At 44.3% G+C, this 71335-nt stretch overlaps 2 protein-coding genes across 4 annotated transcripts in view; one reads left to right on the forward strand and one right to left on the reverse strand.

Annotated features, from left to right (window-relative positions):
* The first annotated feature begins 9642 nt into the window (after positions 1–9642).
* On the forward strand, positions 9643–60651 carry cep162 (centrosomal protein 162). Of its 3 annotated transcripts, none has more exons than XM_085472835.1 (28): positions 9643–9746; positions 11805–11895; positions 12334–12451; positions 15325–15447; positions 15928–16105; positions 18347–18426; positions 18500–18570; positions 18957–18987; positions 31589–31795; positions 32189–32270; positions 34514–34763; positions 34839–35055; positions 35268–35416; positions 37589–37723; positions 37828–37959; positions 40192–40304; positions 40671–40770; positions 40860–40986; positions 42523–42686; positions 50349–50450; positions 50530–50763; positions 53399–53596; positions 53779–54046; positions 54570–54702; positions 55213–55354; positions 55426–55524; positions 55712–55846; positions 56333–60651. In XM_085472835.1, the coding sequence occupies exons 2-28, from the start codon at positions 11836–11838 to the stop codon at positions 56531–56533; spliced, it is 3849 nt and encodes a 1282-aa protein (XP_085328961.1). In that variant the 5' UTR covers positions 9643–9746; positions 11805–11835; the 3' UTR covers positions 56534–60651. The 3 variants fall into 3 exon arrangements, with proteins under 3 accessions (XP_085328961.1, XP_085328963.1, XP_085328962.1); XM_085472837.1 differs by having other exon boundaries at positions 31589–31786; XM_085472836.1 differs by lacking the exon at positions 9643–9746 and adding an exon at positions 9761–9911.
* Positions 60652–62471: 1820 nt separating this feature from the next.
* Positions 62472–71335, reverse strand: part of cyb5r4 (cytochrome b5 reductase 4) — a 14632-nt gene continuing 5768 nt past the window's right edge. The window contains exons 4-15 of the mRNA XM_085472839.1: positions 70788–70872; positions 70390–70471; positions 70248–70305; positions 69972–70065; positions 68450–68482; positions 68237–68359; positions 67965–68105; positions 66810–66956; positions 66420–66570; positions 63625–63711; positions 63101–63262; positions 62472–62640 (exon numbers count right to left, since the gene is read on the reverse strand). Of these exons, the coding sequence (XP_085328965.1) occupies positions 62586–62640; positions 63101–63262; positions 63625–63711; positions 66420–66570; positions 66810–66956; positions 67965–68105; positions 68237–68359; positions 68450–68482; positions 69972–70065; positions 70248–70305; positions 70390–70471; positions 70788–70872 (1218 nt within the window). The 3' untranslated portion in view covers positions 62472–62585. The remainder of the gene's footprint in view (positions 62641–63100; positions 63263–63624; positions 63712–66419; positions 66571–66809; positions 66957–67964; positions 68106–68236; positions 68360–68449; positions 68483–69971; positions 70066–70247; positions 70306–70389; positions 70472–70787; positions 70873–71335) is intronic.

The raw sequence follows: 71335 nt of genomic DNA on the forward strand, positions 1-71335 counted from the left end.
ACATTAAAAGAATGTGACTCTACTTAGAGTAAAATTAACTCTACTTTTGCAAGAAGACTATTAACACTAAAACATTTAACACTTTTGAATTTGCTGTGTAAGATAGAACTTTATTAATCCCTCGGGTGGGTTCCTTTGGGAAATTCGGTTTCCAAATAGCACAGCACCGACAGAAGTTACAGAATGTGAGCAGAATACCATATCTACACATATATAAATACAGAGACATATATAAATAAAGAGTATACAAAAGGGATAAATAGGAATAAGAATACAAGGGAATTGCACATTTCAAGTATTGAAGTCTATTGCACCGTTGGTTATTAACAAAAAGTATTGCACAGTGAAAAGGCACTACAGCTTGCTTGTTCCCCCCTCCTTTGTCCTCCTGTCTCCCCTCCCTCCCCTCCAGAGAGGAGTTAAACAGTCTGATGGCATGTGGGACAAAGGAGTTTTTAAGTCTGTTAGTTCTTGTCTTGGGGAGAAGAAACCTGTCACTGAACAGACTCTTCTGGTTGTTTATGGCCGTGTGCAGAGGATGCCTGGCATTGTTCATAATGTCCATCAGTTTCTTTAATGTCCTTTTCTCTGCCACTGTCATCAGAGTGTCCAGCTTCATGCCGACCACAGAGCTAGCCTTCCTGATCAGTTTCTCCAGCCTGGATGAGTCCTTCTTTGCTGTGCTGCTCCCCCAGCACACCACAGCATAGAAAAGTACTCCAGCAACCACTGACTGCACAATAACTCACATCACTATATACACGGTCACACAGAGGGAGACAATGGGGGATAAAGACACGAAGGGAAATCCAGTAAATTAACCTGAACAACTTAGGACCCATAGAATAACAAATGAACGTAACATGACACAGGAACACAGGAAAACTAAGAACGTTGGGTCAAATGACCCAGGATCCTGACATATTGTGAGCTGTAGAAGGATGAGATGGACTGATGTTATCTGACACGACCTCCGTCTGCAGAAAATGTGCCGATGAACAATCACAGGCGCTTGTTTCCACACAGCAGTCTGGATTTATTTCAACTCACAGCTCCAACATTACAACCATTTTAAATTCAAACACTTTCATCAGCCTGAATATCAAACATCATCACTTACAAACTGAGTCACAGTCAGCTGACTGCTCCTGTAGATGGAGGACAAATGTTTATTACAGCTACAGCTGTGGAGGAGATGTGAACAGAAAATCATGAGGGTAAAGTTCAAACTGAGCCAACCAGCCCCGTCATGTTCCAACATGACTCTGCATGAGCAAAGAAAGTCCACAGAGAGTTTGGTCTGGAAGAACACCTTTATGATAAATTGGAGTGAATAATGTGAGCCAGGCCTCCTCATCCGATGTCAGTGTCTGACCTCACAATTGCGTCTGGAAGTGTGTTCAAATAAAATTCCCATAAACACTCCTAAATCTTGTGGAAGTCATTTCTAGAAGAGTTTAAGCTGTTACAGCTGCAGCAGTGGGAAGACATCAATTTTAATCCTTTGGATTAAGAATAGGATGTCAGTCAAGTTCATATGTATGTAAAGGCAGACAATCAAATACTTCCTGTAATATAGTGTGTCATAAATTTCTCAACCTTCTCAAAAATCAATCAAAAACAAATCTCCTCATACTCAAGCTAAAATGTTAAAATAGAAAAAAAAGATTAAAAAAAGATGTTTACAGCTTTACACACAAATGTTTGTCTCATTGACCTGTTTAAATATTAACAATGCTTAATAACTGATCCATGATCCATCCATCCATTCGCTTCTCAGGGTCGCGGGGGGCACTGGAGCCTATCCCAGCTGTCATAGGGCAAGAGGCGGGGTACACCCTGGACAGGTCGCCAGTCTGTCGCAGGGCCAACACACAGGGACAGACAACCATTCGCACTCACATTCACTCCTAGTGGCAATTTGGATTATCCAATTAACCTATCCCCACAAGCTGCATGTCTTTGGATGGTGGGAGGAAGCCGGAGTACCCGGAGAGAACCCACGCAAACACGGGGAGAACATGCAAACTCCACACAGAAAGACCCCGGCCTGATGGTGGAATTGAACTCAGGACCTTCTTGCTGTGCGGAAACAGTGCTAACCACCATGCCACCGTGCTGCTGATATATGATCCATTATTAGTTATTAACAACATCTCAGGAAAAAACGCTTCAGAATTATCTGTATTAAAAAGAATCTACCAGTGACAACAAACAAAATCCTGTAGTTGTTCTGACATCAGTATTAATGTTAATTATTTCAAATCTTTATAAGAAGGATTTGTGAACTACAGAAGTCGAATTTTACCCTGAGGAAACCTACCAATGACAGTCCCATGCATGTTAGCCTCTTTGTGAGTGTTTATGCATTATGTTGTCTGAGCATTGCTGACCAAAGTGACTGCTGGTGAAACCTGAGTGACGTACCAGTTTGAACTGGTCTGCTCCACTGTGGTTATTGTTCATGTGACACTTCCACCTACTGCTGGACCACAGTTTGTGCTGAAAGTTGCTTCAGAGAGAAGGAATAACAAAACAGAAGAAATAGTCTTTTTACCACAGGTCTGATGACCTGATATGTTTCCACTTTAGTTGATTCATGCATGCAACAATCACAGCTTTCAGCAGACTAACATGCGTCAACCAATCATTAATAGCTCCACGTTTAACAACACAGGAAGATAGAACCATGATGTGCTACTTCACATGTTTCGGTTTCAGAAGCCAGCAGAATGTGTATGTAATCAGTTATGTGAGAGCAGCTCTTTAAAAGGAAGCTTCCAACTGATTTTAAATAGAGGAAATCAGATGATAAATGTTGGTGTGAAAAAGGAACCATAGCAGAGATAATGCAAATGACCTCCTAATGCTTCTTTAGCTAGAGGCTCCTTTCAGAGCCACAAGGAGTCTGTTGTGGGTCAGTTGAATGTCGAGAATTCAATTCAATTCGATTCAAGTGCCCCCAGTCTATGTTCCTGTCTCATCCCTCTGTTGTTTTCACTTCTTCAATCCATCTGCTGTCACTCCACATCCAGCCAGTAGGTGTCCTCACACTCTCCTCCTGCTTTGAGTTACTCCCACAGTGCCCTCATCTGTTTTCCCTTCCCTGCTCGGCCATTAAAACTGCCATCTTGTTCTTGTTTCTTCTTGATGTTCAGCTCTTTGTTCTGCTTTCTGCCTGGAAGCTTCTTCATACTCAAAAATCTCAACAGTTCTTTGAAAACAAAGTAAAAAAGTGAATGTGAGTGAAATCAGTCCAAACTAACAGAGTGAAGAGCAGCAGATGAAGCATCAAAGTCACAAAAAGTAAGGAAAGAAGGAACAAAAGTGCCATCTGTGTCCTTTCAAACAAACAAGCATCAGTGTCCAGGACTAAAACATGAATCCACTGAGGAACTAAGCGTTCCACTATCCGCTCCAAATACACTTACTCCAAACAGGCTATCTTTTATATCTGGCGATCGTGGCTCAAGAGTTGGCAGTTTGCCTTGTAATTGGAAGGTTGCCGGTTCGAGCCCCGGCTTGGACAATCTCGGTCGTTGTGTCCTTGGGCAAGACACTTCACCCGTTGCCTACTGGTGGTGGTCAGAGGGCCCGGTAGCGCCAGTGTCCAGCAGCCTCGCCTCTGTCAGTGCGCCCCAGGGTGGCTGTGGCTACAATGTAGCTTGCCAACACCTGTGTGTGGATGTGTAAAGCGTCCACTTTTATATTTTGTGTGATGGCATTATAATTTAAGTTATAAATTTCTGTCAAATCCTTTGGTATAATGACTCCAAGATATGTCAGTTTGTTAGTATTCCATTTGAAATCATACATTTTACGTATGTTTTCTTTTGGTACATAGTTGTAAGTTAGAGTTTGGTTTTTGTGTATATTTAATTTGTAACCCAAGAATTGGCTAAACGGTTCAAGGCGCATCATCAGTTTGGGAAGACTAGAGTCCGGATTTGACAAGGTCAAAAGTATGTCATCTGCGTATAAGCATATTTTATACTCCACTCCTTTAACCTGAATGCCTTCGATTTTCTGGTCTTCTCTAATACATTGAGCCAGGGGCTCTATAAAAAATGCTAACAAGGTAGGGCTTAGGGGGCACCCCTGACGACATCCTCTCTCCAGTATAATAGTCCTGGACAGATTTCCATTCATTTTAATCCGCGCAGTTGGACAACTGTATAGCGATTTCAAACAGCCTATGATCTGCTCTTTGAAGCCAAACTGTTTTAGATAAAGAAATTCCCATTGCACCACATCAAAGGTTTTCTCTGCATCCAAACTCAAAGCAACTGATATAAATTGATTTTGACTCATAATATTTATTAGGTATAATGCTCTTCTTGTCCTGTATTTGTCTATATTTTATGAAACCCGTTTGGTCGTGGTCGATCAAGTCGGGACTAATATTTTTCCGTCTTCTTGCAATGATTGAAGTAAATATTCTGTAATCTATATTTAAGACTGAGATAGGTCTATATGAGGTGCACTCTGATCTGTCCTTTCCCTCCTTTGGAATCACAGATAGGATAGCTTGTTTACAGGATACTGGAGTCTCTCCTCCCTTCAAGATATAATTAAAACATTTTAACAGCACTGGTGACAAAAGGTCCCTATACCACTTAAACCATTCTGCAGGGAATCCATCTGCTCCTGGCACTTTGTCTTCAGCCTAGATATAGCTTTATCAAGTTCTGCGTTAGTAACCTCTTGCGTTAGTATTTTGTTTTGTTCTTCTCCTATGGAAGGCAAATCTAGAGACTCCAGAAATCCTTTCACTAGTGATGAATCCATTATTTGGGGTTGAGTGTAAAGCTCTTTGTAATGTGATGCAAAAGATTCTTCTATATCTTCGGGTTTGTGGGAATAGGTCTTAGTGGATTTTTAATTTTTGTAACTGTTCTATAAGCAAAGAGCTTACCTCTTTTAACCCTAACCCTATTAACATTAAGTGTTACTAAACTGTACTCTTAAAATGACATGTCTTGTATAAGTCAGAGCATTTACCTTGTAAGACCTGGGTGATAAAACAAAACAAAAACAAAACAAATAAACAACAACAAATAAACAAAAAACACCCACACACAACATAAATTTGATTTCAAAATTTGAAACTTTAACTAAAACAGAACAAATGAGAGAACTGTGGTTTCGACTAAAAAACAGAATTCCCCAAAAACCCTTTGGAGAGGAAAGCTGTCGTTTCACAAGCGGCCTCTCCTGTGTAAAGTGACGTCTCCTGAGGTTATGCATAAACAAAATACCACAAAGTAAGAAGTAATCAAACAATCAAACAGTGTTTTAATCTCTAAGTACTCTAAGGCAGACATTTAACTTTCAGTATATATTTAGGTGTAAAATGAAACCTAAACGTTTACACTAAATTGTATTGTGTACAGTGTAAGGCTGAAATGTCAATCCTTACCCAGGAAAAGTCAAATCGGTAGAGAAACTGAATTTCTCAACTATTCAGCTTAGAACATGATCAAACTGTGTCCCTTGGTTCATGTCGAAATGCCTAGAACATCATCTTCGCTCTCTCTTGATGTTCATCACGGTTCCGGCATCCCGCTGTCTCTGCTGTCTTCCAGGAAAGGTGCTTCAGCTTTTCCTGTGTTGCATCCATGGATTGGGCCTGTTCTCCCGCGGAGCTCAGAACCTTCCTTTTCTGATGGGGGCGTAAGCCTTTCTTTTCTGTTGAATTTCAGTGGGATAGTCCTGGTCAAAGTAGATTCTCACTCCGTTCAGAAAGACCTTTCTTTTTCCAAGCAGAGCAGAGCACCAGTTCTTTAATTCTGTACTTCAGAAAGTAAATCACTATTGACTGGGGGCTGGCATTCGGCGGTGGCTTCGGGCTGAGAGCTCTATGACATCTTTGCATTCCCAGCTCAGTATCACTTAGGGACAACTCCGATTTAATAAATGTTTCCAAGAACTCCCGTAGGTTGTTCCCTTCCGTGTGTTCTGGGATTCCATAAACACGAAGGTTGTTTCTTCGTGATCGGGCTTCCAGGTCTGTCAGTTTAGCTTGTATATTTTCTTGTGCTTGAATAGCTTGAAGCAGAACCTCGTTAGCTACGGTAGCCCACTCCTCCACCTCCGCCACCCTCCCTTCTGCCCCATCCACTCTACTTATTGTGTCCTTTATGTCTCTGACAATTTCGTTTAATATGTTATCAATATCTTTTCTAAAACACGTAAGTTCCGTGGAGAAGGCATCTTTGAAATTTTTCAGGTCTGTTTTCATGTCCAACCTGGTAGCTTTTAGCTCTTCGTGGATAGCACGGATGCTAGCTTGCAGGCCATCCATACCCTCGTCGCTGTCATCATCTGTGTCTTGCCTCTCTGTTTACGACCAGTTTTCCCCTCCATTAGTGTAAAATGCTGTCAGAGTAATAATTCGAGTAAATTTGGGGATTTTTGGTTAGTGAGTCTGGGAGCTCTCACCTTACACGTACCGGAAACCCCCTGGGTACACCCTTCTAAATGTATAATTGAGGTTTCCAGTTCAAAATAAACCACAATTTCAAAGACAAAAGTCCAAATGGCAACATTCATTTGACATTGCATAGACCTTGTTAGCTAGTTGCAACAAAACCTTAATTTGGAGGAACAGGTCCAACTTGCCCACACCAAATCCACTTCCTGTTTGTGGAGATGTCTGTAAAACTCCTCAAAGTAAAATGTCCAAAGGTCCAGGGGAATGTGTGTGTGTGTGTGTGTGTGTGTGTGTGTGTGTGTGTGTGTGTGTGTGTGTGTGTGTGTGTGCCGTGCAGCACAGGAACAAAATCAACTGGTCTGTCGGTGGGATTGGCTCGCCATCAATATCAGATCCATTCTAATGCATCGAAAAGAAACCCTGACCTGTCAACAACAGTGTCATAGGAAACACTGAGTTTCCAAATTATCACACTTCACACACTGTTAGCACATAAAAGTACTGTTTGTAACATTAACCATGTTTACAACTGAAAATAAAACTGTGAAATATGTAATAATCGTTGCATTGGTTTCAAGGGCTTCTTCAGTCTTTTCAGTAGTTAAAATATTTACAATTTCAATCACATTTTGAAGAAAACACAACTGTAGGGCATCGCCTCAAGTTTTGTTCAGCAAATAAAGATTTCCACAAAACATTGTAACCTATTTCTCCAGTAAACACTACAAACATTTTACTCACAGTGAACTCATAATAAGTGCAAATAAACAATGAACAGGTAAAATAGTTTGCTCACCGATCTCACAAGAGGACAGCGCAGGAGCGTGAGATGGCACCGTCTCTAAGCCCTGACATTCCACGACCAAACAATGCGGAGAGAACCAGAACTAGTTAGTTGTTTTGAACTTAACGCATCATTTTAGCAGTACACATGCATGAAAGCATTTTTAGCATAAGCAGCTAGTGTTAACTCTTCCTTCTATATTATTTTTGTACCTTTTTTCAGCGAATCTCTCCCTCTTTTTCCCTGCCAGTGTATTCAGAGCTAATGGGGCATAGCTTGTGCTCTCTCAGACGGAGATGGCAGGCGGAACAATGCATCATTTTGCAGATGCTCATCAGCTCTCCACCTCCACCATCTGCTGCAGCAGAAATGGTAATAATACTCTCATTATTCTCATATATTACAATCCATCCATCCATTCGTTTCCGCTTCTCCTTTTCAGGGTCGCGGGGGGCACTGGAGCCTATCCCAGCTGTCATAGGGCGAGAGGCAGGGTACACCCTGGACAGGTCGCCAGTCTGTCGCAGGGCCAACACACAGAGACAGACAACCATTCGCACTCTCACATTCACCCCTAGTGACAATTTGGATTATCCAATTAACCTATCCCCACAAGCTGCATGTCTTTGGACGGTGGGAGGAAGCCGGAGTACCCGGAGGGAACCCACGCAAACACGGGGAGAACATGCAAACTCCACACAGAAAGACCCCGGCCTGATGGTGGAATTGAACTCAGGACCTTCTTGCTGTGCGGCAACAGTGCTAACCACCGTGCCACCGTGCTGCCTGCTATATTACAACCATTATATTACAATGGTTCAGGTTTAATTTTCATTTCATATTATCTCCGCCTGTATATACCTATTGCTACAACCCTATTTGAAGCATTTGTTTGTAAGTTGTGTGTTAAACACTTTATCTGTTTTGTTGTATCTGTGAATATCTTTCCTGAACTTAACTCTTGACAACTATCAGTGAGTTGTTCTGGTAGCAGGTGATATTTTTCTTAAGAAATCCTCTCTCAAAAAGCCTTAAGGATGTCTAGTGATGTGGTGTAAAACACAACTATTTCCAGGAGTAGTTCTGGATAAATAACTTTATGAAACTCAAATGCAGTAGAATATAATAGAATAGCCCTTTATTGTCATTGCACATGTACAACAAAATCATGGGTGCTCCATGCCAACTGTGGAGGATTAAAAAAATATAAATAGTAAAGACATCAGGAATAAATAGCAAATGAACTGATATATATACAGTCAAGAGGAATATATACAAAACAAGAGAAAGGCACACAATGGAGAGTAAAGTGCTTGGAAGCAGTGCAAAAGGTCTGTGTATAGAGTTCGTATGTGAGAAAAGGGTTACGGGGTGCAAGGGGTTACCCTGGTTTTACTGAGGCTGGAGGATCTGGCAATGGCCTCCAGGTGAGGCAGAGGGCAGCCAGTGATTTTTTGCATTGTGTTGATTACCGTCTGCACAGGCTTCCTGTTTTCAGTAGTGGCCCCTGCGTACCAAACACCCAGGCAGGAGGAAAGCACGCTCATTTAATGCTTCCTCTGTTACTTTACAAGCTAAGCTATATGGTATGAGTGTATTGTGCTTACTGTGCACAAAATTATGGGTAATGTCTGTCAGATAAACTGGAATGATGGTCAGCAAAATGGAGCACCATGTATGCGTTCTTGTTCCAGCTAGTATCCCTGTCACACAGCTGGGGGAGTGTGTGCAAGGTTGTGTGGAACAGAGCCGGTGAGGCAGTTGTAAAGAGAGATTATATGGATCCAGAGACACTAGTTTTGGCCCACTGAGACTGCAGTTAAAAACTTCTCCTGAACTTGAAACCATACTTCCATTAAGATAGAAAAAGCTGCACGGTGAGGTTTGATCTCAAGTTCTAACTACAGGAAATGTTAGTAAATACATATGAAAAAAGTCTGAAGATAATAACTGTTTGTGTTGACTGTCAAATGTTTTTTGTTAGTGTAACATTTGTATAACACAAATATCACAGTAATCATATAGTGGTCAGTAAAATGTATTTAGAACTTGCAAATTGATAATGGATTCATCATCTCTTAAGTCATCACAAAGAAATTAGATACAAAATGTGAAAATGGACTCATCTTAGTGAAAAAAGTATTAGTAAAACAATGACACACTGACTGACTTTCAGCAAGCTTTCCAAACAGACATAAGCATGTTTCTCTGTGACAGCAGCTGCCAATCAAATGCCTCATCTTATAGAATCAGGTTATTAATCAAAATAAAACTAATAGAATAAATCAGCCAGACGAGAGTTACTACTAATGGCTGAGGTTAGCTTTATTGTTTTAGTATGACCAGTTTAACAGCCACCCTGCCGCCCGACACCAGGGGGCGATAGAGACGCTTTGCTTTCAGTTTTTGAAAGGTCGTGAATTTATTTCTGTAGTCGTTGGTCTGTGACGCATCGGGTCAGCCAATCGGGTTGCGTCAGGCAATTTAAGACAACAAACAGAGGAGACGTTTCAACAAGTGTTCAGCTGAGTAAGTCCATTGTGTTATGTGAGTTGTGCTGATACAGGAGCGACACAGCTAAGCTACTCAAGATGCAGCAGATGCAGTAGGGGAATAGCTCTTCTCTTTAGCCAGCTAGCGTTACAAGATAAACTGCGGCTGCAGTTGGCTTTAAGGCGCCCGAAAGTACCGGAAGTAAGTTAGTTCATTTTCAAAATAAAACCCAGTCACAAAGTATCAGAATCAGAATTTATTTATCCCCGAGGGGGCAACTAATAAACAACAAAGCAGCATAACGTTTAGATAAGGACAATAAGAACAGGCAATAAGAGTGAAGTATTAAACTCATTTGCTGAAACGATTCTTTACAAAACACTAACAAAAGTAGACATTATTAGGTATAATTAAGTTGAATGAGAATTACAGATTCGAAGATGCGTGAGAGTATTTTAGAATCTGTTGTCGAAAAACACTTGATGGTGCTCGTAGAAACCCAGGTTAAGATTACTTTATTTATACCCACAGGTAAATTTGCTTTACAGAAAAACCCCTTCACAAACACACATACCTAATGAAACCTGACAAAACACATATGTAGTAATTAAACAATATGAATCAGAGCCAAGTCAAATAAGTGTGAAAGCCGCAAATATTTGACTATTTGTGTTGTTAATAAGCGTAATGATGGTTTGACGTTATACTCGTGTTACAGTGAAGAAAAGATTGACCTGCTAGGCGAGTGAGTCTTTTCACTTTATATTTGGATCATTTTGAGCCTCACATCGAAAATGTTGTCAAAGTTAATATGAAAAATCTGTTTTATTTAATAAGGTAATCATAACTCAAGAAACTACTCAGTTCAGTCTTCATTAGCAGCATGGTTTGCTCAGTTGCCATGGCGATAATTCAGGTGTGAAATGGCCGTAAGAGATATCTCCATGACAACTGAGCAAACTCCATCTATGGTTGAAGACTTTGCTTTGTCATCATTAAGTGTTTTTGAGGACCTAGTAAAGATCCATTCACAGTCAAAGTGGGGACTCGGTTTCTCTCAAATGTGATGCAAAACACACCACAGTGTTTCACTCATTAAAGTAATGGTAGTTTGGGGTGTTTGGACAGAACATTATGTTTTCTAATCTGTTTTCTGCACGTAATATACCAACAGTACAGTGTGTCATATTTTCTAGTAGGTGTATTCCTTATCAGTCTCCACTATAGGCAACGCAGTAACTTTTCAAAGAAGAAAAAATCACCCTAAATAGTAACAGAAATGCTATTTTGTCTGAAAATTCTGGTTTAAAACCGTTTAGAAATAAATGTTGTCTCTATAAGAAACGACTTAGAATTTATACAACCAACTGAACGATGTTTCATTTCACTGCATTCTTCCAATCTTGATATTTCATGCAGTGAAACAGTGTCAAAGCAAGATGAGCCAGCAGAAATGATATTGCCTTTCACAAAGTGCTTACTATGGGTTGACAGGTGCTTTGAAGTTTATTTGGATGGACAGGAAAGTTTATTTTGTTGAGGTAGGACGCTGACTTTGGATGGTTTTGACTCCTGTGAACACATTTTTAAAAGGAACATGCTTAAGTGGTTTGTTGGGTTCTTGTGGGCAGTGCATTCTCCTTGAACAGTTGGCTGTGGTCAGGCAGTTCGGTTACAACTGTTCTGTGTTTTTCAAATGTGATGAAAACATGTGACATCCATACGTCCACTCAGCCTTGCGTGCGGTTTGTGCACGTTAGTAGTTGTGAACAGACCTGCAGTGAATTACACTGATGTGCTTCTGAACAGGCTTTCTGCTCCTGTTAAATGAAAACCTGAAATCTTGAAAGGACATGAGAACATTAGTGTTTGGATGATTCATAGGGTGAATTGTTTCAAGCCCTTCCCGGGCCAAAACCCTAGTTATCTCACATATTTCATACACTATTCTCATTCATTTGAATGATGCAACAAAACAGAAATAGCATTCTGTGAATGGCATATGGACTCTTTGTAACTGAGCATTAAGTAGGTGAGGGTGATGCTTCTCATAATGTTCATAAAAATGTTTTATTGTGTGTTGTTCTTTCCTAGTTTCCTGCTGGTGGATGAGGTGAGCGTGATTATGTCTCGCAGACTAACCAAAGAAGAGCTGGATGCACAGTTTGAGCAGTTCTTAAAAGAGGTAACGCAACATTAATGCGTCTGTGCCGATGTTTGTAAATCATCCTCACACTATCAATTACCCGTATAAAGTCTTTCATTCATCTGATTCTGATCATCAAAATCTAAATGGTCACTTATTATTTTGGGTGGTGGGTTTTTCATCTGTACCCCTCTTGGGCTATATTTAGAACTGCCTGTAAACATTAATGACCAGCTTTACAAGCAAAGATTAGCCTACAGTCAGCGCTCCTTAGAGCGCCGACTGCATGTGAACTGTGCTGGTGCTGAAAGGCTAATATCAGAAGTGATTTTACTGAGAAGTGTTCGTATCTCAGCCAAACAGAGGGAGCTCTTTGTGTATGTAATATCAAAAATGTCACCGTGATCAGTGGTCCCTTTATATCAGCAATAAAAAACAGGAAACCACAGTTTTGTCTTAAGAGCATCTCTTTGTCAGTCTGTTTCAGATGACTCTGTGGATTTAGGTGCTGCTGACAAGCAGCCACACTCTAAAAGCAACCAGAAACCAAGAGTGAGGCAAGATGAGGCACTCAGTGGTGGAGGATCAGCAGCAGGTAATAATGATAAAACATCCAGCACATGTGAGACATTAGCTTTATTGTAGATCATTCTCTCCTCTCTCTCTGTTTGTGGGGTTTTTTTCTTAGATGCAGAAATCTGTAAATAAAAACATGAATTAGGCTGCGTCCACACCAGGGCTGCCACAAACGATTATTCTGATAGTCGACTAATCAGATCATCATCCATTGGACGTAAAAGTACAGCTTATTGCACCAGCAGCATCTGCTCTGATATAACTATCATTAGCTTACAGCTTTAAGTGTGTAAGGTGCTCACTAACAATAAAGACAAGATGATAGTTTATTACATTTTAATGAAATTTGCAGATTGTTTCGGTAAAGTTTAATAAACTCCTTGCTATCTAAAATATAACAGGACACCGGAGTAAACTCTCCAGCATCTCACACTTCTGATAATCAGCTGTCTGCTTGAGGTTTATTCAGCTGTGTAAAAACTATAACTTTAATCTCAGCCAAACCGATTTACTCAGGAACAAATAAATACTAAAAAAAAGATAACATTACATATTACAAATAACATTTTTAAGTTATCTAAGTGACTCATATATCATGTTTAACCTGAGTAGTGAAGTGGATCTTACAAAGCTTCAAACGACGCGTCGACTATTAAATCAGTCGTCGACGGTTTTGATAGTCGACGTAATCGTGACTAGTCAACTAATCGTGGCAGCCCTAGTCTACACTAATCTGGATAAATTTGAAAACGGTGTTTTCATCTAAAAACGCTCCGTGTCCACAGGAGCCGACGAGTTTTTCATCCACAATGAAACGACTAAAAACGCCTACGTTCCAGTACTGCTCATGCGTGAAACGTGAGACAATTCAACCTGCCTCATTTCTGTCTGCTGTTTATTTACTTTCCAACTCTCTGAAACGTCGCGGCAAAATGTCGAGGAAAAACACAGAGTTTTTTAAATGGACTAACAATGAGGTGGAGTTGTTGCTGCGAGTAACACAAGAGTACAAAATTGAAAAGCGAGCGAGAATATAGACCAAAACAAATATGCCGAAATTAGCATTTGGTCCTCTTTGAAGAAAAGCTTTGGGGAGCATGTGCAAACAGATAGTAATCTTTAACGGGGCTGTGAAAAATGGGAAAAGACTAAACAAGTGCTGCACCATGCCGTCCGTCATCTTAGTTGAATTGGTCGCATGACTGCATCATGTGACTAAAATGCGTTATCATTTTTCGAAAGCCTCTGTTTTGGCTTTAGCTTTTCCACACTGCAATGCAAAAACTGCGTTTTCTAATTTATGGGGAAGACCCCAAACCTCCCTCCTCCTGCTCATGTGTAGTGCTGCTGCGTGTTGTTCTAAAGTGCATGTGGGGCGATCGTGGCTCAAGAGTTGGGAGTTCGTCTTGTAATCGGAAGGTTGCCGGTTCAAGCCCCGGCTCTGACAGTCTCGGTCGTTGTGTCCTTGGGCAAGACACGTCACCCGTTGCCTACTGGTGGTGGCCAGAGGGCCCGGTGGCGCCAGTGTCCGGCAGCCTCGCCTCTGTCAGTGCGCCCCAGGGTGGCTGTGGCTACAATGTAGCTGCCATCACCAATGTGTGAATGTGTGTGTGAATGGGTGGATGACTGGATGTGTAAAGCGCTTTGGGGTTCTTAGGGACGAGTAAAGCGCTATATAAATACAGGCCATTTGCATTTAAAACACGGGAGGGCATGGTGCTGCTGCCAGAGAGCAGCAGGTGCCAGCACGGCCAGAGGTGAGGCTGAATACACAGACCGTCCTCTGGATGCCATGTAGCATGTAGCAGGCCCTACATGTATGTGTTATGAGAGTGTGAGTGATGTGGATGTCTGTGGATTCTGTAAGGATGAAACCTGCCTGCCGGTTTTCTAAGCTTTACCCTGAGATTCTGGCGTTTCTAGCAAAATACATTTATATTCAAAGAGCTACTTTTAAACCCAGCCCTGTTTATTGTGGCTTCTAAATGCATTTTTTTTGAGTAATTGACTTTGTTCTGACTTTTTCATTGCAGTTATTTTATGCATCTAATGCAGGAATTGCAGCTTCTTTTAATCGCATGTTTTTATCATTGCATAAACCACAAGGATGTATTTGTTAGCAGTTGGGAACATGTTTTACTGTTTACTCATATTTAATACAAACGAAAGCCTCGAAGGGGATTTGTGTCTCTGGTAGAAACCAGCAAGCAGCCACTCATCAAACTAAAATAACAACAATAATAAATACATCTTAAGAACACATTTATACTGTTTACTATAAAATGTTATACATAAGAAACTATAAACAGGAACCTTTCAGACTAGAGCTAATATTGAACTTAAATGTGCTCTAAGCTGCTCCAGTGCGTTCTGAATGTGTTGGGTTGCATCCAGCTAAACGTCTGACAGTCACTCGAATAACTATTTATTTTTTGTACGTTGTCTTCACTTCACCCATTCACACCAGCACGTCCTTCTTGTTTTAGTGCTTTCTGTCTAACATTCACACACATTCATACTCGGCTGCATCAGAGACCAACGTGGCCTCAGCATGTTGCTCAGGGATACCAGCCACCCTGATTGGGTTATTCAAGTGATGATAGGACCTTACTGTACATGTTAATGTTGGTGTCATTCTATAACATGAGACAGCGAGAAATGTTTCAACAGCACCTAAAACCTGACACAGGCTAAACAGAAAAAATTGAAATGATCTGATGAAGACAGTCAGTGAGCTGATGCCTACACTAGGTGGCAGCGTGGGCCTTTTGTTCAGCCAATAATATCGTTTCTATTATGGTGACTGTGTCTGATGTGTTGTTGGGTCCCAGGTGGTGGATCGATGTTGCTTTTCCTAATTTGTTTAGATCAAGATGTTTTTATTTCTGTCAGCACGGTTGGAATCTCAGATTTCTTTAAGGAAGTCTGAGTCTATTCAAGAGGAGGATGAGGAGGCAGAAGGTATTCACTCAAAGGAGGAAGACCTCGTCCTGAGAGACAACAAAGACACAGAGGGTGAGTCCTTGAACACACAGACGAACCAGCGAGAGCGATATGTGAAGGTATTTAAAAAGCAAACAACAGAGGAGCATGCAGAAAACTCTGCTTAGAAACTTTTTATAAAAGAAAGAAAATCAATAATAGGCTCAAATGGAAAGAAGCCCGAGAAGAAAAATATGCGATGAAGAACAGAAACAGATGTTCAGTGAAATTTGTGAGACTACCAATTTATTTGGGAGGCTGCAGAAATGTACTGACAGCTAAGAAGGTGTTACACAAATTCATGCTTGGAGAAACTGTGCTAGCACTCCAGTTCTCCCAGATCCAGATCAAAAAGCATTTTTCATCTTTTATTATGTAACCAGGATGGCAATGGTGCAAAACATTTTTTTGAGCATGTAGCACTGAGTAGCTCCACCGTTATTGTCCACCCACATAAAGCACTATACATGAAGGAGTCTTGTGGAGAAGTGCTGTGTTTAAATGTGTGTGCAGGCTCGGCGACGGTGCCAGCTGTGTACATGAGCGCGGTGGGTTTAGACACTCTGGAGGAGGAAGAGGAGAAGGCCAGGTTCTTTGCCCAGCTGGAGGCAGGAGCTTCATCTACTATAGACTACTCCAAGCTGAACAGGGAGCTGGACTCAACACGTTCTACCCCTGCAAACAACTACAGGCATGTCAGCAGCTATGTGTTAGGGCAGGGATAGCTCAGCAGGTAGAGTGGTGGCCCCATGATCGGAAGGTCGGGGGTTAGATTCCCCTGAACAACTACCCTGAGGTACCCCTGAGCAAGGTACCGTCCCTACACACTGCTCCCCGGGCGCCCAGTGGCTGCCCACTGCTTCACTGAGTGAATGGGTTAAATGCAGAGAGGGATTTTCCCCACGGGGACCAATAAAGTACACTTTCTTTCTTTCTGTTACATCCCCTCAGCACTAGTAAATGATCCTTTATTTCACCTCTCTTCATTTTGCCACATTTAGCTCTTGTGTTTCCATTGAGCACTGTGTTCATTCACCCGTCACTAAAACCTGTTCGAACACAGAGAAAGTTCCTGTGCTGCATTTCCTTCTTGCAGTGAGATTCAAACATGAACAAAAGCTTAACAGAAGACCATCAGAACTTTTCACATCTAAATCCGTTTGTGTACATGAGTGCAGAGTGGCAGCAGCAGCAGCAGCAGCCATCAACACAACAGGTTTTCATTGCATTTAGGAAAAAGGAAATCGTTTCTCAAACTAAATATTCAAACATTTGAAAATCAGTTAAAGTCAGTTATGTGCAGTGTTGGTCAAGTTACTTGAAAAAAGTAATCACGCTACTTTACTGATTACTTTTTTTAAAGTAATTAGTTACTTAGTTACTTTTTAAAACATGATTTATCCCCTAAAAAAACAATAGATCTTTCAGCCCAATTCTACTTTTTCTACATAATCCATCATACAAAATGTAATCAAATGGAAAAGTCTCTTTTTAAAACTTGTTTTATTAGTTTTAATCTTTTAACTTTATGCATCAAGCAAAAATTTAATTATCTGCAACATTCTCTGACTGGAAGAAATTAGTTTAACATTTAAACCTATTTTCTGCACATTCCAGCACATAAAATAAAATATTTTGTGTTTACACTCAGTCCTTCAAATAGATGCAAGTAAAACACAGCAGAAAATAAATAAAGTCAAAGACTGAGCGGTCCTGTTGCTCTATTTTCACCTGTATATCAGGAGTGGGGCAGGCGGAGGTTTACCCTGGTGCAGTTGTGTCACAGCGGTCAGTGGAAGGATCCGCGAGTTTCTCTGTGAGTTTCACACTGCAGCAGCGTATTTGGTGCTTGATCAGACGTTTAGGGTTTTTTTTCGCTAACAGTAATCTAATTACCTTTTTTGCAATAGTAACCCCTTACTTTACTCATTACTCGAAAAAAGTAATCGGATTACACTGCCCATCTCTGGTTATGTGAAAATGATGTTTTGTGGACAGCTGCAGAGAGTCTGTCTTTGAGTCACTTTGGGGATCCACCGTCCAAAAATACAAACCTTTATAAAGTTGTTAGCATTACGTATTAGTCTGATAAAGCTCAGCAAATATTATCACTTAATACAGTTTTAACTGTTTCAATTAGTAAAGGAATTACAAGTAAATCAATTAAATACCCGTATCTGTTGCTGATGACCGCTATACTGCATAACTACTTACTGAATTTCATGGTAGATACTTTTCTCCCCTCTGTGGTCATTTCAGTTAAATTAGGCTTTTTTCCCTCCTGCCCCGTTCAGCAGCAGCCTAAGGTCCAGAAAGATGCCCGACGGGTTTATTTTTCCGAGTGGATCATTACGGCTTTGCCATACTGGTCCACTTGATTGATCTTTATTTTATTTTTTTAACTTTTAAGTTATTACAATGGGAACATACATGACCGGGGGATAGGAAAGGGAAAGACAGTAAACATCAGCTGGATCACCTGCTGGAAGAAAAGAAGAAACAAGTAAAAAGAGAACAACACAGTAGCAGACCACAGCAGCAGCCTGGATAAGTGTCAGTAACAGGAAATAATAAATACTGAAACTTAATGAGCAGCACGCAGGACTGACAACGATCAATATGTTTAAAGGCAGCAGCAAAGGTGTCCGTGCACACCTGTGTGCGTGAGCATGCTTGTATTCAAAGGGTTTCTCCGTGTAACGATCTATTAGTGGACACAAACTGAGGTGAGCTTGAATACACACACCGTCCTCTGGACGCCATGTAGCGTGCCCACCCCCAAGGCCCCTAAATGAGGCTTCTGAGTAAGACACATGAGTTAATTTTGGACAGTAGTAAAGCACAGCTGTGCTTTCAGCGTCTCTACAACAGCTGCTGCTGTGGAGCTCAGTGTTGTAATTTCAATGTAATAAGAAGGATGTCCTCCCTGCAGGAATGTAGAAGAAGCAGAAGAACCAGTGGAGCGAGGGGGCGGTGATGATCACAGCAAGGTCAGAGGGACGATCAGTCCAGGTAAGAATAATGAAATCTAGGCCAACTCTGCTGTGTCTCTGTCTTTGTCTTAATCATGTCTGTCCTCTCTCAGCCTTCACAGGCTCCCCACACTACAGCGAGGATTTTGAAGATGACGAGGACGTGAAGGTTCCACTGGAGGAGGTTTGTGCTCAAATCTGTACCTGTTAAAGTCAAAAATATTAGAAACTTCATCAGAAAGTTCATTTTCCAATGAAAAGCACACAGAATACAGTTCAATAGTATATACAGTATAACACTGTAAATCAGTGTCGCTGAACACACTTTGTTGATGTATCTGCAAAGTTAAAAATGCTGTAAAAAGAAAAAATTAGCTAAACAAACTGGATCTGAGTTCAACTGGACGTTTGTCCAGGGGGGGACCGTATGATTGTTTAACAGCGACCTCAGGATAACCAGTGGATATAATAACAGCGGTGTATAATTCATGTTAGTAATATATCACTTACTGTTCCAAATGAACGGATATCATGTGACTGTGGCACTGTCACACTCTTGTCCTTTTTCAGACGTCAACGACGGCTTCAGTTCTTGCCAGAGGTAAGACACAGATGACATTGTGCTGAGGCCAGCACACTGAGATGTGTTACTGTCGTCACCGGCAGTGTTCCTAAAGCGATGACCTTTAGTTCCCATTAAGCCTGTGAGGTCTAAATGGTTCTTCTTCTTCCAAGTCTCGTCATAATGATTCAATCTGAAGTACAGATAGTTTAAAAAATACTCCAGTAAAGCCTGATGTACTGAATCAACTTCTTTACTCAAGTAAAGTAAAAAACTACAGGCTCTGAAATGTACTCAGAGTAAGACAGTACAAAGTAACTGACTCTTGTGCTCTATTAATATGATAATAAAATAAAGTACATGAGAATACAAATGTTATTTGAATCTAAATTCTAGTTGTAATGAATGTACTCAGCTTGACTCTGTTATGTAGGACACGTGCAGAGAATTAGAGAACTACAGTGCAGGTAGACCTAAATAGAAAAACGAGTGCAGTCGGGGCTTAAAGTTCGTGTAACACAGGACCCACACACACCTTTCTGATGATGAGTGCATCTACCATTTCCTCAGAGGTCAGTGTGCCGTATGACTGCATTAGCAATAAATGTAATAACGCTCTATATGAACAGTTACTCACTATATAGAACAACGTTATAGGATTATATTTGTTCACAGATGTTTGCAGCTGTCAGCGAATAGTTATCAGCTATTTAGAAACAAAACACTTTTAATCCATAACAGCAAATGAACTGTACAACAGAAAATACAAATGCTATTTATGGTCTCCTCACAACAATGATAAGAAAAATAAACTGGGCCAATATGGCATGTTTGTTAATACAGAGACGCACATGTTACTGTGATCTCTGGTCTCCCACTCAGAGACACAGGTCTCCCAGTGTCCAGCATTCAGAGGCTACCTGAGGACTCATGTGTGAGAAAACCTGCTCACGCAGACATGTAGAGCCAAATATGGTAAATGGCCTGCATTTGTATAGCGCTTTACTCAGTCCCTAAGGGCCCCAAAGCGCTTTACACTACATTCAGTCATCCACACATTCACACACTGGTGATGGCAAGCTACTGTCAATAAGGCCTCTGCAATGTTCTGAAGACAGTTAAACCTGTCAGGTAGTGACGTCCAGCAGGTGAACATGCAGCTCCATGAACACGCACAGCTGTGGATTCCAGCTGCTTCGATGTTGCATTAACTGGCATTAACTCAGCCAGTTAATGCGAGACAAATCCAGCTGCTCATTAAAGATTTCTGGTTTGTTCAGAAAATAAAACATTGGTCCAAACACCTGAAAGTCCCAAAAACACGTTGTGTCTCGAGTCTACGGATGTATCTGTGTATTTCCGTGGTGCTGATGCTGAGCGGACAGCTGCTGAAGCTGTTGAAGTGTCGGAATGTGGAAAGCTAACAATGTCCCTCTCACCGGTAGGCTAACTTATTTTTAGCCAATTACAAGTTGAATCTGGTAGTTGGGTTGTTAGCTAAGATACCGTCATTAAGAAGCAGCACAACTAATGTGTCTATGCGAGCTAATTTGCGATGAGCACCGCTGGCCCAGCCATTTATTTTTTAATGCACCTCTCAGATTAACTCACTGTGTGTCGTGCCCAGGGCTGGACTGGGACAAAACATCAGCCTGGACATTTTGACTAGAGACCGGCCCCCCAGGTATTAAAGCCATAAAGCCTTTGAATGAAAACAAACGCTGTTGTGACAGTGATGCACAGTCTTGTTGGTATATGTGTGATTTCTATACATTTTACATCAGATAAAGACTTTGGTTGTAAGATTCAGATAATTATTTAATAAAAGTGAGACATTTTAAATGAGACTAAGAAATAAAAGTATTTCTTTGTGCCCCCCTCTCCCTGTTAATGCCTACCTGCCCCCCTGGCAACACTTTGCTAGACCCGCCCCTGCACAGTTACCAGCTGTCAGCTACTTAGAAAAGGATCCTGGTGTTATTTGTCTCTCAGAAACAGTTCATAACTTCAACTCATCCATGTCACCTAAAAGGTAAACCTGTTTCTCCATCACAGCTCTGATGATTCAGTAAGGACATCTCCTGGTTTCATCTTCATGTTTCCCTCTCACCACATATCCAAACCGACATCATGACCAGCAGCTTTACAGCTGTGGCTCCAGCAAACATCAGCTGATACTAGAAATTAATATTAAATAAATTCTAACAACAGCTGATCAAGCTTAAACGTGCTGCTGTTGTTTAGCGCGACATCTGCTGGTTTCCTCTTTCTGGCACAAAGTGGATGATAAACAAACGAGAGACGATCAGCTGATCATTGATCAGTTTCATGATTGAAGTAGCAACAGGAGAGGCAGGGTGAGAGAATGAGAGGAGAAGAGGCAGCTGTGCAGCGTTACGACAGAATAACTCCAGCTTTGTGTCTTTTTCAGCTGAAGTCCGGGACAAACTGCTCCTTTTCAGCTCAACATGAAACGCGTAATATTTTCTCTGAATGCGGGACGATTCCATATTTTCAAGGGACGGTTGGCAGCTACTAACTAACCTTATGAATTAAATAAAGTTCACTATCAGTAACATCATAGCACCCACCCAGCTGTATAGAAACTGCGTCATGCTAGCTAGTACGCAGTACGAGTTATTGTAACTGACTGTAAAAAGTCAGCATAACGAAAATAAACTCCACCTAAACTTGGTTCATATCTGACCAGATAGACTGCAGGTCATAACTTCTTACCTGAAGTTCAGTTCACACTCGGACCGGCGGCCGCCTCGGGTCTCTGCTCCTCCTGCCTCCGATCTCCCTCCTCCACCTGCTGGCCTCCACCACTTGCTAATGTCACTGAATCTGTGGAAGCCCCGCCATAGCCACCACCAAACAACTGAGTTATTTTTACACATCTGCCAGCATCTGGCCAATCCACCACCTTTCATTGTTTATACCATTACAAAAAAAATAAAAAATCATCGGGCCGGCCACTGAGCAAATGCCCGGTATGCCCGATGGCCAGTCCAGCTATGGTCGTGCCAACAGTGGCACGCGTGCCCAGGGTTGCCGACCCCTGGCTTAGACTGTCGTTTATTGAGAAATAATCTGCGGTTTTTGGCACCCGCCTCGGACGCAGCCACTCCGACTCTCTCCCAGCATCTTCTGCTCCTTCTCACTGCAGACACACATAAGACGCATAAGGGTGGCTGTAGCTCAGGTGGCAGAGCAGGTCAGCCACTAACCAGAAGGTCGGTGGTTCGATCCCAGACTGCCTCCAGGCTGCATGCCAAATATCCTTGGGCAAGATACTAACCCCATGTTTGCCTACTGGTGGTGGTCAGAGGGCCCGGTGGCGCCTGTGTCTGGCAGCCTCGCCTCTGTCAGTGCGCCCCAGGGCAGCTGTGGCTACAATGTAGCTGCCATCACCAGTGTGTGAATGGGTGAATGACTGAATGTAGTGTGAAGCGCTTTGGGGTCCTTAGCGACTAATTAAAGCGCTATACAAATGCAGGCCATTTACCTTTTTTTTTTTTTTAAGACACATCTCCCTCATTAACAGTCCCGTACACCTTTTCCCTCCCCGCCTCCGTGCCGCCCGGAGAGCTCACTGTGTCACCCCTCCTCTGCAACAGGCCAGCAAACCACGCCCCCGCCACAGTTAGATTCAACATGTGGGAGAACCCTAAACTTTTGTGGTCTAAGTTGTGGTCTAATGTGAGCTTGAGGAGATTTTCTTTGTGGACAGGCTGTGATCAGCAGAGCTGCTGATCTTTGTGGATTCACACAGCTGACTTTAACAGATGTCAGCAGATGTTTCATGAGCCATCTTTGCTAACTTCCATTTCTCAGAGTACAGCGGTCCTTCGTTTATCGCGGGAGTTACGTTGTAAAAATGACCCGTGAAAGGTGAAATCCACAAAGTAGCCAGCTTTATTTTTTACAGTTATTATAGATGTTTTAAGGCTGTAAAACCCCTCACTACACACTTTCTACACTTTTCTCAGACAGGCACGAACATTTTCACACTTTTCTCTCCTGTTTAAACTCTCAAAGTTCAAACGTTCAGAGAAAACTAAGCCCAGTATTACAGAGTGAAACCAAAGATCAAACCCTGTTTTCAGGTCCAGAATAGAGCAGCTGCCAGATAATTCAACATTAATGAATCAATGGTACGGAAGTGGAGGAGGCAAGAAGAATGAATAAAGTTTGTAGAGTAACAAAGTACAAGTACTTTGTTACTTCTCAGCTCTGTCTGAAACACAACAACACTTTCTCCAAAACATATGATTGAGGTCTTCATCAAACCTTAAAGGCTTCCTCTTCTTTTGTTTGTTTTGGATTTAGTTATTGAAGAATATATGTCACTCCAACTTAATGTTTGTTTCAGTGTCTTTTCATGATTCTCTGGATGAGGCAGGCGAAGAGGAGAGAAAGAACAACACAGTGGAGTCTCTGAACAGAGGCAACACCAACTCCAGAGAAGAATATCGATATGTGTATTTTAAAGTGGTTTTATTTGAAACCTAATATCTTAGACACGCACAGTGAGAGCATTTATATGCAGTGTATGTGGGCTCTATGAATGAGTACAATGCAAATAAGACACACTGATCAAGGAGCCCCTGTTAGCTGGAAATCAAGAGGCTACAATGGGAACAGTAGTAAGCTGTGTGGATGTAAAGAGCCAACTATGGTAGAACCGTGTGGTGTAATTCAGTGTAAATCAGAGAAGCCTAGAAACATGTTAGTTAACAGAGGTACAGAAGGACTCTGAGAGACAGCTGCTGGATGAAAAAGAGGGACAAGATCTCAATAACTGAGTTCTAGAAACTGTCAAACTAAGGCAAGTTTATTTATATAGCACAATTCAACAACAAGGTGCTTCAAAGTGCTTTACAGAGACATTAAAAAACAAAAACAAATAAAAAGCATGATTTAAAATTGATTAAAAAAAACCAGTAGATAATGGATTTGGTGTTTTATTCAAATGCAGCTGAGAACAGGTGAGTCTTCAACCTGGATTTAAATAAACTGAGTGTTTCAGCTGATCTGAGGCTTTCTGGGAGTTTGTTTCAGATATAAGGAGCATAAAAGCTGAATGCAGCTTCTCCGTGTCTGGTTCTGACTCTGGGAACTGATAAAAGACCGGATCCAGAATAAGGGTCACAACGTTGGCCACTAGGATGAAGAGAGGCAAAAAGAATAAATAGCCTGTTTCTCCAAAGATTCATCTATGGGGGAATCTCAGCTACAAGGGAACAATAGCACAAGCCAGACACACCTAGAGCTGAAGGTGAGATCATGTGGGTGGCTGTAGCTCAGGCCAACAGATGAAGCTGGATTGAGTATATTGGAGTGCTTGGCACTGTACAAGGTGCTCTAATAGTGCCCTAATTATATTCATCAGAAATTCAGTGGGACTGTGGAAAATGACACTGGACACCATCTACAAGGCAATCACACAGTAATGCACTGTCCCCACTGCTGTTCTGCATAGGCTTCACTCGCCTAAGTCAGCTCGTCATTAAGAGCAAATACCATCGGCCTTTTGCTGTACATGGATGACATCGAGCTATATCCCAAGAGTTAGTGAGACATTACTTTACTGATCCATCTCACCAGGATCTGCCGCAAGGATATCTGGACGTTCTTGTGACTGGATAAGGGTGGCTGAATGGTTGCAAAGAAAGTGAAGATGGTCCAGGCTGAATGGGTTGAGCTGTAAAAAGGCAGAATTGTCATGGTCCTGGGCCATGTTGGCCCAGTGTTCTTAGTTTCCTTGTATGTTTGTATTTTATTCCATGCTTCCCCTGCCCATTATGTTTAAGTTCTCCCCGTGCTCTCTCTTCCCCCTGTGTGCCCTCTATGTATTTATGAGCCCTCGTCCCCTTTCGTGTTTATTCCATGTCTCCCCTGCCTGTTACGTTGGTGTTCTACTTGTGCTCTCTCTCCTCCTGTACTTCCTGTTTCACCTCTCCCGTCAGTGTTCAGTTCACCCCGCCCTGTCTCGTTATGATTATCAGTGTCACCTGTGTTCCCCGTGTGTTCCCACTTCCCTCGTTAACCCTCTGTGTATTTCTGTCTGCGTCTCCCTCTGTTCAGTGTGACGTCGTCCCTCTTGCTGTGTGGATCTCCCTGTGTGTCTCTCTGTGAGTTCTTAGTTTATGGTTTCCCAGTTTGGTTTAGTTTATATGTCTGTTCTGCCAGCGAATAAAGCTGAGTTTTGAGTTCATTCCCTCGTGCCTGTGAGTCCTGCATTTTGGGTCCTACTCCTGCCTGCCGCACAGCGATTCATGACAGTACGACGTCACCAGATATGGACCCAGCAGCACTCAACCCACCAGAAGAACTGCGTCTGGACATTATCTACTCCGTGGAAAAACTCCTGCATCTGTGGCTCGAACATGAGGGAAAGGAATTTCGCCGCGCCGTGGAAACCAAACTACAGCGTTTAATCTCTGGTCTTCCCTGGCTACTCAGTGCGCTCCACCCACTCGAACAGGACTTAATCCGCAACGAGCTCCACCTTCATCCCCCAGCTGCTACTACCCACCTGCCTGAAGGGCCGGATGCGGAGCCGCTCGGCCCGTCAGAGCCATCATCAAAAAAGAAACGGCATTCACGCCGCCGACGCGCCACCCCACAGCCGGACATTCGGCCTTCTAATTCACCTTCTGTGCTGCCAGAAGCTCCGTCGGCTCCCTCGCCGCCACCCGCAGCTCAGTTAGCTCCCTCGCCGCCACCCGCAGCTCAGTTAGCTCCCTCGCCGCCACCCGCAGCTCAGTTAGCTCCCTCGCCGCCACCCGCTAGCTCAGCCATTAACTCCACCACATGCTCCATCATCCACACTACCACCTGTTTCTCTTCCACCACAACCGTCACTACACCCAGCCACTCAGGCTGCTACTCAGTCAGTCATTCAACCCATAGCCCTGCCGTTACCATACCCTGTAGCTGAGCCACTAGCCGTCCGACCCACAGCCACTTCAGCCACTCCTTCACCCGTTACACCTCCACTACAACCATCACTGCGGTCTCCAGTGTCCCCAGTGCAGTCTCCAGTGTCCCCAGTGCAGTCTCCTGCAGCCCTGCTGTCCCCAGTGCAGCCTCCTTTAGCACAGTCACCCACTCAACCACCAGCACCACAACCGTCACTACCTCTAGTTCATTCCCCTGTGAAGTCATTAACTCCACCACCTACTCCACTCTCACCACCACCGTTACTACAGACATCAGTTCAGTCCCCTGTGCAGTCATTTACTTCTCCACCGTTAGCAGCTCAGGTCCCCGTGTGTCCAGCAGCTCAGGTCCCCGTGTGTCCAGCAGCTCAGGTCCCCGTGTGTCCAGCAGCTCAGGTCCCCGTGTGTCCAGCAGCTCAGGTCCCCGTGTGTCCAGCAGCTCAGGTCCCCGTGTGTCCAGCAGCAGTGCGGTTTTTTAGCCAGCTTAACATTGAGCCCGGGGTCCCTATCCTCTCTGGCTCTACATCAGCTCCTGCTGGAAGCTCGGATGAGCTCATCCAGGACTCCGTGGCTCCCACGCCGCCATCTGCCTCATCCGCTGGGGGTTCCAGTGAGCCCGGCCAGCACCTCCTCGTCCCCGCTGGAGGGTCCGAGAGGCCCGTTCAGCCTCCTGTCTCCGCTGGAGGGTCCGAGGGGCCCGTTCAGCCTCCTGTCTCCGCTGGAGGGTCCGAGGGGCCCGTTCAGCCTCCTGTCTCCGCTGGAGGGTCCGAGGGGCCCGTTCAGCCTCACGCCGCATCAGCTGGAGGGCCCGAGGAGCCTGTCCAGCCTCACGCCGCATCAGCTGGAGGGCCCGAGGAGCCTGTCCAGCCGCCACCTGCAACCTCGCCTGGCCCGGCCTCAGCCTCTGCAACCTCGCCTGGCCCGGCCTCAGCCTCTGCAACCTCGCCTGGCCCGGCCTCAGCCTCTGCAACCTCGCCTGGCCCGGCCTCAGCCTCTGCAACCTCGCCTGGCCCGGCCTCAGCCTCTGCAACCTCGCCTGGCCCGGCCTCAGCGCCTTCGTCCTCGCCTGGCCCGGCCTCAGAGCCTTCGTCCTCGCCTGGCCCGGCCTCAGAGCCTTCGTCCTCGCCTGGCCCGGCCTCAGAGCCTTCGTCCTCGCCTGGCCCGGCCTCAGAGTCTTCGTCTGCTGCAGCCTCAGCCTGTGCTTCACCTGGTCCCGCCTTGACTGGTCCTGTCTCGACTGGTCCTGTGCCCACCGGGCCTCGGCCAGTACGCCTGACACTGGAGAGCCGCCGCCGCTGCCTTCCGTGCGGCCGGCCCCCTGAACTGCACCGTCATCGCCTGAGTGGCCGCCGTCGCCTTCCGCACGGCCGGCCCCCGGACCGCCTTCGCCTGGGTGGCCGCCGTCGCCTTCCGCACGGTCGGCCCCCGGACCAGCGCTGTCATCGTCGCCGCCGCCTCCCGCGCGGTCGGCCTCCTGAACTGCTCCGTCGTCTCCTTCACCGCCGCCGTTGCCTTGCGCACGGCCGGCCTCCTGAACTGTTTCCGCGTCGCCGCCGTTGCCTTGCGCACGGCCGGCCTCCTGAACTGTTTCCGCGTCGCCGCCGTTGCCTTGCGCACGGTCGGCCCCCTGAACTGCTCTGTGTTTGGGTTATTTTCTTGGGCTCCGGTGTTTGCTGTGCTCTTTTGTTTTCTGTTCCGGGCCCTCCGTCCTGGGCCCCCGCCGCCCGCCCTGGGTTGTTTTCTGTTTGGTTTTGTTTTTCTGTGTTTGGGCTGTCTGGAGCCAGCCCTTGAGGGGGGGGTACTGTCATGGTCCTGGGCCATGTTGGCCCAGTGTTCTTAGTTTCCTTGTATGTTTGTATTTTATTCCATGCTTCCCCTGCCCATTATGTTTAAGTTCTCCCCGTGCTCTCTCTTCCCCCTGTGTGCCCTCTATGTATTTATGAGCCCTCGTCCCCTTTCGTGTTTATTCCATGTCTCCCCTGCCTGTTACGTTGGTGTTCTACTTGTGCTCTCTCTCCTCCTGTACTTCCTGTTTCACCTCTCCCGTCAGTGTTCAGTTCACCCCGCCCTGTCTCGTTATGATTATCAGTGTCACCTGTGTTCCCCGTGTGTTCCCACTTCCCTCGTTAACCCTCTGTGTATTTCTGTCTGCGTCTCCCTCTGTTCAGTGTGACGTCGTCCCTCTTGCTGTGTGGATCTCCCTGTGTGTCTCTCTGTGAGTTCTTAGTTTATGGTTTCCCAGTTTGGTTTAGTTTATATGTCTGTTCTGCCAGCGAATAAAGCTGAGTTTTGAGTTCATTCCCTCGTGCCTGTGAGTCCTGCATTTTGGGTCCTACTCCTGCCTGCCGCACAGCGATTCATGACAAGAATAGGAGATGCACAGGACAGCTACAAGTACTTGGGTTACCCACAGGCCAACAGGAACCATGATGAAGATGTAGAAAGGGTAGCCACAGCCAGATATTTCCAGAAGGCGAGACAGCTGCTGAGAAGCCATTTGAACGGTAGGAATAAGATCACAGCCATCAATGCATGCACCAATTATCAGATCCCCCACTAGAATAATACGCTGGCCACAGGAGACGATAGAGACTACTGACATTGAATGCCAGAGCAGCTGACCTGAAAGAGAAGATCATGGCAAAGAAAATTTAGACTCTACATGGCTATTTACCAAGACCCGTGTCACGTACCCTGTGAAAGTCTGCTAGAGGATAAGAGTGCAGCATTATGCACAATCCCTACTGTGACCATCACTGCAACCAGCTGGCTAATTCAGTTTCATTTATACAGCGCCAAATCACAACAACAATTGGCTCAAGGTGCTTTATATTGTAAGGTAAAGACTCTACAATGATCCAGAGAAAATTCCACCAATCAGATGACCCCGTATGAGCAAGTACTTTAACCCTTTAAGCCCATGGGAGCGTACACGCTCCCATTTGTGTAACTATTTTAAAATCCTGGTAGAATTGTCATGATCCTGGGTCTTTGACCCAGCGTTTTGTGTTTTCTATTGTTGTGATATATTTTGGTTCTGTTCTTCCTCAGTTTAATGTTTAGTCATTTCTGTCGGTGTTTCCTCTGTGTAAAGTCCGTGTTCCTTAGTCTGTGTCTTTGCATGTGTGAGTTCCTGTTTTATTTTGCAGGTCTGCGTCTCTCGTTAGTGTTTCTAGTTTCGCTTCCCCTTGTCTCGTTATGTCCAATCACTCCCAGCCGTGTCTCCCTCCTGTTTCCCATTCCCTGATTGCCCTGTGTGTATTTAAACCCTGTGTTTTCTCGTGTGCGTTGCTGGTTTGTCTGCGTTATTTGGTGTTTTCTGGTCTGCGTCTCTCCCTCCGTCGTCTCAGGTTGTCTCTCCGTGTCTCCCTGCATCTCTGTTTCTGGTTTGTTTTTGTTAGTTTTTCCAGTTTAGGTTTTTTCTTAGTTTCATGCTCACCCTCGCCATCTCTGTTTGTATCAACATTTGATGAATAAACTCACTTGCATCTGAGCTGCCTGCATAAAGGGTCCTTTAATAATTTACACACGGCTTGCCCCGCAATGACACAAATAAGCTAGTGCAATCATTTTTTTGCGTATGAAACCACAGGAGTTGTACTTACACAGCATGCATTCAACTTGTCCCAGGTCAGGGTTTCCTTTGCAAAAATCAAGTAAAACGTGCTCGCAACAACAGTAACATAATCCAGAAACACACCTTGATCAGCTGTTCATAGCACTTCCTACGTTGCAATTAACATCATCAAATTGTCAGTGCGAACTTTCAAGTCCGCCATTACCTGGGGAAACCGGAAGTGGTGTCGCTTTTCGTGGGGAAAATAGTTTTCCCCCTACAGGGCCTTTCAAAGGTCAGCTGGTGTTTTTGAAAGTCATGTTTGACTTTATGCCTTTCTGTGTAGTTTCTGGGAGGCGTAGAACTTAAATTACACTGTTCTGTGGGGAAATACTGTACGTAAGATGTTTTATGTGATGAGAAGGATTTTAAATTAGATACTGGACTTAGCAGGGGGCCATGTTCTGTGCATGGAGGCTTTCAGCCCAAGTCCAGCACCCTGAGACGATACATAGCGAAAGGAAGGAGGCTAAGAACCAGTGAAAGTCAGAACCACTATTCAGAATGAAACGGCTAAGATCCATGAGTACACCAGGAACATGGCCACAGCTGATAGTGTGCCTAGTGAGTACATGGTTCTGTTGAGGCAACAGAAACACAGAGAACGGAAACATCATGGAAAGACAAACCTCTGCACAACATGCACCACCAGCAGATAGAAATACCTGATATTGAAAAATCCTACCAATGGCACCAAAGGCACAAGCTCGATAGAGGCTGGGGTCTACCACACCACAAGTGCAGTTCAGTCCCAGTTCTATGGTTGAACGCTCTCACAGACTGGTGATGACCAGGCGTAGAAGAAGAAGACGGCCATAGTGATAAATGTTATACCAGGTAGAAGCAACATCAGGAGGACGTAACACAAAAAGCTCGACACAACCCAAGGGCTGTGAGAGGAGCTTGTGTGGAGGGTGAAGCCAATAGTGGTTCACGAGGTGTTTGGGGCACTCGGGGCATGGACCCCTAAACAGTGTGAGTGGTAGTGCTTGTAGGACCATCACGCTCCCAGTTCCGTGGCTGACAAACTGAGCTTGAAGGATAACGACCATACAACATACAAATTGTGTCAGGAGTGCTGCTGCTTCTTTTTTCGCTCCAGTTCCTCCTCACTCTATAAATTATTTTCTTATACAAGACACATCTCCTGGATGCACTGGTACGCATCTTCAGTGATGTATCCTGGGGTCATCAGGTGTTTCGGGTCTCACAACATCACACACCCTCACCCAGGCGACCCAGCCGGGGGTGATCAGGCCCCGACTTGCGTACCAGTAGCTACCCACGGATCAGCCCTCTTAATCCACAGCCACCTTGTGGCTTTCTCTGCTGCTTCGCTCACAGCCTGGACGGCCCTCTTCTTGGCTGCCCCAGCCACGCCCAGCCGGCCTAGGACTTTGCAGAGAGATCGTCCTGCAAAGCCCCTACATCCCACTTCTATGGGCTCATAGAAAGTCTTCCAGCCCCTTCCCCTGCACTCCTGCACTAGTTCCTGGTACTTTCCTTTCATTGGCCTCCTCAATCCGCTCCTCCCAGTGTACTGTGAGTTCCACCATGATCAGAAATATAGTGTCAGGATGATAGATGGTCTTCAGCTCTGGTATTCCTTTAAGATGTGGCCCTTTCTCTGGGCTTCTCTTTCCTGATGCAGTTTTCTCTTTAGTGTCTGTGTGATTTTACTACTTCTAAGGAGATCAGCCACAGTCCCTGATCTTTGACAGAGATTACTTTAATCCCAATTTGAGGTTATAAAGTGTCTAATCCACATCTCACACACTGTGATTCACATGTGACATTTTCAGTCTATGCAATGAATGAATTATATATTGACTTTTACAGAAAACATTTTAATAACTTTAGCCTCATTAGGTAAAATAATATGTAAATATGCATAATGAAAACCAGATTATAAGACAAAATTGTAAACAATACATATGTGGTCAGGATGTAAACAAGCATGTAAACACGTGAAACGAGCTTTTTCAGGAAGGTCTTTAAACGTGACTGAAGCTTCCCTAAAACATCATTCAAGTTTTAACTTTGCTTTCTGGATAAACTTCATTCATTTCCTCTACAGGTCAGTCTTACGTGCAAAGTGGGGCCTCAGAGTTGGAGGCTCTTCAGGAGGCCTACAGGCAGGTCCATGCTGTGGAGGATTCAGATGATCATGGTCATCATACCTCATCTTTGGAAGTGAGATGGAGCATCAACAGACCTCTGTCTCCTTCCTCTCCTCCTCAACGTGCCCAACAGTCTCTGCAGCCTGTTTCTACCAGTGAGTCAGGTCAGAAATTATTCTACTTTAAGTCTTTGTCGGTCTGAGTATACAGTGTATAAACCCCAGGTCTGTGGTTGCTCAGTGAGCGTACCCTAACGGCTCTTTCTGACACTACAAATGAGATCAGGGATGAACCCTCAATGTCATTTGACAGTTTTGGAAAAAGCATCAAAATTTTTTGATTATTTTCTTTGTCCACAGATTTCAAAGACTTGAGAGAAAGGTCTTCATTTCACATTTGTCACACCTGGGCTCCACTTCTGTGTCACATCATGTCACTTCATGTGTGTTAGCCCTATAAATAAGATGCATCCTACTTGTGCAAAAGTATTTGTGATGGGCAGGATCGTTAATGATAAAAGTATGCTAAGAAATTCTTTTGTCTTTGTGTGTATTTAGAGCTGCCCACTGCAGAAGAGCTGATGAGGCTCCTCCGACCAGAGGCAGCTCAAATTAGAGGCTTCACCCTCCAGCCTGTCAGGTCAGGACTACACAGTCGATGGATTCTCAGCAAGCTGCCAGCTTGTTTTCCTCCCAGTTCATCAGTATCTCAGTGTTTGTGGCACAAATACAGTGTTCAAGTAACATTTGAAGGGACTCACTGTAAATATTCAAACGTCAGCCAACAGACAAGCTTAAATCTGACGTCACAATCTGTCTTAACTATGTTAAGGAGCGATCGCGGCTCAAGAGTTGGCATTTTGTCTTGTAATCGGAGGGTTGCTGGTTCGAGCCCCGGCTCGGACAGTCTCGGTCGTTGTGTCTGATAGGTTTGTAACATAAACCTATTCGCTGGAACGTTAAGGACAATCTGCTACGCAGCAAAAGCAAGACTCAAGGCACCAAAGTTCTCTGGTTTACTCATGCATGAGGGAGACCTGGCTGGAGCCAAGCGTCGTTCCACCACTTGACCACTGTCAGACTCTCAGCCAGGTTTCCCCACAGCACTCCTTTTATTGTGGTTACATGAATATGCATAGGGTCATTAACATATAACATCTTACATAGGTATACATGTGAACAAAGAATACTGTGTGTGTGTGTGTGTGTGTGTGTGTGTGTGTGTGTGTGTGTCAAAGGTCATATAACAACATGAAAGCACGAAGGCAATCATCCTTGGTCAGGAAGAGGGTAGACTAGACCCCCCCGGTAAGGAAGTCCAGCAGTTCATCTAAACAAAGAGCACTTAGACTAGAACAGACGCAACTACGTTAATCCTACCATAAAATAATAAGACACGGTATGACCTCTCATGCTCCCAAAGTGCTGTCTAATACACACAAAGTTTGCAGACTATCAAGGATCAAAACCTCTACCAATCTACAACTAATTACAACTCTAAGCATATATAAGTAAATATTTCTAAGCATAAATGACAATCAACAATACAAATCTAACAGTGTCCTTGGGCAAGACACTTTACCCTACCGCCTACTGGTGTTGGTAGCGCGATCTGGCAGCCTCGCCTCTGTCAGTCTGCCCCAGGGCAGCTGTGGCTACAACTGTAGCTGCCTCCACCAGTGTGTGAATGTGAGAGTGAATGAATAGTGGCATTGTAAAGTGCTTTGAGGGTCTCGAAAAGTGCTATATAAATGTAATCCATTATTATTATTATTATTATTATTATAAACAAGAGTTCTTGGTATGCCGTGGACAGCAGTTCATCCGTGGGTTGGGATGATCAACTGGAGGAACTCTGCTAGCAATAAAACAAGAAGTGAAGCAAAGAATAAACTCGCAAACAAAAACAGTGAAACAAACAGTAATGAAAGCATCGATCGTTATGGAGAGCATGACAACTTCTGTGATCATCCATCCATCCATTCGCTTCCACTTATCCTTTTCAGGGTCGCGGGGGGCGCTGGAGCCTATCCCAGCTGTCATAGGGCGAGAGGCGGGGTCCACCCTGGACAGGTCGCCAGTCTGTCGCAGGGCCAACACACAGGGATCACTTCTGTGATCATCAGTTCTAAAATTCAGGGAGGCTGTGCAGAATGTTAATTAAAGCGCTTTGCATTGATTTGCAAATATGTTGAAGCCCCTATTTGTTCCCAGCAAAACAAAGAAAATATATCCGATATTTATAAAATGTACAATAAAAAAAAAAAATCTGTTGTATTTAATGATAGCAGCACATCTCAAAAACACTGGGCCATGTGTACCAGCCCCTCTTCTTACAACAGTCCTGAAACATCTGGAAGTAGGAAATCAGCTGCTGGACATGTTGGAGAGCATTGTTGTCCCATTCTTGTCCAGCTGCTCATCATTCCTGACTCTTCTTTATTTTTCATGATGAATCAAATGTTTTCAGTTGGTAAAAGGTCTGGACTCAGAGTGTCAATGATTATGAAATGGATTGTAATAATTAGGAAACCATCTGCACCCTCCAAGAAAATAAAAGTATGTAGTTTACACAGCAAAGGCAAATGTGACAGGTGAGCTAAATGTGTTACCTATCAATGAAACTCGGGCAGATGTGACGACTCATGCTGAAGCCTGTCCACCCGTCCGTCCGTCCAGTCTTCTGCTCGGCACTAATGTGTACTCATTTATGTAGATGAATATGAGAGAAAAAATGTATTATCCACCGTCTGTCTGTATTTAGAAGAACTCACCATCGTGACATCACTGCCACTCTTCTGAAAAAATAGTTACAGTAGTAACTGTAAAGTTACAATACACAAAATATTTTGTTTATTTTTTACTGTGGTTGTCACTTTGCAGTGTTGTGGAGCCCAACCAAGAAAAGACTTCCAGGGGACTGGAAAGGGCATTCCCGGATGAGGCACAGCACCCTGCAGCTGCAGCAATAAATGGGGCCGAGGAGTCGACAAGCCACCCAATCAGTGCTGCTCACCCCCCCAACAAGGATCTGATTTGCAGCATCAGAGCAGAAGTAGACAAGCTGATGCAGGATCATACCAAAAGCTCTTCTCTCACATCATCTCACACTGGCAAAACTAAGAAACACCCGGTGAGCAAACTATATAAAAGGCACTACTGTAGAAAAGAGATTACATTCACACTTTGCATTATACGTTTTTCTCAGGCCTCCCGTGGCTCCCTTACTTCTCCTTCCTGTACCTTTTCAATGAGACAAGCCACTCCAGCTCCTGTAAGAGGCAAGCGCCTGGATGGGAGAACGGCGGTGACTTCAAGGTCATCGGGGATAAGTAGAGGTTCTGCTACACCAGCCAAAACCCGGTCTGCTATTTCCTCACAGTGTCCACACAGAGCGAACCATGAAGACTGCTGGGACTGCACAGGTTATTAACTGCACACATCAAGTCATCAGAGGCTTAAATAATGTAGGAAAGAATCGTGTGCTTTCCACACTGTTAGAAACTCATTGATCGATCATTGGATAACTGCTTAACTTCATTTCTTATCAACCAGCATCAATTCTGTCAGTTTACCTTGTAATCTCTTGACTTGTTAGCACTTCTTTGAATCCCTTTCTGTGTGTTTTCACTGGTAGAACCAGGAGTAACAGTGAGGAATGAACTAGTGGCATCTGTTCAGTCCTTAGTGGCTGTCCTCCAGCAGCAAATAGATGCTACCAAACACCAGGATTCTGCACAGGAAGTCAGAGAAACCAGGCTGGAGCAACATCTTCCACAGATCCGTGTAAGGAAATACTGTGTGTGCAGGTTTTCCTGACCACCAGCATCTTTTCACATTGTTCTTTTTACTCTGTGTGGTTGGTAATAACCTGTATAACTTCAGGAAGATTACGACAGCTGTTGTGCTGTGTTTGGTTAATCTTGTTTGAACTCTGCAGTGACTTCACTTACTTCATCACTCACATTCCAGTGATGAAGCTGGAAAAGAGGAAAACAGGGCTTGTTTTGTATCTTAGCAAAGTAGATTCATTAATGCATCATTAACATTACACCATAACACAGTGGTTCCTGTGTTCACACTTACACACAGTTACTGTCCCTCCATTTAGAAAGGTGTCATGGTCTATTTTGTGTAGTTGTTTTTTCCTGTGTAATAATATTCAGCATTGCTGTCAATACATTCGTCCGTGTCCGTGATTTAAACAGCCCAGCGCTGCTCCTGACGCAGGGGAAACTAATCCTGCAGGGAGACCTACCTTTGCACTTGTGCAGGTGAAGCCAAAGGCAAGATATGATCATCTGTTCTTTGACTTGGAAGGAAGTTGGTTTGGAAACATATTTGGAGATGCTTCATCCTCTGCTTTGCATTTGTGTGGGAGCCCCGTCAAAAACCTGTCCGTTATGCCAGCAGGGTCCACACGTTTTTCATTCATACTCCCCTTGCAATGGCTCTGCGTCCCCCACTTTGGGAACCTCTGCCGTAACACTTTTGTTGTTTTGTGCTGAGAAACACTCCTGCAGCACATTGATGGATAGAGCCTGGTCTGTGTGCTGCGCACTGCTTATTTAGTGAGTCTTGAATACACAACAGTGTCAGTGCAGTTTTCATTTCTGGGATATTAGTTAATTGATTTGAGGGAACATTCCAGATGATATTCTGACTGGAACTTGGAAATTTAAATTTCCGGCTGCATCTAGAACGTGGCATTGGATTACCAAACACCCTCATGCTTACTTCCATCTCAACTTCTAATACTAAGCGTGTCAGCAGTAACCATGACCTCTGCTTTTCTTGAACAACATCATACAGCGAACATGAATCCATTTATTTTCTATTACTTATCTGAAGCCAAGTTACAGTAGTAAAGGACACTCTTTCGAGGATGCCAATGTTCACACTTTGGACAGAGAGGACAGATGGTTTGAAAGAGGAGTGAAAGAAGCCATCTATGTCCACTGTGAGCGACCATCTTTGAACAGAGGCGGGGTTTACGACACCAACTCTCTGCCATCTATAATCCAGTTTTGAGTTCCCTTCCCTGCCTTAACGCCCACTCACATCCTGGGCCATCTGACCTCAGGAATTCGCATGATAAGGTGGGGCCAGGTTTCACAATGAACACACCCGAAACTCTGGCTGATTGGGACCCACGCCCAGTTTCCCACCTTGGCTCAGGCGATTAGAGGATCATCAGGGGTCCTTTTGTCCCTCTGTGGGGGGAAACTCCCACTAGGTTTATATCTGGGACTCTCCACCATTTGACCTTAGAACTGAAGAAGCTTCTTGGATGAGAGGTGAAACGTCTTCAAGCAACTTAAAGAAGTCCAGATGCTTTTCTTTGCAAGCTCCTTTGACATTTAGGGTATTGGAGATGGAAGGGATGTGTCCTCTCTCCAGCCTGTTCGATGTCTGTGTTGGTGTCTGGCATTGAGATTGAGCTGAACTTCCAGAGGTCTCCTTTTGCCATGTTTTACAGTGTTAGGCCCAGCTCTTTGTGGGATGAAGTCTGTGTGCCTAAAATCTGCTGCTGGTTACCAAAGCAGAGCCTAAAGCTTACAGCTCCTAGATAAAACCTGAGTATGCGTAGTAGCTGGTCATTGGTACAGCTCTGGGTGCTAAAACATAAAATATTTAAAATGGAAAGATGTGAGTAAAGTTAGAGCCTTTGTTGTTTGCACATCACTTTAGCAAACTGAGAGCCATCCAGGGAGTGACTGAGCTGCAGAGCTAAAGTGCCACAGCCTCTGCTTAAAGGATTTCACACGTTCATCCATAGTGTTTTTCACCTTTTACAAGGACAGTGTTGTTTTACCTAACACTACATTTAGAGTGTCACAACACAAACATACTGCCAAAATGTGTGTTCAATAGGAGAAAAGCAAAAACATGCTGCAGCTCCTGTGCACACTGATTCTTGCTGAAAGAGAGACGTGACTTTGGTTTGTTGCCTTTCAGACTGGCCACGACAGCTCCGTGCTGGAGGAGCTGAGGACGCAGCTGGCACAGAAGGAGAGGGAGCTGCAGATGATGAAGGCAGGAGCAGAGGAGCTCAGCTCACTCAGACAGCAGAATTACCTACTGCAAAGCAAGGTGCACAAACACATCACTACTTTCATTCCATATATATGGGAAATCTGTAGGATGGCCCATTCTTATTTGGGTACTGCCAGGGTAAGACTTTTTTCTCTCAACAGCTGAGAAGTGCAGAAGAAGCCAGTCAGAAGAAGAGGTGGGTGGAGGCTGCAGATGTTGCTGCAGATGAGAAGTTCCAGCAGATTGATAAAGAAATAAAAGAGCAGGAGGCACTCATAAAAGGTTACCAACAGGTTAGTGACCCTGAACTCTACATCTTATTGTGACTTTTGTCACAACGTTTTTCTCTCAATGATTTCAGTGTTATTTCGACTTTTTAAGGACTTTTATTAGGACTTGTTTCTAAAACAAATAGACTGTTTTCTAATTTGTGTTCTGTCAGCTGTAATCCCAGCAGTGTAAGTAATTTTATACATTTGCTACATCATCAACTGAATGGATGCAAATTTATGACACTACATACTAGGGCTGCCACGATTAGTCGACTATCAAAATCGTCGACGACTGATTTAATAGTCGACGCGTCGTTTGAAGCTTTGTAAGATCCCAAAAGACGCAGGAATAAGTAGCAGGATTTAAGTGTGTAATAACGCACTGAAACAGAAGATGGCAGCACTGCATGTACAAGGATGCCAGCTGCCGTTAAACCCCGAAGAAGAAGCTGTGTCCCAGAATTCATAGCGCAGCCCAGCTCAGTTTCCAACAATGGCAGCAGCTAGTTAGTTTTAATATTACTCTTATTATTCTTTCTGGTCACAAAATAAACGTTTAACATATTTTCATGGAGAATGTAGCTGTGTAAACCTCAAATATCTGCTCAGTTTATCAAGACACCGCATATTTTCAAAAGCGCTCCGACGTTTTCGGAGACGTCTGTTACCCACTAGCTCGATAGCTAGCCGGGAGGTCAAGGGTCACTAGAGCCGCCGAGAATGGCAAAGTCCCGACACATCATTTTCAGATCACTGCAGACTTTCGCTACTCTACATCTACTTTAGATGTGTCCTTGATCCATCACAGCTGATTTAAATGGATAAGTTACCTCCTCAACGGTCGTGTCCAAATTCATGGGCTACGTCCTCCTGAGGCCGCATTTGTAGACCGATTACGTCACAGCGACGCGCCGAAGGCTGTCCAAATTCGTAGACTCCTCCGAATGCAGCCGACAAATGCGTCCTCCTTTTCCCTGAATTTGAAGGATGGGTCGGGTGTGTCCTTCGTGGCCTACCATATCCCAGAACTCATAGCGCGGCCCAGCCAAACTCCAGTTTCCAACAATGGCGGCCGCTACTAAGTTTTAAAATTACTCATACTAATCTTTCTGGGTCACAAAATAAACTTTTAACATATTTTCAGGCGAGAAAGTAGTTGTGTAAACATCAAATATCTGCTCAGTTTATCAAGATATCGCATATTTGCAAAAGTGCTTCGACGTTTTCGGAGACGTCTGCTACCCACCAGCTCGACAGCTAGCCGGGAGCTCGAGGGTTACTGATGCGGCCGAGAACGGCACAACTCCCGGCACATCATTTTCAGATCACCGCGGACTTTCGCTGCTCGGGTTAAACGTAATATATAATTCACTTAGACAACCTAAAAATGTTATTGTTGGGCTTTTTTCAGTGTTTTGTTTGTTCGTGAGTAAATCGGTTTGGCTGAGATTAAAGTTATTAGATTAGATTAGATAAAACGTTATTAATCCCCCGGGTGGGTTCCCCCTTGGTTTTCACACAGCTGACTAAACGTCAAACAGAAAACTGATTAAACAGAAGTATGAGATGGTCGAGAGTTTACGCCAGTGTCCTGTTATATTTTAGATAGCAAGGAGCAGACGGCCGAGTTTATTAAACTCCACCGAGACAGCGGCGACGCTAATCAGAAGGCTAGACCGTCCAATTTCACGGCCGTTTACTTCCGGCCTACCCGACCTTCTGAGGACCCGGCCCACATAGACCGCGAAGGCCGGGTCCTCAGGAGGATGCAGCCCATGAATTTGGACACGACCAACATGTCCTGTAGTTCTCCAGAGGCCTGGTAATGAACTAATCATGTGATTCAGGTGTGCTGACCCAGGGTGAGATCTAAAACCTGCAGGACACCGGCCCTCGAGGTCTGGGATTGGGGACCCCTGCTTTAGTTTGCATAGGTTTGGGAGATGAGAGTGTGTCTTTAATGAGAGGGACTCATTTTCCCCAAGCACTAAACTTTCTGCCATCTGCTTAAAACAACTTTTTAGAAGTGCTCTCCACTCGTAGCAGTGCTTTGCCTCAGAAGCTCTATGTTAAGACGCCGTGTGGGCACAGTTTATGAAATTCTAATCATTTTCAGTTTTATACAAACTGCAGTAAATAGAAAAGCCCATATTAGGTGTGAGCAACGGTTTAAAAAAACAAGAGCCATTTGTACCTAGTTGTTGTTCTTTTCATTGTTTTTTTGTTTGTTTTTTTACATTAATCTTCCTCCAGGAGAATGAGAAGCTGTATTTACAGATGAAGGCTCAGCAGGCCAAGAGTAAAGCTAATGAGGAGGCCATGTTTAAAGAAAACCAGCGGCTGCTGAATGAGCTGGCTGCCACCAGGTGAGCGTCTGACAGACCTGTACGTCCCACACACATGTTGTTGTACCCATATATGTGTGTTTATGTGCACTGTGAAAGACTGACCACTTGGAACACTGCGAGTCATACACATGTTCATGCATCGCTTCATTCTGTGCATTTAAGCACCTAACAGTGAAGCTAACAGTGAAGCTAACAGCACGTGTTTGGGCTATGGAAGGTATTCAACTCATAGGCCAAACCGGAGAGTCACTCGTGTTCAGGGACAGCAGCGCTAACTTTATTCAAAGTTTGTGAAGTAGGTTGTTAACAAATAGAGATCATAAAGTCCTCTAGCTGTGGAGTGGTTGTTCTGTGGTTAGGGTAAACCTTTTCTAACCTCACCAGGGAGCAGCTGCATAAAACTTCGAGGCCAGTGGGAAGTATATGCTTAACGGATCATACTCCACGCACTGCAGACTTGTTAGCGCAAATAAACTCACTTCAGGTTAGTACCGCTCTCATCCACCTGTACTGTAAGGCTTGAAGGGCTATGTTAGCCTCTTTGATGTAGCACAGATGTGAATCTTTGTGCAGAGAAATGAGGCCAAGATGTCTGAGGACGTCCACAAGCTTAAGCAGGAAAAGCAGGCTCTGGAGGTGGACTTGCAGCTCATTAAGAAAGAGAGAGACCTGGCTGAAGCCCGAGCCACCTCCACATCGGGTAAGATAAAGAACAGTCCTGAAACTACAATATTCATATTTTTCATCCCCTTTTCACTTCATATACAAACCCAATTCCAAAATGCTATAATAGGATAATGACAAGCCCAAGTTTGGAGCTTCGTTTTGCCTTCAAAACATGTAGAAATATGCAAAACTCTGCCAGTTTAAAAATGTGCCACCTTAGCAGAAACCCATAAATCAAAGTGGCAGCTTCAAATGTTGTGTTTGACCAAAGAGACTCACTTTAATGTTGTGTGACAAAGAAAAGCATCAAATGCTGTCAGGATTACTGCAACACTGAAAAGATGTGTAACCAGCTGCTACTGGTGATTTGTTTATAAAACCCCAAAAAGTATCAAACTGACAAATATGTCATTAAATGTATGATTCAAAGTGAAGTTGTCACCAGATGTGGGTAACATGTAATCCACACATAGATGTCAGTAGTACTGAACGTGCTGACTGATGTTTACTTAACTGTTCGCACAAAAAGCCGTTGTTGGAGGCGACGGCTTCACGACGTCTCCTGTGTGGAGAAAGTATTCCCAGGTGTGCTCGGGCGGGATTTTGGCCCAAACTTCCACGCAAACAGTCTTCAAAACTTGAAAGTGCTGCGCGGGCCCTTTCTATGACCTCTGACCTTTAGTTCTTTCCACTGACTTTAACCTGGATATGGGTCAGGTGACTGGCTGGGCGAGACACTTTCTTTCTTTCTCTGAAGCCAGTCAGTAGTTTCCTTTCTGTACATCTACTGTCATTTCTTCGCTATCAGGAATGTCTCGGCACATTTTTCCCTTCATCCTGAAGTGTGCCAGTGTCACATGCTGAAACACCCAGGCCTTGGTGGTGCATACCTGTTGGCATGGTGTTTATTATGCATGCAACGAGTGGAACTATGGTCTCATCTGACCAGACTATGTTCGCCCAGTATTTCAAAGGCTTGTTTGATTGTTTTTCAGCAAAATTTAAATGTTTCATTTTGCTTTTTCTTCAGTAATGAACAGTATTGTGCATACAGGCCGTGTTTTCATTGTGTTGTTTGAAACAATTGCAGGATTCCTGGTCTTTCTGTAGCTCTCCACAAGTGGCCCCTGGCTCTGCGATAATTCTGTTCACTGCTCTGTGGGGAGAACCGGCCATGACCGGGCGCTGGCCACTGGAACCTTCAGGATTTTAGAAATTCTTCTGTAACCAATCAGGATGTTTTACAACAATAGGACTGTGACGGTCTTGAGCTAGATTATTTGTTTTTACCCATCATGAGATGTTTCTTGATGGTCCCATCTGGCCTATAAAAAGGCAGGATTGCTTTCTAAGTACTTGTCTGTGTCACTCCTCATTCTTACACACAACTTAATCTGTGGACATTTATGTTTGATTTCTTGTAATGTGGGAATTAAGCTGGTGAAGCTTTCATGTCAGTAGCACCTTTAGAAATATACTTACTTAGGAAACTGGTGACATGTTCAATACTTATTGTACCTGCTGTGTATATGTGAGTAAGAACTGAGTGCGTTTCTCCTGAACGTGTTAGGAAATCAGACCTTTGAGATGCGTGTATTAGAGGACAGGCACCAGGAGGAAGTGACAGCCCTTAAGAAAAAGCTGCAGTGGTTTGCTGAGAAGCAGGAGATGCTGGACAGAGATGCTGGCAGGCTGAAGGCTGCTACAGCTGAGATACACCAGCTCAGAGAACAGGTGATGCTCCGCTCTCACACGATGGTTACAGACTGATTTGTTTTGTACCCTCAATCTGCATGAATCCTCTGTCTGTGCTAACTACTTTTTATTTTAAATGATACTTGCAAAGAAAAGCGTCTGGACTTCTTTGAGTTGCTTGAAGACGTTTCACCTCTCATCCAAGAAGCTTCTTCAGTTCTAAGGTCAAATGGTGGAGAGTCCCAGATTTAAACCTAGTGGGAGTTTCCCCCCACAGAGGGACAAAAGGACCCCCTGATGATCATCTACCTAATCCAAGGTGTGAAACTGGGTGTGGGTCCCAATCAGCCAGAGTTTCGGGTGAGTTCATTGTGAAACCTGGCCCCACCTTATCATGCGAATTCCTGAGGTCAGATGGCCCAGGATGTGAGTGGGTGTTAAGGCGTCTGGGGAGGAACTCAAAACTGGATTATAGATGGCAGAGAGTTGGTGTCGTAAGCCCCGCCTCTGTTCAAAGATGGTCGCTCACAGTGGACATAGATGCTTCTTTCACTCCTCTTTCAAACCATCTGTCCTCTCTGCCCAAAATGTGAACATTGGCATCCTCGAAAGAGTGACCTTTGACCTTTAGATGCAGATGGACTGCTGAGTCTTGTCCTGTGGAGGTGGCTCTTCTGTGTTGTGCCATGCGCTTGTGAAGTGGCTGTTTGGTCTCTCCAATGTAGAGGTCTGAGCATTCCTCGCTGCACTGTACAGCATACACCACATTGTTAAGTCTGTGTTTTGGAGTTTTGTCTTTCGGGTGAACCAGTTTTTGTCTGAGCGTGTTGCTGGGTCTGAAATGCACCGGGATGTCATGCTTGGAGAAAACTCTCCTGAGTTTCTCTGATACACCGGCTACATAGGGGATGACAATGTTGTTGCGTCTGTCCTTCTTATCCTCCCTCACTGGTGTCTGGTCTTCTTTTCTGTGCCTCTTTGCTGACTTTATAAAAGCCCAATTAGGATAATTAGTTTTGAGTGCTTCCTTTACACTTTTACTGCCGTTTTGACGAGCCATCAGGCAGCCTTCACACCTCCAACGGCCCCAACAATAGAGACACTTTGGACACTCATTCCCCCACCTCTCCCCCCTACATAGAGCCATCACCACCATCAAACACTTCACCTACAACACCCCCCTCCTCACCCCACACAAAAGAGGATTTCACACCACCTCCTCCCACCACAACTCTTCATATTCATGAAGCAGATGTGAGGAAGCAGTTTAAGAGTCTGAATGCTCGGAAAGCTCCCGGCCCAGACGGTGTGTCTCCTGCCACCCTCAGACACTGTGCAAACGAGCTGGCCCCAGTGTTTTCTGGCATTTTCAACTCCTCACTGCAGGCATGTCATGTGCCTGCCTGCTTCAAGTCCTCCACCATAATCCCTGTCCCCAAGAAACCTAGGATCACTGGACTAAATGACTACAGACCCGTGGCTCTGACATCTGTGGTCATGAAGTCTTTTGAGCGCCTGGTTCTCTCCCATCTCAGGACCCTCACGGCCCCCCTCCTGGACCCCCTGCAGTTTGCATACAGAGCCAACAGGTCTGTAGACGACGCCATCAACATGGCCCTACACTTCATCCTGCAGCATCTGGACTCCCCAGGAACCTACGCCAGGATCCTGTTTGTGGACTTCAGCTCTGCCTTCAACACCATCCTTCCAGACCATCTCCGAGGCAAGCTTTCCCAGATGAATGTGCCTGATCCCATCTGCCGGTGGATCACTGACTTCCTGACGGACAGGAAGCAGCATGTGAGGCTGGGAAAGAATGTCTCGGACTCCCGGACCATCAGCACCGGCTCCCCTCAGGGCTGTGTTCTTTCTCCTCTGCTCTTCTCCCTGTACACCAACTGCTGCACCTCCACCCACCAGTCTGTCAAGCTAATCAAGTTTGCAGATGACACCACCGTTATTGGGCTCATCTCGGACGGGGACGAGTCTGCCTACAGGAGGGAGGTTGAACGTCTGGTGTCCTGGTGCAGCCACAACAACCTGGTGCTGAATGCCCAGAAGACAGTGGAGATTATTGTGGACTTCAGGAAGCACACAGCTCCACTCCCCCCCATCATCCTGACTGATACCCCCATCACCTCTCTGGACTCATTCCGCTTCCTGGGTACCACCATCACTCAGGACCTGAAGTGGGAGCCCACCATCACCTCCGTCATTAAGAAAGCCCAGCAGAGGATGTACTTCCTGAGGCAGCTGAAGAAATTCAACCTGCCAGCACGGACGATGATGCAATTCTACACCGCAATCATCGAGTCCATCCTCACCTCCTCCATCACCGTGTGGTACACTGGAGCCACTATCAGGGACAAACAGAGACTGCAGCGTGTTGTGCGCTCTGCTGAGAAGGTGATTGGCTGCAGACTCCCATCTCTGCAGGACCTGTACACCTCCAGGACACTGCGGCATGCAGCTCGGATCTCAGCTGACCCTTCTCACCCTGGACACAGTCTGTTTGACCTGCTCCCCTCAGGCAGGAGGCTCCGGTCCATTCGCACCAGAACCTCTCGCCATAAGAACAGTTTCTTCCCCTCTGCTGTTGGACACATGAACAATAAACGTACGACTGTTCCCACCACTAACACATGACCCTACGCTGTGTTCACTGCATCATTCCATGTTTGGCACTGATCACCACCTGCACTCATGTATATATCATGTATATATCATGTATATATCTATCTACTTAGCACTTTTAACTCTTATTCTTATTTTTATTTTCATGTCTATTTAAGCGTAATTTATAACAGTATGTTTGCACTGAAGCACCGCAGCAATTTCCTAATGTTGTAAACCCGCTCAACATTTGGCAATAAAACCCTTTCTGATGTGTGTGTTCCTTCTTTTTCCCTTCAGGCTTAGAGGGAACATGTTCTGCCCGGTGGTGTAGGGTCCTGATTACTCCAAGTTTGTGTTCCGTGTGTGTGGGCTTCTGGTAAACTTCGATGTTGAGTTTGCCGTTCTCTTCAATGTGCACAGCGCAGTCCAGGAAAGGCAAACAGTCGTCCTTTGTGTCTTCCCTGGTGAACTTGATGTTTTTATCCACAGCGTTAATGTGCGCAGTGAAGGATTCCACTTCTTGTGTCTTGATTTTGACCCAGGTGTCGTCTACATATCTGTACCAGTGGCTGGGTGCTCTTACTTTGAAAGAGCCAAGAGCCTTCCTTTCCACTTCCTCCATGTAAAGGTTGCTACAATAGGTGACACGGGGGAGCCCATGGTACAGCCATGGTTTTGTCTGTAGAAGCCTTCGTTGTATTTGAAGTATGTAGTGGTGAGGCAGAGGTCTAACAGTGTGCAGATCTGATCGGGTGTGAAGTTGGTCCTGTCCTCCAAGGAGCTGTCTTCTTGTAGTCGTTTTCTGACAGTCTCCACGGCCTCCGTGGTGGGTATGCAAGTGAAGAGAGAGACTACATCAAAGGACACCATGGTTTCATCTGGATCCAGGGTAAGTTTCTGGACCTTGTCGGTGAAGTCGGTGGAGTTCTTGATGTGGTGTGGGGTGTTCCCCACGAGAGGAGCAAGGATGGTAGCAAGGTGTTTAGCAATGTTGTAAGTGGCTGAGTTTATGCTACTGACTATGGGTCTGAGTGGGACAGCTTCCTTGTGGATCTTAGGAAGTCCGTAAATGCAGGGTATGGCATCCCCTGGGTAAAGGCGGTGATATGTAAGGCAGTCAATGATTTTGTCCTTTTCAAGGTCCTGAAGGCAAACTATAACTTTCTTTTTGTAGCTGCTTGTGGGGTCTCGCTTTAGGGCTTCGTAGGTATTGTTGTCACTGAGGAGAGTAGTGATCTTTGTATGGTAATCTGTAGTGTTTAGGACCACGGTGCATCTTCCCTTATCAGCTGGTAAAACAGTGATGTTGTGGTCTTTGCTCAGGGAAGCGACGGCCTTCTTTTCCTGTATTGTGAGGTTGGATGGAGGGACTTTGGCACTGGAGAGGGTGGCTGAGACTTTCATCCTGATTTGCTCTGCTTCTGTCTGTGATAATTTATTAATCCGTATGGCGGTTTCTGTGGCTGAGATGAGGTCCACTGTGGGCAACTGTTGCGGAGAAATGGCAAAATTGAGTCCTTTGACTCAATTTTGAGTCAAAATGACCTAGATGACTGAGAACCTTCACAGACATATTTAAATGATACTCTGACTTCAGTGAACTTCCCTCATGCAAGTCATTGTTGTTAGTTTAATTCAGTTATTCTTCCTGTGCCGTTCGGCACTGTAGCATCAGAGTTATCGTCTGAAGGCCAAGAAAGAGGCCCAACAGGCAACGTGGATCATTACGGCTTTGTCATACTGGTCCACTTGATTGATCTTTATTTTTACTTTTAAGTTATTACAATGAGAACAGACATGACCGGGGGATAGGAACGGGAAAGGCGTAGACAAGGGAAGTTCAAGAAAATCAGAGGGACAGAAGGAAAAGACCACAAAAGTCAGCTGGATCACCTGCTGGAAGAAAAGTCAAGAAACCAAAAGAGAACAACACAGTAGGCAGACCACAGCAGCAACCTGTAACAGTAACTAACAAATACTGAATGTTAATGAGCAGCATGCACGACCGACAACGCTCAATATGTTTAGAGGCAGCAGCCAAGGTGTCCGTGAACACTTTGTATAGAAATTGACAGAGATAGAGATTGACAGACCACGTGACTTTCGTGCATTGCATTGTGGGTACGAGTGGCAACAACATCAAAACACTGCATCAAGCGCATCAAGCATTTCCAGCACCGGCAATCATTAATTCTGCGGTTTTAATCCCTACTTGCATTTTATGTTTACGAGTTGCAGTTCTGTACAAAACGACGGTGAACACGGCAGCTCCGTACAAAGACAGACGTGGCGAAGAGGCAAAAAAAGGACGAGGAAAAAATCAAAGGAGTGAAAGGGTCAGACCCACACGAGCATACAGAGTGGAGTAAGGACGTTAGCATGCTGCACAACTTTCATCACGCACATATTTATTATTATATGGTCCTAAGTGTGAGTGCACACACTCACAACATGTTTAGTAACTTCAGATCCTGCAACAAGCCCAGGTCCAGTTTACTTTGGTGATTTGGACTATTCCATCTCACAGCTGTTGTTACAGGCCAACGCATCTATTTGTTGTTTCAGGTTGTAGTGTTACACAACATTTTCAGATCTAATAGAAATAAAATGAGTGTTTCGTAATTCATTCAATTATTGTTTTTATTTATAACTGGCATTATTGTTTCGCTCTATTATAGAATCTTACAGGAAAGGCAAAATTGTAAAAAAAAAAATCCATCGTGCTTTATTAGCTGCTTCGGTGAAAAACTAATCAACAATGCAACAAAAAAAAAAACATTACAAAACAACATACTGGAAAAGTTATTCATCAATTGATTGCTTCAATACAACACTTGGGCACATATATGCGGGACGTTTCGATCTCGCTCTCTCTCTTAACCGATCAAATCGGGCTGTGGTAGCAGCTTTAAACTCGGTCTGACCCAGGCTGATAGAGGGGCCCAGTCTGGATCACATTCCTGCATTTTGTAGGCTGGTTTTCCTACAAAACACAACAAACATTAGCCCGCAAAGCCACAGTGAACAAAGCAGCATAGCAACGAATTCAATTCAAATTAAGACTTATTTGTAACCTACATCAACAATTACAACAGCAGACTGACCTTCGTGTAAATGCTTGGAGCAGACTAACCTGTGAGTGTTCTGGGACGTTATATTTGGTCTTTGAATGGCTGCAATCCAGGCCATCCGTCGGCTCTTTGTTACTTCGGAAACATGGCTCGAACAATTTCTCTTCAACGATGTAATCCGATAAAAACGATCTCTTTACCCGTCGGCTTCCCGTGGCTGTCATGCGACCGGCTATTGCAGTTAATAATACAACGGCTTCGTACACTGGTACCGCTTGCCACTCTTACCCAGAATCCTTTGCAGTTTTACCACGGAAATGACGTCACATTTTCAATCTCTATTCAAAAGGTTTCTCCATGTAATGATCTGATAGTGGGTGTGGCGAGTCATAGCCCCGCCCACCAGGACATAAAGCAGGCTAATTCAATGACTGTAACATAACCTTCTAACGTGTGACTCAGTGTTTGTACCTGAAATAGATGGTGTAGTCGAGCCATCTAAGAGTCTGTTTTAGCATGTGTGTGGTACAGTTTTCATTAAATACTCTAAACAACTAATTTAAACAGGACTTATAATAGAAACAAAACATTCAATCACACCATTTATAATTAATGAGGTCAGTGTTTAGTCTTAGAGACGGTTTCCTTTGTTGATCAGAACTTTATTTGTCTTTGTTGTTGTTGTACCTTTTTTAGATATACAACTTGAATAATTCATCATTCCCATTTAAGGCAGGCTGGTGGTTGTACTCTCCCAGTCAGACCATGTGACCAGGCTGTGATGGTTTTGCCACAAACCATCGTTTTTTTTTTCCTGCTGTCACAGAGCACCTCCTACAGGGGATTGTGTGATTGTTGGTTTCAGTCTAACATTCAGTTCTTTATGTTACAGCAAAATGTGCCTCAAGGAAACTATTGTTTTGATTTGAAAAAATGGTAAATGGCCTGTATTTGTATAGCGCTTTACTCGTCCCTAAGGACCCCAAAGCGCTTTACATATCCAGTCATCCACCCATTCACACACACATTCACACACTGGTGATGGCAGCTACATTGTAGCCACAGCCACCCTGGGGCGCACTGACAGAGGCGAGGCTGCCGGACACTGGCGCCACCGGGCCCTCTGACCACCACCAGTAGGCAACGGGTGAAGCATGGACAATGCTGGGCATCCTCTGCACACGGCCATAAACAACCAGAAGAGTCTGTTCAGTGACAGGTTGCTTCTCCCCAAGACAAGAACTAACAGACTTAAAAACTCCTTTGTCCCACACACCATCAGACTGTTTAACTCCTCTCTGGAGGGGAGAGGGAGGGGAAACAGGAGGACAAAGGAGGGGGGAACAACTAAGCTGTAGTGCCTCTTCACCTCACTGTACAATACCTTGTGCAATACTTTTTGTAAATAGTCAACAGTGCAATAGACTCAATACTTGAAATGTGCAATTCACTTGTATTTTTATTTTTTATTCCTATTTATTCTATTTATCCCCTTTGTATATTTTATTTATATTTGTCTCTGTATTTATATATGTGTGTGTGTGTGTATATATATATATATAACAGTTCTGTAACTGTAACTTCGGTCGTTGCTGTGCTTTTTTTGGAAGTCGAATTTCCCAGAGGAACCCACCCGAGGGATTAATAAAGTTCTATCTTATCTTAAGTGTCTTGGCCAAGGACACAACGACCGAGACTGTCGGAGCCGGGGCTCGAACCGGCAACCTTCCGATTACAAGACGAACTCCCAACTCTTGAGCCACGATCGCCCCACTAAAACTAAAATTGATTTAAATTGTGTTAATTTTGAGGAACGTGCCTATCTTTCCTGGCTCTGGAAACATTGCTCTAGAGCAGCGGTCCCCAACCCCCGGGCCTCGGGGTCCGTGGGTTGGGGACCGGTCCGTGACTCGTTTGGTACGGGGCCGCGAGAGTTCTTTTGTGGTGCTTTACAGTGACAACAGTGAAAGCTTTAGGAATGAGGATGGGAAGTAACAGGCCGTCTCCATTTCAGGTAGAAAAACTGAAACAGGAAGTGGGCAAAAGAAACAGCTGGCAGAGAAAGGCGAGAGACAAATTTGTGGACTCGAAGAGGATGAAGGACTTGGAGCGACAGGTTTGGCACACGGGCATACACTAACAATTCATTTCTCCTTCCTTCTTCTACAACTTCATATCACTTGTGTTTTCACCAGGTGAAGGAGCTGGAACAAATACTCAGGAGCAGAAACCCAAATTCGCTGCCTGCTTTGATTTATGCTGCAGCCACATCTGCCAGCCACGAGGACGCTGGCAAAATGTCCTCTTCCAGCCGGATCACTGCTCTGCTGGAGCGAAGGATCCAACGTCTGGAGGCCGAGCTGGAGAATCACGATGAGGAAGCCAAACGCAGCCTCCAGGTTATGGAGCAGCAGTTTCACAGAGTCAAGGTACAGCTAACATCAGTCCACAGGCTTGTCGATGTAACGACCTGCCAGCACTCAGCCTGGAAGTAACAGCTGGGTGACTTTGAAGAGGACCCTAAACAGAAAGCCCCCGTCACACCACCGACCTGTTCACCCCCTTCCAGCTTGGGTTCAGGGGTCAAACACTCTCAGCTTTTAAGATTGGGCTTAAAACTTTGATAAAGCGTATAGTCAGGGCTGGATCAGGTGACCCTGCATCCAGCCTCGGCTGCTGGGGGCGTGTTTATACCTTTTACAGCTGTCTGCTAGTGTGGGGTTTTGTCCTTTTTAAATGACAAAAAATATGTTAATCACATCTTAATACCAAAGAAATAGGGCAGCCACCGTCTCTTGCTGGTCATCAGTAGAAGTCACTGAATCCACACTTTGTGATCACCACGTCTCCTCCTGCTTGGTGTGCTAGAAAAGCAAAGCAGAGCGACAAACAGACAAAAGCTTCATAGAGAACTGAAGCCCAAAGAGGAAGCCGTGTGACATAATAAGTTCAGTTTCAGTCAGTCAATGAGCTTCTTAACCGCACAGCTGTGAGACTAAACAGTAAAACCTTTATTTTTCTCCTTCACATGTCTGACTTACAGCAGATCAGTGAGGAAACGTGTGTCTGTGCTGAACCAACACTTTTAAATGTTCTTGCTGTGGAAGTACCGTATTTCCCGGACTACAAAGCGCACCCGAATATTAGCCGCACAAGCTAAAATCAGGGGAAAATCCTGGTTTGTACATACATTAGCCGCACCTGACCAAAAGCCGCAGGTGTTTCAATTTTGACTCATCATATGTATAATATAAGAGATATGTAAGAGAATATGCACAAAGCGAATTGTCAGGAAAGAGACGGCTGTTTTGGAGACACACCCCTTTTATTAATATTTTGAAAAACAAGTTATGGATACATATTTGCACATGTAGTACATAACAATAACCTACAGCACACCAGAAAAATAGATCCGGCCTACCTTTTAGGCTCAGGTGCAGCGACACGGCTTTAACAAGAAGAAAAGTCAGTCATTCACCATCTTTCTCTTCTTCCTGCGCACTGAAACCACCAAAGTCCTCTTCTCCAGTGTCGGAAACGAACAGGCTCAGGATGGCTTCGTCATCCACTCTCAGCTTCTTTCCTTCGTTGTCACTTTCAAAACCAAAGAAATCCTCGTTGTCAGTGTCGGAGTCGAACACCCTCAGAAGGGCCGTGGCGGTGTCCTCCTCTCCATCATGCAGCAGTCCAGCCCTTCGAAATCCGTTGGTGATCGTGGATGTTTTCACACTTTTCCACGCTGTCAGATTCCACCGGTGGAGTTGAGCATAACTTGCTTTTCGCAAGTTTATCGCCGCTGGTCATCCGCGCCTCCCGCTGAACGCGTAGCGCTACTTTGAAGTTTGTTTTTCGCGCTACTTGTACGGCACTATGTTGCCTGGCGGATGGACATGTGACCAACATACCACTCTTGAACCCCGATCCTTCCGCCAGGCAACGTAGTGCCGTACAACAGCAGAACAAACAAAACAAATCGTCTTACGATATCACAAAAATCATGGACAATCCATAGAAAAGAAGCACCTGACTAAAAGCCGCAGGGTTCAAAGCTTGTGCAAAAAGTAGCGGCTTATAGCCCGACAATTACGGTAGTTTGATTCATCACAGTGAAGAATCACGTTTCAGACGTCTGCTTATAGTAGAGACTCCGTGTGTTTTATAGAAGTCTGTGTCAGAACCATTATTTTCTGTGGTTTGTATCATTTAATGATGAAATGATCATTAAAAACATCAGATGAGGGAACACATGAACCAGTTCCTCTTGTAGCGCCTCGTAGCACTTAAAGCTCTTTACACAGCTCGTCTCAGTCACCTGTCCACAAGCTCAGTCACAGTGCTGTGGAGCAGCCAGGGGTTGAAGCACCATTAGCAGATAACTCAAGAGATGAGGCAGAGTGAATACATTATAATATTTTTCTGATTCAACTCCAGTTTCACTGTAGTAAAATCCCTCAGCAGCTGTGTGACAGCACTATGAGTCACTTACAGCACTGGCCATTTTGATTTCTGTGGAAAAACTGACGGACAGAAAGGTTTTATTTCAGTTTGGACTCTTGTCATGGACATGGACATATTCATTAGTGTTTTCAGAGCATTGTTTCATAAAGGACTGCAGCCTCTCTACTGTGGAGGATCTGAGTCTGTAGGCGTCGGCCTGCTTAGTCACACCCACGAGCCTGTCAGCTGCTGACTGGCTCAGTTTCCAGCTGTACCTGTTAACTGGTTTGTGTATCACTCACTGTTTATACGTAAAGTAGAAAGTGTGAAGCACATGTGGCTTGTTTCACACAGGGATCAGTAACAGTGTTCTTTGGTCGGTAGCTGCTTTTGATTTGTTGTTTCTTTGCTTGCAGTCACTGATGTACTGCGCTTGGTCCTGTATTATTAATTCCTCTTCATTAAGGACTGTTTTATATATAACTTGTCACAGTTATTTAATCAAATTAGACACATTATAAAATCAAATACATTTTAAATCATGCTCACAAACTGAGTCTTAAAAACAAACAACCTGCAACAGTGTAGCAGATTTTTGTTGAATGCCACTATGTGTCTGCTCTGCAGCTCCGCTACGAGCAGCAGATCTGTGAGCTGGAGCAGCAGCTGCAGCGTAAGCAGCAGCTTGAAGCAGCAGCTGGGTCCCAGTCACCAGTAGTCCAGGCTCTGGAGGAAGAGCTGTACCGTGTGAAGCAGAGCCACAAACAGAAGGAGAAATCTCTGCATGAGCAGATCGAGTCTCTCCAGCAGCAGCTTAAACAGAAGGTCAGTACAAGTCTTACTAAAAGCAAAGAGCTATTGTCTTAGCTGCCTCCAGATGCTAGAGCAGGCAGCCTTTGCCCTGAAACCTTGGAATAATGGATGAAGTAGGATAATGGAGGAGTTGATAACACAAAATAAACTTGTACTCGATTATACAATACTGAGGAGAGCCCTTCGTTTTACAGGCCCTGCTGAGTCCCGGCCGGCACCAGCGCCAAGCCGAGGCAGCATTTGGTGTGCGGCTTGAGCGGCTGAATCAAGAGCTCGCTAAAAAGACACGGACCATTCAGGAACTGAAGAAGGAACGGAGGAACATGCCGTCTGCCCCCAACACACGAGCAGAAAGACGAACCACTGAGAGCAAACACCAACAACCAGGTCTCCTCACTGCAGGAGGAGAAACATTCCCAGCTGCTCCGTGTGAGAAGACCTATCAGCCCACCGTATTCACAGGTGGGAATGCACTTTTTTAAAGTAAGTAATACACAAAAGGGACTAAAGATCACCTGATGCAATCAAAATATTTTGTGGTCACACTGTTTAATTCACTTTGATTTTATTTATTCAATTCCAAATCCCAACAAGATTCGCCTCATCGGGGACGAGAGCAGGGAGACGAGACTAAAGTCGTGCTGTGGAAGAGAGCCAAAGATTAATAACAACTCATAATGCAATGCAGAGTGCTGTATAAGTACATAGTGCGTGAAGGGGGCAATTTATGGTGTGTGTGTGTGTGTGTGTGTGTGTGTGTGTGACTGTTATTTGTCGAGCGATCCTTGAAAGTGGTTTACACACAAGTGTTGTTTACATATTCTAGACTTGCATCAAAAGGAAGAACATGCCCACATCGATCCCAGTGTGAACACTAACAGCAGGGATATAGAAGCGTCTATAAGCAGGGCTGTGGTTTTCCAGATTTAAAAAATGCAGCTAGCTGGAGGCGCTAGAAGATTTTTTTCATGTTTCCTTCTGACAGGGAGTCATATCTCTGAGGTTCTGCAGGAGAACGAAGCTTTAAAAAAGCAGGTGGAGCTTGTGCTCCTGCAGAGCGAGCAGGAGAAGGAAGCTCTGAAGGCTGATGCTGCACAGGCCAAGCAGCAGCTGTGCAGGTACAGTTTTGTAGTTTTGCTTCTGTGTGCTTTCTGCTTGTTTCCAAATGCTTCTACTTGCACTTGCTGTTTAGGAAATGTTATACTTAAAGCAGTGAAGCAGACTAAATATCAAAGTTCATTTACAGTGTTGAATTTCTATCCCTGAGCCGTAAAAGGCTGATGGGGAATATCACTGTCAACGTCAATACACAGGTGTACAACAAAGTGCCAACCACTGGTTATACTCGAGAACAAACAGTGTGTGGAGATGATACAGATCACATCATCTGTCAGGAAAACGGTGAAGGGGATGTCACGTTGGGGATGCGTGGCTGCTATTGGAACATTTGTGCTGCTGATGAATTCTCAGGAATATAAAGTTACACTCTCTTCAGATTCAGGCAAAGCTGATTGGACAGTGCTTCATAGTGCAAATAGAGACCCATCCAGCAAAGAAGCAGGATGTTCTTCAACAACCCAGCCAATCACCTGCTGCCCCTGAATTAAAGATATGATTTAATCTCCCAGGCTGACAGAGGAGTTTGAAGAGCAGCTATCCACTACGAAGGCAGAACACTTTAGAGTGTTGGACCACCTGCGGGCCACCCATGCACTCGAACATTCAGACTCTAAGGTTGCAGAACTGACTAATAAGCTGAGCACTCAAGAGGTAGGGCTCCCTCATCAAGCAGCCTCTGTACAACATGAGCCTGCTGCTTTAACATTCATATGTACCTGCAGATAATGATGAATCATCTGGACAAGCAGCTGAAAGAAACGCAGGGGTGCAAAGAAGCACTGAAAATATCCAGGAGGAGAGAGGATGCTCTGCAGACGCAGGTGAGGAGCTGGAGAAAGATCGCTGTGCTGGCTCTATCCAGGATTGTACACAGAAAGACTCTGAATTATGGAATGCCAGGACTGCCAAAATGAATTAATGAAATACACCATTAAACAATTCATTAAATGTGTCAATAATTAATTGGAATTAATTAATTTAATTTAGCTGCTTCTGTCTCATGTTTAGCTAACCAAACTGCTGCAGGAGCTGAAGGAAGCTAAAGAAGCTTCAAGCTCAGAGGTGAAACTCCTGTGCACCTTGGAGAGGAAGATACTGAACATGGAGCTCAGACACCAGCACAGAGAGAAGGAGCTGCAGCAGGTACCAGTGAGGGCCCAACTAGCTGACAGAAACTGGAACCCAGAACCTGATGTGAACCTGTAGTGACCCCTAAGGTCAAGATTCAGGTGTTTTAAATCAGCAGTTGTGATAAACTTTGAACACAGGCTTGGACATCCACGGTGGGTGATCCCCTGAACTAACCACGTTCAAACAAAAGCAGGTCTGGATCCACATTGTCAGCGTAAATGAAACTAACTTGAACTAGTGGCAAACTTGTACGAAAACGTAAGCTGACCTGAATGTTATGCTGTAAATGACTTTAAACGTCTCCTGGACTCTGGGAAACCGTCTGCGAGTCACACAGACATCGGAGTTAGACACACTGCTGAACCTGTGGCCAAACATATACACTGTTTGGTGGAGAAGCTTGTGCACTTCCCCTGATGATATTATCCACATAGAGGTCAGATGAAGTAGTTCTACTGTATCAAATACAACCTGAGGTCTTTTGTTTGTGTCCTTCAGGTGCTTGGGGGGGCGTGGCAGACGCCAGGTGATGATTTGCAGTCTGAGCTGGAGCACTGGAGACGTCTGGCTCAGGACAAGAGCAGGGAGATGGATGCTTTCCGCCTTGAGCTCGACTCCATCCTGGACATCCTGAGACATCTGCAACGACAGGGAGCGGTTCTGCCGACTCCTGAGCTCGCCATTCCACAGAGGAGTTAATACAACGTTTGAAAGCTGAGACTGTGAATGCTGCACTGATTCCATGCCAGTGTGTCAGCAATAGAAGCTTTTACTTGTTATTTAAATAACTATTTTTATATTTTTCATGTTAATGGTTTATTAGGATCAGTATTGCACCAAAGACCTGCAGAGACTGGCTTACCATCCCTGCCTCCACAGAGGAAACAGTCGTGTAAAATAAAGAAACCTCTCGAACATCATTTTGTTTTTTGACTGTTTTACATGTCTAGATATGACAGCAGGGCCTGCAGATAAAAGTAATATACTTGATCACAACCACAATATGAACACATATTTAAATATTCTGCAGTAAATGTTCTCCTTATGGCCCCGGTGTGAGGTGGAGGCCAAGTCTCAGCTAACACTGGCCGGCTTGGTTAGCAGCCTGCACCCAAGCATGGCTGCTGCGCAACATGCCCGTCAGTTCCTCTGCAGGTGTTTTTGATGGGACTCACATCAGAGTCTCAATTCTTCATCTCTTTTCCTCTGTTTCAGTGCCTTTGCAGGTCAACTACATGCCAGACTTTGTAATAAGAAATCAGCTCCAGATTCAACTTATAGATCCAATTTGTCTTCATTATCAGATTTTCCATCTTCTTGGATTCTTTGCACAGTTTGGTGGTCCTACATGAGTTGGCAATATAATTAAACCCATAGCGGTGAGAAAGGTTTTTTGTTACAGTCATTTGTCAGACTCTTACATATCTATAGCAGCAGAGTCATTGAATCAGAATTTGAAACTCCTGGTTCTGAAGACTTCATGTACATGCCGTTTTCCTTGTGATCACTCTTTCAGTTAAGTACAGAAAACTGCAGCGAGTAGCCATATTTAAGTCTACTATAAAATCTTCAAGCGAGCAAATACATTAATCATCGATTCATGCTCAAGCCATCGACGAGGAATGCTGTCAAACCTGATGTCACTGAGTGAAATACGGTGTACAACAGTCTGTGGCAGCTGTGCGCCCATGTGGGACACAGATTACAATCAGTCAATTACAGACACTACTGATCTTAACTTGTGTTTAAAGCACGCCGCCTGTCTTCAGAGTCAGTTTCTTCCGCTCCAGCTTCTCTACGACCATTGGAAAAACCAAAGAGCTGTCAAAAAATGTCAGGAACGAGGCTGTGGACCTGCACAAGACCAGCAAGAATACTGAAGATTGTCGTGGTCTTCCAACTTGACAGTGATTGCCAACATACTGCCAAGGCAACAAAGGAGCGGCCGAGCCAGTCTCCAGGCCTCGGTACTCAGGAGGGAGCTGAACTTTCTTTTTGTTTAGCAGCAGCCAAGAAAACTACAGGAGTTTCTATAAAGAGGGTGGAACAAACTCCTTCCTGAGATGTGTGCAAACCTGGTGACCAGTTACTGCTGTGCTTCGAAAGAATCGTTTTTCCATCAAGTGTTAAGTCATGTTGTGCTTGGTGTGATATAATATTTATTTCACTCATGACATGAAAATCTATTTAAGTTTTTTTCTGTTCTTTCTGGATACTACCATGAAATTTGTGACTGTTCGTTTCTTTTGTATGTAAGTGAACTTAAAGCAGGGGGTGAAATTAATAACTGACAAAAATACTGGAGCCTTTACTATGAACTCCTGTAAGCTCCTGGCACTTACTGCGCTACAACCAGGAGGTTTTTGTGTCGCCAGAAGTTCAGAGGTCTGTGTTATTGTGTCAGCGGAGCACTGGCAGCTTTTACACTTTATGCATCTCAGGATGTCTCTGACACCTGGCTGCCACTTTGTGGATGAGTTGCTGAATATTTTGTTTTGGAGAAAATACGTCAGATCACGAACACAAATTCTCAACTTTGTTCCAGCAGTTATCTACAAACTTCTAGGTTCTCATAATTTTGCATCTCTTTGTGTTGGAGCCTGACTCTCTCAGATGAAATGCATTTGTGTGATAAAGGATGTGCTGGCTTTAAACTGACCGACCGACCCCATGTTCATTAACACTGTTTTAAACTGGTAAACATAAGACTTCAAAAAGAAGAGGGAGAAAAAGTTATTTAACATAAATAACATAAAATCATGTGAGATGAGAGAAGGATTCTCTCAATTACACTGCAAAGGCATTCTTAATATAGTGTTAAACATCAGTTTAGAAAAACACCCAAAAAACCGTGCTAGATGTCTCTACCTGACTGGACTACTGTGTTTGGACACACTGGATGTGCCATCGTTGAGCTTCGTATTGTAGGCAGTGAAGGATGTCCCAATTTAGAGGTTCATCCAAATACAGCCTACAAATGCATCCTACATTTCCCAGGATTGGAACGATGCACCTGCTGGATCCTTTGTTGCTTTATTATTCGTTTTTGAAGGCGTTGCACGGGTTAGCACCCTCACACCTTTCTGGTCTTTTTAATTGGTACACCCCAAAGAGCTCACTTGGGGGTACGGCTCAAATGCTCCTGTGCCGAGGTCCAGATTAAAGCACAGAGGAGATCGGGCCTTTGCTGTAACTGCTCCTAAACTGTGGGACAAACTGCTCCTTCACATCAGGACCTCCCCAACATTGGACTCTTTTTAAACCCACTTTTGTTCCTTGGCTTTTAAATCAGAAAGAGTTTGTATGACTTTTATTTGTCTCATTTCTTACTTAAATCTTCTCTTTTTATGCTTCTTTTTCTTAAATGTTATCATTTCTTCCTATATTTTTATCTCTTGATTACCTTAAATGTACACCCCCTTGGTCAACAGTCGCTGTTTTAAATGTGCTACATAAATAAATTTGACTTTGACAGGATCAGGGCATGCTCCTAATGAGACGACAGTGTCCTGGGGCATTTCCCCCCCCACGTCTCGATGGTCATTGCGAGCTCCCGGACAGTCTGAAGTGCAATCTGCCACATGAGGCCAGGCATTGTTGGGCTCAGGCCCGATATGTAATGGCAGTCAGGTGCTCAGCCTGCAGAGGTCTGTGCCTTCCTCTGGAGGAGTCCTCAGACCAAACCGTTCATCTGCACGATGTTACGAGCAGCATAATGTTCTCTATGGTCTGTGCAACGTCAGAACTACTTCATGGCACCAGTAGTGACGCTGACCCCAGCTGCCTACAGCAGCCCAACAATAATGTTCAATGGAAAACAATATTAGTCTGACAGTAGTGTTAATGTAGTGTTTGCTCTTAACACATGATGTCATGATGTCGTGTTAAGAGAGCGGATTGTCAGAGGGACCTATTAGTGTGTCGCACAGCAAACGAGAGCCTAAACTCAATAACAGCTCTCGTGAATAAACTACCTGATCTCCTGAATCCCGGGAAGGTTATGAAGATTAGTAATCAAAACTAAGACGGCTTTGGATTAGACTGTTTTATTGTCACTGAAAACCACAATACTCAAACTATGACACAAAGTTTGGTATCTGATGTGAAGTGGAAACGATATAACATTATTGTCCAGAGTAACGAACATGAATGAAAGAGAAGCCTACAGAGTAAATATGTACATGGATTCACAGTATTTGCACAATGTTATTTTTGTGTGCTTGTGTGTGTTTAGGGTTTAAAATGTGAGGACGGTGTTCCTGAGCTGGTTGTTTCTGGATCAGAGGTTCCTGAACCTCGTTCTTCCCAGAGGGAAGCAGGGAGCACAGACTGTGGTCTGGATGGGAGGATGATGTTATGAACCTTCTGCATAATGTGTTTCCAGGTTGTGTCTGCGATACGGGGCAGCTGAGCACCACACTCGGTGTAAATGCTTTCATTTGTCTTTACAGTGTGCAGTGAGATGCCCATCTGCTACAAAACAGCCAATGTTAATTCACCACCGCTCTTATTAATACATTTTACACACGAGTTTTGTGCTGTGAATGAATTAAAATAATGCAAGATTAGAAATGTTTCACCTGGTTTAACCTCTATGTACTGTTAACTGTAACGTTTGCATTCAGCTGCAAACACAGTGTTTGTATCCACACATGTGTAGAGGAGATGTTAGTTATTCTTTTCAGTATCAGTGCAGGTGTGAAGCCTGCTCTGGCTTTATTGATCCGGATTTATTTTAATGAACCTCAGAAAATCTGATTGGTGTCAATTTATTTTTCCACAAGTTCAAGATTGTTTGTTCCAGCTGAAGCTACAGGCTGCCCTTACAAAAAATGCAAGTTTGAAGCCTTATGTTAAAGGAGAGCAGTTTCCCTGAACCCAGACTGAGCTGGCATTACTGATATGACACAAACACAGAGCTGTGGTGTAGCTCGCACACTAATGGAATCTGCTGGATTCATTTTTGTTGCAGCTACATAGCACATCACGTTGTTCTGTCTGCAGCCTGAATGTCTTTGTTGCACAATTCAAGGGTTGTGTTATCACACTGCAGGAGCAGAGGAGCCATACTGGGGTACTTGGCGTGACTGTAACAGTGGATGTGCGTCCCTGACTGATAAGTCATGTTAGGTGACCAAGTATTGATGAAGTTTACCAACTGTAATGTAAACGATGTTTTCTAATTGTATCCACTGACAGTATTATACCCATTCAAGACATGCATGCAGCATGGGCTAGACCCCAAATGCTAGCTAAGCCTAACTACTGGCTTAGATGTCACCCAGCTTAACAAGGTCAGGTGTTGGGAAACCAGAACAGGACAGATGAGAAGCTGCCTACACGGGTAAGGACAGGAAACATGGAACTGATGTAACACGGCTACGCCAGCGAACCCACTCAGAGAGGTTATATGCATAAATGTGATGACTATGAACGGGCAAAGAACCAAGAAACACCTGGTAGCTCAGTGCTAGAACCTTTTGAAACTGAAGATCCAGAGACTGCAGCCCAATGGGAACAATGTGCACCAACTATTGTGGGAGGAGCTAAAGGTAAATGGACTGGTTCTAATATAGCGCTTTTCTACCCAATCTGAGCACTCAAAGCGCTTTATACAACTTGTTCATTCACCCAATCACGCCAGCACGTTTCTAGGCTTCCAGTGCTACCTAACATTCACACCCCGATGGATGCACTGAAGAGCAACCTGGGATTAGTATCATGTCTTCTGGTTAGTAGGTGACCCGCTCTACCACCTGAGCTACAGCCACAGGTCGGCACTGCTGAGGCCTGTATTATGTAGCAATGAGTTTGATATGATCAAAGCAAACCTTTGAATTTAGCCTGAGCAACGTTTTTAAAGCCCCGGGAAAAGGCTGCTTTACTGGCACCGTGACCAGGCGGTGGTGCCACCATACCATGCTAGGAAGCACGTGGCACTCATTAGAGTTTTCTTTTTGATAGTTGGAAAAATCTCCTTCTGTTGCAACACTTTTGCATTTCGTTGCCCTGTACCTGTGCATGTGCAATGACAATAAAGTTGAATTCTATTCTATTCTTTTCTTTAGCAGGCAGAGATACTCCTGGGACATTTCATTGTTAGTAACCTTCTACTCTCGTAGCTGTGTGGCATAACATCCTGCAATGTGAACTCTGTGTTATTGCAGGTCTTTACCTTACAATATAAAGCACCTCGCAGGGATTGCTGTTGTGATTTTAACACTTTATAAATGAAAGTGAATTAAAAACTAGAGGCAGGTGATGAGGTTCTGTCAAGGCAGAACTGAAGGTGCAGTGTGTTTATAAAAATCAGCAGGTTGGACTCAGGCTGAGGTGTCACTGGCTGTTCACTCCTCAAAGCATTCAGGTGAGCAGCAATTAAATATGCCCAGTGAGCGCAGGTTACCTCACTGACGAGGTTAAGAGCAGCTTTAAGCTAAATGAGCTGGAGTAGGCATTAAGGCCATGTACACATGATAGCAAACTGAAAAACATATATATATATAGCAAATGTTTTTCAGTTTGCTATCATGGTGTGTCACGTGTAGAATTTTGAAGTGAAAAACAAATTGAATGTATTTTGGAATAAGGCTGGATCATGACAAATGCTGAATGAATACTTTCTGGATCCACTGTATCTGAAACAGTACCAGTGATATTTCTCTTTATTTATATGACGTTCCTCAGAGCACCTCCAACGTATCAGCATCATCAAGTTCTCGATGCATAGAAACACAGTGTTCCCTTCACGTCAACCCTGGAAGGCGTGGAGCTCCTGCTCACTGAAGCCCTGATGCTTCAACAACCTACAAGAAGAGCACACAGGAAAGGAGGTCAACACAAAGCTGAGTCAGTTCACGCTACACATGGAAAATGTTCTCAGTGTGGTGTTGTTAGGCCCGTGCAGCTGAATGTTTTAAAAAGATTTCAGGTGGAAAAATATGTGCCATTAATTACATCAAGTCCTTGGAAAAAAAAGAACAATAGAGCGCGGAGCTGAGGCAGTTTGGCCTTTGAATTTATAACACATTTATTATTTAATGATCATATAAAATCTGAGACTTTGCCGGAGTCTATGTGAACATGCTCGCTGCCTGTTTCAATGATATTTCTAGGACGTATCACATGACTGTATTGGCGCTCTTAAATGCTGTGATTGCACACCAAGTGAAACAGTGCAGTCAGTCGAACAGAACATAGATCTCCGTGAGGATGGCTTTTAAATAAAACACTTTGTCAGAGCAGCAGTGCGGTTGTGTTACCTACCCGAGTGTTAGCTCTGTGAAGGCTGCAGGGCCACAGACACACACGTAGCATTTGGACCCATCAGGCCTGGACAGCAGCTCAGTAAGGATGGGCTCGTTCACCGGACCTTTCCGGCCGGTCCAGCGTTCACTGGGCTCAGAGAGGACATGCTCCACCTGAAACCTAACACACAGCAAACGGAAGACGAGACACGAGAGCCATTTTACATGTAGACATGTCTCCACAGCCATTCACTTCAGTTGAGAAGAGTTATTTTTCTGACACACCGGCTTATTGAAGCTCCAAAGGCTAAAACAAATATTGAACCAGCTATCTAAATTACATTTAACAGGACTGGCCTAAACTGGTTACTACTCCTCTCCTCATCGTCTCTCTTTCTCTGCATTTTCTTTTTCTTTCTTAGAGCTCGGGTTCTTTTCTACCGATGACTCCACCCTGCCGTTTGTTCACATGCACCACCTTAGAGGCTTGTTGTTAACACGACCCACAGTGTGAGGCCCTCCCCAGGCACACAGCTCCTATACCTGCCGTTATTAGCAGCCAGTTCATCCAGTTCAAAGCGCCAAAGAATGTCCTCTTCTCGTCGGTTAAAAAAGAGCAGCTTTGTGTTTCTGGAGACACACAAACATGTTGTAGGTTATGAAGCAAGCAGCCAACTGAAAAACACTACAACTGTTTTCTCAAACTAGTGTCAAGAGCACAGGGAGTTCACTGGTAAAACACCAGAGGTCACAGTGCACACAGAGCATTTAAGAACACAGTGTCAGAGCCTCAAACAAAATATAATCAACCACCCACACATGACAGACAGATGTTGCATCCAAACACTTTGGTTTTCATAAAATGATCAGGTTTGTGCAAACGTATTTGTTGTCTTGTTGGATTTGTAAGAATAAATCAAAGATGGTGAGTGGGTGTGAGATACTAAAGCTGTTGCACAGCTAACCAGATCCTTCAAGCACTCTGAAGTATTGATGGGAATCAAGAACCGGTTCCCAGAAGTCTAATTCCTTGTTACTTTGCTTGTCTATCCATCCCGCAGTTCCCCTTGCACTTCATAGTGCCACAGTCTTCAGAGTGGATGGACATGACTTTTATTTCTATAAAAGGAGTGCAAACTGCATCCACAGCAGCTGCATCATGCTGCTAACGCAACTTTAGAGCTTTGCAAACATGCTAATGCTAATCTAGCCAAAAACCCAGCGACGTTAAAGCTGAGTGAGGCGGCCCAGCAGACACACTCTAAGTTTCAACAGTTAACATGAGCACTGATGAGCAGTCAGCCTCCGTTTCTACAGTACTATCACCATGGCAACCACTTTCATCTTTGCTTCGTGGTCACACCTAAGTACTAAGAGAAAGATGACGTGTGTCCTCATTAGGACAGATCAGTGTTGGTGTGTGGGGCTGTAGCTTTATGTGTTTAAATGGTGATTATCACACAGTGTGTTTCAGTGCGTTTTGGAAAAATGCAAAAACGGTGTAAAAAGTAGTGAAACAAATTCCTGGAAGGTAACGTACGGCACTACATTTAAGAAAAGTGACCAATAAGTAACTTTTTTGAGCAATGAAACCCAAAACTGATCACAACAAAGACGGGAAATATCTCCAGTACGCAAACATCTGACCCACAGCATGCAATGAATGAATGCAGGAATGTAAGGTCTTTGCAAGTCATCTTTTTTGTTTGCATGTTTGCTCTCTTGTTGTTTGTTTGTTTGTTTGTTCCTCTTGTTGTTTGTTTGTTTGTTTCTTCCTCTTGTTGTTTCCTTCTCTTGTTCTTTGTTTGCTTTTCTTGTTGTGTGTTTGCTTCTCTTGTTGTGTGTTTCTTTCCCTTGTTGTGTGTTTCTTTCCCTTGTTGTGTGTTTCTTTCCCTTGTTGTGTGTTTCTTTCCCTTGTTGCTTCTTTCTCTTGTTGTGTGTTTGCTTCTCTTGTTGTGTGTTTGCTTCTCTTGTTGTGTGTTTGCTTCTCTTGTTGTGTGTTTCTTTCCCTTGTTGCTTCTTTCCCTTGTTGTGTGTTTCTTTCCCTTGTTGTGTGTTTCTTTCCCTTGTTGTGTGTTTCTTTCCCTTGTTGTGTGTTTGCTTCTCTTGTTGTGTGTTTCTTTCCCTTGTTGCTTCTTTCTCTTGTTGTGTGTTTGCTTCTCTTGTTGTTTGTTTGCTTCTCTTGTTGTTTGTTTGCTTCTCTTGTTGTTTTTGCTTCTCTTGTTGTTTGTTTCCTTCTCTTGTTGTTTGTTTCCTTCTCTTGTTGTTTGTTTCCTTTTCTTGTTGTTTGTTTCCTTTTCTTGTTGTTTGTGTCCTTCTCTTGTTGTTTGTTTCCTTCTCTTGTTGTGTGTGTCCTTCTCTTGTTGTGTGTTTGCTTCTCTTGTTGTTTGTGTCCTTCTCTTGTTGTTTGTTTCCTTCTCTTGTTGTTTGTGTCCTTCTCTTGTTGTGTGTTTCCTTCTCTTGTTGTTTGTTTCCTTCTCTTGTTGTTTGTTTCCTTCTCTTGTTGTTTGTGTCCTTCTCTTGTTGTGTGTTTGCTTCTCTTGTTGTGTGTTTGTTTGCTTCTCTTGTTGTTTGTTTGCTTCTCTTGTTGTTTGTTTGCTTCTCTTGTTGTGTGTTTGCTTCTCTTGTTGTGTGTTTGTTCCTCTTGTTGTGTGTTTGTTCCTCTTGTTGTTTGTGTCCTTCTCTTGTTGTTTGTTTGCTTCTCTTGTTGTTTGTTTGCTTCTCTTGTTGTTTGTTTCCTTCTCTTGTTGTTTGTGTCCTTCTCTTGTTGTTTGTTTCCTTTTCTTGTTGTTTGTGTCCTTCTCTTGTTGTTTGTTTCCTTCTCTTGTTGTGTGTGTCCTTCTCTTGTTGTGTGTTTGCTTCTCTTGTTGTTTGTGTCCTTCTCTTGTTGTTTGTTTGCTTCTCTTGTTGTTTGTTTCCTTCTCTTGTTGTTTGTTTCCTTCTCTTGTTGTTTGTTTCCTTCTCTTGTTGTTTGTGTCCTTCTCTTGTTGTTTGTGTCCTTCTCTTGTTGTTTGTGTCCTTCTCTTGTTGTTTGTTTGCTTCTCTTGTTGTTTGTTTGCTTCTCTTGTTGTTTGTTTGCTTCTCTTGTTGTGTGTTTGCTCCTCTTGTTGTGTGTTTGTTCCTCTTGTTGTGTGTTTGCTTCTCTTGTTGTTTGTTTGCTTCTCTTGTTGTGTGTTTGTTTCTCATGCCCTGGAGACTCCTGATACAGTTCGGGGAGGTGACCAACAACCAGATGGTTGCTCCAAGTACATTGATTTATATAAATGAATGCACTTACTGATCAGCACTGAATACAAAGGTGTCACTTATGAGCGCTGCTTCTGAAAGTTTGCTCCTACCCGATGGTTTCGATGTCTTCGAGGGCCGCACGGATGAGACGAGCCATGGGCGTGAAGCCTGTGCCTGCAGCTATTAAGTAGAGGTTTGTAACATCACGAAGAGGGCGGAGACTGAAGGTGCCTTCTGGACCACTTACGGCCACACGGTCACCTAGAAGAGTAAACGCGTCATTATTACAACAGTTTCCACAGATTAAACACCTTCATCAAATCAAAATTCAGAACATTATTTACTGTTCGATGGCGAGTTGGTCGCGTTATTGTGCCGCACGTGGAAAAGAACACATTGGTTTTTTCATTGTACTTTTGTTTGTTACAGGTTAAGAGAGAGAAGTCACTGGACCTCATCCATGTTCCCACCCTGGGAGCTGCTCCCTGAATGTGACTCACCGACACTCAGGCTGCTGAGGTGTGGGGTGAACGCTCCACCAGGGTAGACTTTGATCATGAGGTAGAGGTCTGATTCCTGTGACCCGTTCTTAGAAGCTGCTGGAAATATGTGCTCCACTGGAGTGTACGGCCTCACTACCTCCACGTCTGCATGTAGATAACAAACAGTAAGATTTACAGCTGTGCCCGTCTCGGTGATGTCACACTCCCAGAAACAGTCCAAGGTCAGAGCTGTTTCTGTCTGTGATTCGCTGCCATTGAAATAATCAAACTAATATCAGCATTTTACTCACTGACCTGGCATCACTTATCTAGCTGTGCTCATTTTTAACTATAGTAAGGCTTAGAATGAGACTGGTGGAAACAGTTGTCACAAAAATGTGCAGTGATGTAAAAAATCATTACATAAAAGTTAGAAATCACATATGAATTGAATTATACACATTTGCAGGTCACTGAGTAAAATAAGTAGCGATCCCCTACAACCCAGCCACACAAAGGCTGTGCGCTACATCATAATGAACCGATGAGTCAGATACTCCTGAAGTAACAACCAGAGAGCTGTGACAGGACATCAGGACTGCAGACTCGGGAGTGGAAGAGCACAAACCCTGAGATGTGTGCAAACCTGCTGACCATCTACTGTTGCCAACAAGAGGCTCTCCACCAAGTGCAAGGTCATGTTTTCCATGTGGTTCAAATACTTATTTTACTCACTGAAAATCACTTTACAACTTTCATGTAATGTGTTTTTCTTATTTTCAGTTTGCGTCCTCTCCACATCAAAATGAAATGAGCACAATAATCAGATTTTATGCCTTATGCTGATTTTATTTGGAGGTTAGCAAACGCACACAGGCGGCAGCACTGGGGACCAGTTTGTCCCACTGATGAAAGAGGGCAGCACATTATTCTGGACAGGAGGCCTGCAAACTGAATGCACCTGGTTTAAGACACCAACAACAAGGATGTGAATACTCTGTACCACTGTGTACTTCATGGTTGTAGATGATAATGAAACATCCCCACACAATATAAACTTTCTAACACTGCTCTATCTTCAGCAGCTCACCACACCTGCTTCCACAGGTGTTTTAAGCTTCCTCTAAACTGCAGCTTATACACGTTTCACCAGCTGCCTGTGCGACTGCTCACCTTGGACGAGCGCTTTCAGACAGACGTGTTTCCCGACTGGCACATGCATGACAGTCCCAGCAGGGAGCTGCAGTCTGAACAGGTAAGTGTTGTGGTTCACCTCAGTCTTAGACACCAACACACAATCCCGATAGAAGAGAGCTGTAAAACAGGGAACAGCAACGTGGTCTCCTATGTATCTTTCTTTTTGTCTGAGCACACAGCATGCAGGAAGCGAGTGGAGCGATGTGAACGGGCTACACGGGCACATCTGTGATGCTGTTGGAACCCACCTCGGTCCTTTTGGCGTACAAACGTATTATGGGACTCCAGAGGTTGACCGAGACTCGCCCATTTTCCGTGAGCACCTTTGCGTATGCTAACCTGGATCTTTCCCACGGAGAAAGCAGTGTGAACTGTAGATGATAACAACTTACCAACTTAAGGACAAGAGCAACACAGTGCATGTTCATTTTACAGAATCTGTTTTCAAAGATGTTGTTCACCTGCAACATTTTCCTCAACTTCATCAGAAAGACCTGCAAAAGCACGACAGTCGATTTTACAAACAAAAGCATTTATTCATAAGCTTGAAACTCACATTAGGGCTGTGTTGACAGAAGCTGTGCTAAAAGCTGGAGGAACAATCTCCACAGGAGAAAAACTGGGGCTTCCACAAGTAACAGCACCTAAAAGTCTCATTAGACATTCAAGTAGTTCTGGCACCAAATCAAACCATAATCTGATTTTAGCTAAATCTGGATACCACCGATTCACACCTTTATAAAGCTAAGCAAAGACCAAGACTACAACCCCAGCTTTCAGATCCTCTATGGTGAAATGCTCAATGACAGCAGAAAGAGAAACATCTGCTGTGACTTGTGAGGGGTGAAGAGAACAGAGAGTCAGCAGCAACATATGTGGGAGCTAACAAATATCTCTGTAGGACTTCCACAACTGAGGAATGCTTGGGAGAAAGCTCTTGTGTAGCTGTGGTCAAACGTTTACACGAAACTCAGGCTCTCTTTGGGCTTTTAATGATTTCTTGGAACGGCTCTTTTCCCAAAGTGGACTGAAAAAAAAAAACAAGAATTGAGCACACAAATCTAAATCCATTTTGTATTTTCTCTCACCAAAGTCAAACAGATACATACAGGCTTAAATACTGTACACACATCCCAACTAATACTTGACTAAATGTCTCTCGGTATGTTGAACCTTGAACAGTTCGTTTAAATTGGTCAGTTTTACACATATTTCAATACAGTTCAGCTCGGAGCTTTGGGAAGGTTAATGTTAACCTGCTTTATGCAGAACAACAGCTGGGAACAGGTCTGGGATCACTGTCCTGTGCTGTTTTAACTGTCTAGCTGAAGAGTTCAGAGGTCGTCCTTCTTCTGCACCAGGACCACTGGCAGCAAAGCAGCCCCACAGCACGATGCTACCACCACCATGCTTGACAGCTGATCTGCTGTTCTTGGGGTGGCGATAGCTCAGGAGGTAGAGCGGGTCATCAGCTGATCTACCGACGTGCCCATCAGAGTACGAATGCGTATCAATGTTAGACAGAAAGAACTTAAGCGCAGATAAAAGGTGCTTGTACGGGTGAATGAGGCGTGCTGTATGAAGCTCCCGCTCTCGTCAGTGAAGCTCAGTGTTTGCCTCATGTGAGTTATTGTAGTTTGCTTTTCATAGATGCACCTATGCTGCCGGCCTCGCAGCAGGGCCACGTTGATGACCCCAGGAGCCTTTTACAGCTGAGGTGCTTTTTTAAAGTAGTGTATCACACTTCCAGCCCAGCAGCTCTTTAAGGCCTCTTAGCTTAGTGCCACACCTTACACAACCTTACCTCCTTACACAAGTCTGCTATGACTGACAGGCAGATGATAACAACAGTTAATGAAAATGTTTCTGTGTTTGCCAGATTGGACAGCTGAGAGTTGGGCTTTCATTATGTAGAGTGAAAGACTGCTGCAACGACACAGCGCAGTGAGCTGCGTAGGATCGATGCAACACAGCAATACTCACGCAAATGAATCATGTAGGACATTTTCCCCAGCAGCACCTCCAGTCGAAGAACACCTGCCTTTAGATCGACAGTGGTACAGCCTGAGCTGGGTATCTGACACATACAGATGGTACAGTTACTGTGTGCACAGCTGGTACTGGTTGTACTGGTTAGAGGAATGAAAGCAACACAGGACACAAGTGGAGCTCAATAACAGTCAGGGCCTGGATGCACACAGTGTAGAGGGGGCATGTGAAGAGCTCCATCTTACAGCACATCACAGGTGGAGCGATTACCTTTCTTCTGGTATAAACAACCAGATGAACAGTCCCATCAGTCTGGAACCAATCGTACCTGCAGCAACAGGAAGAAGAGGATTTTGTCACTCGAGAGCTTCCTTATCAGATGTGTTCTTTAGGTGCTTACTGTCCTTCATACCGAGGGCGAGAGTCTTTGTCTGGAAGAGGAGCCACTGAAGTCGGTGAGGCGAGGCCAGTCACAGGTGGGGGAGGGAGGATTGCTATGGCAACAGACGAAACCATGTTAGGTGCAGCAAAAACTTTCAGTTGGAATAACAACAACACATCATACTAAACATGAACATACACAGCATGACTCGATTATATTTATGTGTATTTATTACAGATGTGCCAATAAACTGGTCACAGCTGCACACATGTTTATTTTTTAAACACAACTATGGCAGCACCAGGATGTAGCGTCACAGCAGTTTCTACATGTATACTTGTGAGAAGCCCCCCGACCCCCAGCTTCATAGACTTAGTTAAAGGCTGTGTTTTTCTGCAGAGTGCAGACGGATGTAAATCTCTGTGTACCTCTAACAGCTGTGGCGGCCTTGGTGCTCATCCTGCCCACCAGGCACTCTTTCAGCATAGACTCATAGTTGACCCAGCGATGGACCTGCTCACAAACACACATATACACTCATCCAAGTCAGTCTCACCCCAACCAATCACAGCAGATGGCCCCGCCCCTCCCTGAGCCTGGTTCTGCTGGAGGTTTCTTCCTGTTAAAAGGGAGTTTTTCCTTCCCACTGTCACCAACGTGCTGCTCACAGGGGGTCATATGATTGTTGGGTTTTCTCTGTATCTATCAATGTATTGTCTACCTTACACTATAAAGCCCCTTGAGGCGACTGTTGTTGTGATTTGGCGCTGTGTAAATAAAGCTGAATTGAAGCTTTGAGCTTACAAATCTATATCATACTGCAAACACAAGTCCTGCTGCAGTCTTACAGACTTATTTTCACCTCTGCTCAGCTTTGCCCGTTAGCGAGGCCCCACTTTCACACATGAAGCCAACAGGAGAGTCGTTTTAATTGACTGTGAGACTGATAAAGAATTATGTCACAGTCTGACGCTAA

Source organism: Copadichromis virginalis, linkage group LG11 (genome assembly GCF_057382275.1).
Source record: "Copadichromis virginalis isolate Kocher_CV1m ecotype Utaka linkage group LG11, C_Virginalis_male_GT1.1, whole genome shotgun sequence".
NCBI classification, from domain to species: domain Eukaryota; kingdom Metazoa; phylum Chordata; class Actinopteri; order Cichliformes; family Cichlidae; genus Copadichromis; species Copadichromis virginalis.

Coding starts and splice junctions, on each gene's coding strand:
- cep162 (XM_085472835.1), top strand. CDS start 11,836: ATGTCTCGCAGACTAACCAAAGAAGAGCTGGATGCACAGTTTGAGCAG. Junction 35,417..37,588: donor AACATCTTCCACAGATCCGT/GTAAGGAAATAC, acceptor GTTGCCTTTCAG/ACTGGCCACGACAGCTCCGT. Junction 37,724..37,827: donor ATTACCTACTGCAAAGCAAG/GTGCACAAACAC, acceptor TTCTCTCAACAG/CTGAGAAGTGCAGAAGAAGC.